Raw genomic sequence first — 66777 nt, 5'->3', positions numbered from 1 at the left:
CTATGGAGCAATTACTTAGAAGTACATTTTGTGCAACAGCCCTTCCTATCTGATAGAAAAGGATCCCATGATCATGAACCGATCTTACCTGGGATCGCAAATCCCAAGTTTGTCTATGAAGAGCAGATCTAATTATATTAGTGTCTATAATTAATTTCTTCTGTGTAATACTAATTGATAGGGCCTCATTGGTAAGTGCTACAAGATCTCGTACATTGGAACCCATGGTTATGGACCCGAATCCATTAGCATTAGTATGGAACATTTTCTTTTCCAAGTGAAATCCCCTAGTATATGAAAGAGTGAAAAAGTGCTTTCGTTGTTGTGGAATAAGAAGCCTTCGTATCTTAATGCATGTATTTAATTTATTCGGAGCTATTAGAGCGGGATCTACTTTTTGGGGAATATGAGTCGAAGCAATAACAAGAATATTTCTAGTGGAACGTCTTTCACAATCCCTGGAGAGATAGTTCACTAATAGACCGAGGGATAAGTAATTCGACTCATTCACATCTAGATCATGAATGTTTGGAATCCATATTATGCAAGGAGACATTGCTTTTGCTAATTCGAATTGAAGGGTGATATAAAATCGGTCTATTTCCGGCATCATATCCATAGTTAGCGCATTCGTCATAGTTAGAAGCTCCAGCTCCGTATCAAGGTCACGGTCAATATCGTCACTATCATCAATAAGAAAACCCTTAGGCTTGTTATCCAGGAACTTGTTCAGAAATACTGTAATGAAAGGAACATAGGAGTTTTCCGCTAGGTATTTGACCAAATAGGATTGTCCAGTTCCTATAGAACCTATCACTAAAATACCCCTAGAGGGGGATAGGGCTAAGCGGAGCGAAAAGGGTTTTCCATGAGATGGGAAATGAAAACTATTAGCCTCACACGAGGTTTGTGAATAAGTGATTGTCTGATAATGAGCAAGAAATATCCGTCTTTCTGCTAAACAGGATGTATTGAACTCATAATTTATTAGATACTTTTTATGAATGTCAACTAAGTATTGTAAGTAAATTGCTCCCGGTTGTTCAATCATTTGATAACTAGAGTCATTCTTTGATAAATGATCACTATGAGTCAGACTCAATAGAATTTGATCAATCCTTTTTTCTGTCATTAAGGTGGAGAACTGAACCAAAAATTCTCTTTCTTTATCATCAATCGAATCACTGTTCGAGACCCAGGATTCTATTTGATCATCAATCCAATCACCGTTCACGTTTTTTCTTTTTCTTATCAATGAATAGATCTCTTTACTTGTATGACTTAGATGTCTCGTGTTTCTCGAAAAAGCGATTCGATTGATGGGATTTGGTATGATACTCATGAGATCGATGAGATTGATATTCAAATATTTCTTCTTAGAACGTATTGATTTGACCCCATAAGCGGGCCCACTGCCCTATAGCATGTTGCCGCCGGAAGCATAACCCCGTATTTCTTCTATAGAATCTCCTAATTGTTCCAGAGCAACTAGAAAGAGATTCTTTATAAGTTTATATAAAAATATTTTGTAAAAAAATATTTTTTTTATAGTTCATGTATATTACTCATTAGGTAGTATTATATTCGAGAATTAATTATATTGTTATTGTGGGGAGTAAAAGGACCCAAGTGGGCATATGGGCCTTTGGGCTTTAGCAAGGAGGGCCGACCTGCTCTTGAGTTAAGAATTTGTTAGTACTGCGAATCGGCCCATACGCCGAGGGTCCGAGGACACATCCGAGGGTGATTTTCTCCTCGGACAGACCCAGGAGAACTTGGAACTTCATTATAAAGGTCAAGGCACAACTCCATGAAGACTAATGGTTAAAAAGGGGGAACCCTTGAATGTCCTAGATGCACCGATATTTGAGAAACACCAAAAGCAAAGGATGCCACCTCCACATTAAAGACTCTGCACCTACCTCCCTGGCCGCATTAATGGGGAAGTGACCCTTGAATAGTGGAACTGAAACTTCTGGTCACTATTCAAAGGCACTAAGAAAAGAAATATCTAGGGGGGAGGGGGTTGGAGCAACACGTGGATAAAGCATCAGGAAAAGAAGTATTTAAGGGGGCAAGAAGTAAAGAAAAGGGAGGAAGAATTGTAACCTTTAAGATTGAAAGAGAAATAATACAGAAGAGTCCTCGACTTACGTCCGAGGAGGTCTATTTGCAATTATCATTTGTTATTTACAAGTATTTGTAACTCTTAGCTTGTTATCAAGTTCTCAGTACCTCTAACCTAGATTTGAAAGCCCATACTCTATAAATTTTATTGTTTAAGGCTCATTGGGCCTGAGCCCGTAGCTGTCTTTGAGTCTAGGTGCAATTGTGCACTTACAGTTATGATTGATATAATTTAGTATACAATCATATTATTTGAATAAACTTATAAATATTCAATTATATGTTTTATTTATTTTCTATATTTTGTTTTGAAGTATTATTAAATTTGCATTTGTGTTTTCTTTATTTATTTCAATTGTTTCTAAACTTGAGAAGGATTTCAATATTCAAAATTATTTTTGTAATATAAGTTTTAGAAAAAATAATATAAATTACCTAGACTCGTGACACTGCTTGGAAGAACCCAAATTTAGACTCTCCCTCCCCGTTTATTTTGAAAAAAGAGAACCATATAAGTTCCTTTTTTATATTAATCATTAGTCCGTCACCTATAAAAATCTAATTATACTTAGAAATAAATACATGTACCTCATGAAACACATACAAATAAATTAATAGTTTTCTTAAAATTATTATTTTTCAAAATAAAAAAGAATACAAAAAATAATAACTTTTTTTTTTTTTTTTTCATATTGTTTGATCTTTCAACAAGAGATGGAAGTCCCAAATACTTCTCAAACTCTTTGATCTTGGGAACACCAAGTGCCTCTTGAATGGATTGGTATGTCATCATCACCTTCTAAACATTTGAACTTACCTCTTATACAATTCAGTAGGTAGTCATTGGAGGATATTTAGGAAGGATTTGTTGTGGGGGAGTGGTTTTACTAGTTTCCTTTTATAGGTCGTGGATCATAGGCCTATGAAAGGAGTAAGGAATATTAAAGGAGTAGGCCCAGCCCAAAGTTCATAAAGCACTGAGCAGGTCCATGAGTCTGATGCAACCCAATGCTTAGCCGACTTATCACCCACCCCAGTTCGCACAGTGGAGATGTTAGGCCGAGGTATAGTTGCAGCTTGATTAGCATAGGGCCAAGGAATTTGTTAGTATATAGCTTAGGCTAGTTTAGACCATTGGGCTTAGCTCAGTATACTGTACTTGTAGTTCACTCATATTACTTGTACTGCACACATACCTAACTTATATAAGGCTCTCTATTGTACATTGTTATACACACATCTATATACAGACTATTCAGTCTTTTTCTCTCACTTTATACTATTAACATGGTATCAGAGCCATTCCTCTGACTTTCTGGTTCCTGTGGACATCTCCGGCGTTCTTCCGCTGCCCTCGCCTTCATCTAGTGGTCACTGTCAGAAGCGAGTCACCGTCGTCACACCCACAGCCCCTAGAACACTCGGTTTTCGTCGGTTTTGTTGATCAAACTGCCAAATTCAAGGCATAGATTGACAGATCTTCCGATCTCGAGAAAAACCCAACAAAGCGTCGCCAGAAACCACCTCCCACGCATCGACTGAAGTTTCTGCCTCACAAGCATGCGCTCCATGCTCCATCAGCCTCTCTCATGCGCCAGGACAGTGCCGTCACGCACCTCCACGTGCCCCACGCGCCTGCTCCATTTCACAAATTGCCATGTCATCCCTAGGGTGACGTCACACTGTCACATCAGCACACGTCCGTTGACTTTGACCAGACTGTTGACCGTTGACTTTGACCAAAGTCAAATTTTTTCAACCGGCCCTGTCTTGCTTAGTTTTTCGGGTAGATTTCAATTTTGGGCTCCGTTTTTGCATTTGGGGTCTCTAAATCCCATTTTTTGACCTTTTTCCTCATTATGGCTCAACAAAATGATCGAGATATCATACGTCTTATCACCATTATGTTGGATGGTCCCACTAGCTATCATGCATGGTCTCAGAATATGACTATCTTCCTCAAGGGTCGTTAACTGTGGAGATATGTGACTGGTTCAATTCCTAAGCTAGTACCAAACCCTAAGTCCAAAGCCACAGTTGTTGAAGATGCCTCCAAGACTGCTGTTGCATCGGATGATTATGAAGAACGCCTAGAAGAATGGGAGAGTATTCAGAGTAAGATCTTGTCTTGGTTTATCAATACCTCTATTCCCTCCATTCACAATCTTCTTCCTCGTCTTAAGACTGCTGAGGCTGCTTGGAAATTTCTGGCCGATCGCTATAATTGTACTAATGATTCAAGCTTGGAGTTCCACATTGAATCAAAGCTTTATCAAATGCACCAAGAGACAGGTCAGTCTATTTCTGATTATTATTCTCAGACTTCTACTATGTGAGAACAACTTTCTACTGCAGATTCTCCACTAGTGTGTTCTGAGGACATTGCGCTCTTTGTCAAATATCAGGATCGCTATAAATTTATGCACTTCATGATGGGATTACGTGAGGATTTTGAGCCTACTAGGGCTTCTCTGCTTAGCCGATCTCCTACTCCTTCTCTTGATGCTGTAGTCAAGGAGCTCATTTCTGAGGAGAACCGTCGGCCTACTCATCACATGTCATCATCTGATCATGTATTGGCTACACCATCTCCACAGCCTCTCATTGCTGCATTCACTGCTCCTCCACGAATAAACTCCGAGCGTCCCACCTCTCAGTCTTCCAAAGGTACTCACTGTAAGTTTTACCGTGCCAAAAGCCATGATATCTCAGTTTGTCGCAAATTGCAGAAATTTATGCAAGAGCAGAATAAAGCTTCTCTTCCTCGGGCAGCTGCTATATGTCCTTCAGATCCATCAGTTCCTACAGGTCCATCTTTAGCTTCCTCACTTACTACAGCTGATATTGAGGCAGTTGTTCAACAGGTTTTATCCTGCACTTCCATGCTCTTTCTATCACCTCAGGTAAACAACCTTAGTTTTTTTATACTTCATGTTGTAATCATATGACTCTTGATGAATCCCAATTTTCTGATAAAGCACCCTTAGCACATCCAATCACCATTTACACTGCTAATGGAACTCCTATGCATGTTAGTCATAAAGGAACAATCTCTTCTCCCTGTTTATCCCTTAATGACACTTTTCATATCCCAAAGTTATTCCTCAATTTACTTTCTGTTGGTCAACTTTATGAATTAGGCGTAGATCTTCTATTTACTAATCATGGTGTGGATATGCAGGATCCCCGGACAGGTCAAGTGCTTGGGACAAGCCGTAAGGTTGGTCACATGTTTGAGGTTCATGACTTGAAGATTCCTTCACAAGTTGTTTCTGCCGTTGCTACCACTGCCACCCCCTCACCTGATCTATGGCATGCTCGTCTTGGTCATCCATCCTTATCTCGTCTTCAGTTGTTAGCTTCTCAAGGTCATTTAGGTTCAGTTCAGTTTCAAAATTTTGATTGTACTTCTTGTCATTTTTGCAAATAAAAAAAATTGCCCTTTAATAATAGTGACTGCTTTTCTTCTGCATCTTTTGATCTTATCCATTCTGATATATGGGGTCCTGCACCTATTCCCACTGAGGGGGGATCAAAATATTTTGTCATATTTGTGGATGATTTTTCTCAATATACTTGGATTTATCTGCTTCACCATAGGTCTGAACTTGTGTCTATTTACCAAACATTTCATAAAATGATTGAAACACAGTTTAATCGCACCGTCAAAGTCTTTCGATTAGATAATGCTCAAAAATATCATGCTAAATCTTTCCTATCCTTTTTAGACAGTCATGATACCCTTCCTCAGCAATATTTTCCTTACACCTCTCAACAAAATGGTCATGCAGAACGAAAACATCGTCACATTCTTGATGTTATCTGCACCCTTCTCATTTTTGCCTCTCTTCTTGAGCGCTTTTGGGGTAAGGCAGCACTCATTGCTGTGTACACCATTAATCGTATTCCTTTACCAACTACAAAACAAATCACTATTCGAGCTTCTCTATGGTCAAACTCCTGACTACTCCTCTCTTCGGGTTTTTAGTTGTGCTTGCTTTGTCTCTCTTCCTCTTCATGAACGAACAAAGCTCTAGCCTCGTGCTCATCTCTATTGTTTCCTTGGTTATGGTGTATCTCAAAAGGGGTTTCGCTGCTATGATCCTATTTCTCATCGCCTTCGTGTCTCTCGTCATGTTAAGTTTTAGGAACATCGTCCTTTCACGAGTCTTCAGCAGTTTCCTATATCCTCTTCCTTAGAGTCTCCCATTTTTACCAATCTTTTTCTCCCTCTCTATCTTGAACTTGTGGAGGATTCTTCGACATCAGCTACCTCTCCAGAAGACTCATCTCCGGTTCCATCCCCAGCATATGACCCGCCTGTCTTGGATCCTGTGGCACCACCTTCTCCTAAGTCTCCTATTGGTCTTGAACTTCGTTGTTCCACCCGAGTAAGCATTCCTCCTCCTTATCTCATTGATTATCACTGCTCTTTTGCTCTTTCCACCCTCTATGAACTTCACACCTATTATAAGGCCCATACTGACCCTCTTTGGTAGCAAGCTATGAACGAAGAACTAGATGCCCTTCATAAGAATCACACTTGGGATATGATTGATTTGCCTCCTGGTCAATCTATAGTAGGCTGTAGGTGGGTTTACAAGATCAAGACCAAGGCTGATGGATCTATTGAGCGATACAAGGCTCGCTTTGTTGCCAAGGGCTTTACTCAAAAGTATGGCATTGACTATGAGGAAACATTTGCTCCTGTTGCTCGCCTTACATCTGTCAAATGTCTCATTGTTGTGGCTGTTATTCATCATTGGCCTCTTTATCAAATGGATGTGAAGAATGCTTTCCTCAATGGAAACCTCCAAGAAGAAGTGTACATGCAACCACCCCCTAGCTATCCACACTTAGGCAGTCAAGTATGTTGCCTTCGCCGTGCTCTTTATGGCCTCAAGCAGGCTCCTCGAGCTTGGTTTAAAAAGTTTAGCTCAGTTGTTGCTCAGCAGGGTTTCACTTCGAGCCCTCATGACACTGCTCTCTTTGTCCGAAAATCCTCTGCTGGTATCACTCTTATTCTTCTTTATAGTGATGATATGATTATTACTGGAGATGATTCTGTAGGTATCCGCTCTCTTCAGCAGTTCCTTAGTCAGCATTTTGAGATGAAAGACCTGGGCACTCTCAGTTATTTTCTTGGGCTTGAGGTTACCTCTTCCTCTGATGGATATTATCTTTCCCAAGCTAATATGCTTCTGATCTGCTCTCCAAAGCCAGTATCACCGACAACAAGACTGTTTCCACTCCCTTGGAATACAATGCAAAGCTCACACCCTTGGACGGTGAACCTATATCTGATGCTACTCGCTATTGTCAGTTGGTTGGTAGTCTAATCTATCTCACTGTTACTCGTCCAGATATCTCACATGCCGTGGGTATGGTTAGTAAGTTCATGGATACCCCTCGTTCTGTCCACTATGCTGCAGTTCTTCGGATTCTCCGATATGTCAAAGGTACACTTTATCATGGTCTCCACTACTCCTCTCGGTCTTCTCTCGAGCTTCATGCTTATTCAGATGCAGACTGGGCAGGTGATCCGATTGATCGATGCTCTATCACAGGTTTCTGTTTCTTGTTAGGTACTTCTCTTATCTCATGGCATAGCAAGAAGTAGGATGTGGTTTCCCGTTCCAGTATTGAGGCTGAGTACCGTACCCTTGCTGACACCACCTACGAGCTTGTCTGGCTTCGTTGGCTCTTGGCTAACATGGATGCACCACAACCCACTGCCACTTCTCTTTATTGTGACAATCGTAGTGCTATCTACATTGTTCATAATGATGTCTTCCATGAACGCACCAAGTACATTGAGATCGATTGCCACATCACTCGCTAACATCTCAAGAAAGGAAATCTCAAGTTGTTCTCCATCTCCTCTGCTGACCAGCCTGCTGATATCTTCACCAAGACTCACCCGACAGGTCATCTTCGAGATCTTATATCCAAACTCCAATTGGCTTCCTCCTTGCCACCTCAAGTTTGAGGGGGGATGTTAGTGTATAGCTTAGACTAGTTTAGCCCATTGGGTTTAGCCCAGTATACTGTACTTGTATTTCACTCATATTACTTGTACTGCACACATACCTAGCCTATATAAGGCTCTCTATTGTACATTGTTATACACATATCTATATACAGGCTATTCAATCTTTTTCTCTCACTTTATACTATTAACAGAATTAGAGTTTAAATGGTCACCTCCCTATTATTTAGATGTTCATCTCATAACATAGGTTACATTTATTACTAAATGACTGGCTTGAATAGTGCTCTATACCTACTCAGCCTCTCCAAAAGGTGGAGAAAACACTTGATGGGACAAATATCTTGTGCGCTCCTTTAATATAATCCACTACTAAAGGGAGGATCAACCAGTATAAATAGGATCTCTTCCCATTTGAATAGGGGGGTTAGAAATACAGAGAGAGAAAGAAAAATAATTTTGAGAAAGAGAGAGATTGCATTCACTTGATAGTGATCAAGTGAAATCTCAACAACTTAATCTTCATGGTTTATTTGTAGTTCCACTTTTTGTATATGTCAATTTTGAATGGAATATATTTTGAAAATTTTACCGGCAAATTACATGTTGTCTATATTGTTAACACTGAAAAGTTTTGCTTTCCTCCCTTGTGGTTTTCCATTATTACACTTACTTCCTTTTTAGTTTGGAATCAAACACTCAATTCTATAAAAAAAAATGCAAACTATTTACACTAATCTCCTTGGATGATAGAAAAAAGGCTTTTAAAAAATTGATATGTATGACAATTTTCCCTCCCATTTTTAGTTAGATGTGCTATTTGATTTTTAAACACCACATGTCTTACATCTAAAAAATTTAAATTTGGAGGGTATTGGAGGATTCAATGGGTGATGGTCTTATCTCATTCACTTTTTGATCTACAAACTCAACTTTTTTTGTATACTTTTAAAATACAAAAATACTTGAAATTTAAGAAGAGTTTAGTGGGGTAAATGAATTTATTTTCACTTATTATTGATTATGTATAGGTGGTGCGCTAATTATTTATGTAAAAAAAAAAAACTATAGTTATTTTTTGTAAAATTTATGTGAAAAAAAAAATTTATAGAAATTTGGCATTCTTGCTTGAGTTTAGTACTTTGACAACAAAGGAAACAAAAAAAATTATGTGCTTAAGTTTGTGAAAATAATTATATATTTGATTTCTAACGTTTGTCTAAAAAAATTATATATTTAACAATTTACATTATCCTCTATTTTCAATCTCCCATAATATATATGAAATTAATTCCCAAAAGTATTATATATGAGAAATAGAAATAATTTCTTATTAAAATTTCAAAATGGATAGTGTACGTGTGCATCATGTAAAACATTGACTAATTTTATCAGTTAAATTAATTGGAACCAACCTAAAATAGATTTTTCAGTACTCAATGCAAGTAGTTTTTTTTTTTATTAGTATACACATCAACACACAAGAAAGAGGGGATCGAGTTCTAACAAAAAGTTTGTAAGAAATATGATTACATATTCAAAAATAAAATAAAGCTATGTAATCACACTGTTTTAATTTGTTGCAATATACATTATATTCATAGATGACATTGGATACTTCAGCTATGCCCTTAGCAATAGTAAAACAAGAGTCCAATCTGGAGCCTGAATTATGGTAAGGAATGAACAAAAATAACAGCACCAGAGGTAGATATTGAGTATGAAGAACGGAGTCCTATTGTGCCCAGCTGGAACGAGTGAGTTTTTGATGTGGTTTTGCCATTGTGCCATGATATTGGTGATTACCCTGTCTTTGTGACGATCACATCTGTGTGAGGACCCGTTTGTGTGACATCTCCATTTGTGTGACGACTCCGTTTGTGTGACGACCTTGTCATGTGGCATTGGGTGAGGTTTTGGGTTCTGCTATTGGATATTTTTATGGCTCACGTTGACTAATATGTAGTTTCATAGTTATTTTGGGAAGCTTGGTGCTACATTATTCATATTATTCTTGTCATGTTGTTAATGAAATTGATTTTGCAGAAATTAAATGGAAATTCTCAATTATGCATATTTTGTAAACTATTCCTCATTATGAAACTTACATTTCCCACACCCCATTAATTATACTACTTACTAGGCTTTAGCCCATCCCACCCTCTAACAACTTTTCAAATCAATTAGTTATACTTCGAGTATGGAGCTTACTTTTTTTGGTGGGAATTGGAGTGCTATATTAAATTGTGAGACTTTTATTGTAAACAATTAGTGACTCATTCTTGCTACATTCAAGGAGGCCATAATTAATTCTACTGGAAGTTGGGCACTTGAGGTTGCTTATTCTTGATAAGATTGTGACTCTGCATAATTTATTTGGAGTTTTGTAATATATTCATGTATTTTATGGAGGCACATGATCGTTTGTAAATGTGTTATAGAGCTCTAATTTGTAATGTAGAGATTTCCATATGGTTATAAATTCTCAATTATTATTGGGAAAAAAAAATTTCCTACAGTTTATCTCTTGATTTTTTTTTTTCCTCATACTTTGGTCCCTTTTGAATTCGGGGCATGACAATATTTGTTTCCAAAAAAACTCCAAACAGCCTTAGGCAGTCTGCATACCTATTATATGTAGAAAGAGAGATGAACCTGAATTAGCTTTAACACGTGTAGAGCATAGGTTAACCCTGATGGCAACGCTATCAACTTGTGTTTGACGTTACACAGACAAATTCGTAAGTGACTCCCAGCTTGCAAAATGTAGTAGTGATAAACTATCAATCAATTAGTCAAGTCTTGTCCTTGGTCCCAGATCTTAATTCAAAGTTGGCTATTTGTAAGCCGACGTTACCAACAATTCCAAGCCACATGCAATACATAATACAAAATACAAAATATCTGATTAAATAGAAGAAAGACAATTTCTAAGCAATATGAAACTAATATAGAAAATATTAGACAAAGTTTAACTACAAAATTAATTATAATTTAAGGCTACAATTTTACTCAATATCTTTTTCTTGAAATTGAATTTTGACAAATCCATAATTAGATTGCATCATTTTCTTATATCCTCTAAACTTGTAAAATTTCTAGAAAATTAAAGATCAATTGCTATGTCATTAATAAATTGTTTAAATTGTAATTTTTTGTAGTTTAAAATTATGCATAAAATATAAGTTTATAGATCATTTAGTAAATCATATCTAATTAACAAAAAAATTGACATGCATAATAAGAGCGTAAAGAATAGGCAATTCAACAGTTAGATTTTCAAAATACGCAGTAATGTTTATTTTATTGAATAAGATTTTATAACTAAATTTTATTAAAAAATATTTATAATATAAAAATTTGGAGAAAATTATTCATTTTATGTGAGATTTCATTTATTGGCGTATTTGAGATTCCATTGGGACTGGCCAAATGGCTCTTCTTCACCGACTTAAGCCACTGCCCAAAGCCAAAAGAACTTGAATACTTTTTCCTTTTTTTTTTTGACTTTTGACCCCTGGGTGCCAAGCAGCCAGCAGAAAATCCAAAACAGTGAGATTTTGAGGCCTTTTTGATATTTGAGAGGTATCAATTAGGCTAATGTTCCTGCTGCCTGCATTCTGGACTTCCAGACTATTTTGACCCTTGAAAAAAATCAAATCAGGCTCCTAAACTCAATCATATTCACCATGGCTATACAAAGTTCTTCTTTATAAGGCCATCATTTACCACTTACGTATTAGCTCTATCTTTTTCCAATGGCTTCAACAATTGCTCTTTTTCACTATCATTTGCTTGTCTTTGTCATCACCCTCCTGGTTCCTGCAATAGCTCAAGTTAATACCAACGTAAGTGTGGGTTCAGCTCTCTTTGCCACTGATGATAACTCCACGTGGACTTCACCATCTGGTGATTTTTCATTTGGATTCCGCCGCTTTCCTGGTCAACAAGATCAGTTCCTTCTTGCCATCTGGTTCGCTAAGATACCAGATGAAACTATAGTTTGGTCTGCAAATGGAGATTACCCAGCAGAGAGAGAATCAAAAGTTGAGCTTAACACAGCTGGACAACTTGTACTCAAAGCTCCAGGTGGATGGGAGTTGTGGAGGTCCAGCAACAATGAGAATCCTCAAGTATCAAATGGGGCTATGCTAGACACTGGGAATTTTGTTATAACAAGCACAAACTCAAGCATCTTATGGAATAGCTTCGATGAACCAACCAATACCATGTTACCAACCCAAGTATTGGGTTTTGGGAACAGCCTTTTCTCTAGCATGTCCGAAGAAAACTATGGAGTGGGTAAATTTCAGCTCCGTTTCAATGTCCCACAGCAAATTATATCAAATTCCTCATACATTCTGATACTAAATCAAATAGATGTCTACACCCAAAATCCTTATGGAGCTTATTATGGTAAACAAGATGTTTCTGAGCTAATCTTGGACAAGTCGGGCTACCTTCAAGTCAAGAACTCACTGGGAGCCATATCAAACCTTTCATCAAAGGGTGAGGTCTTGAGGACAGAGTCAGACTCCTACTACAGGGCAACACTTGACTTTGATGGTGTTTTCAGACTCTATACTCACCCAAAGAATTTTACTGGAGACCAAACCTGGTCTGCAACTTGGTATGTTCCTGCAAACATCTGCCTGGATATTTTGGACAGTTTTGGAAGTGGCCCTTGTGGTTATAATAGCATATGTTCACTGAGAGCTTATGGTAAGCCAGAGTGCCAATGCGCCCCGGGCTTCTCTCTCTTGGATGTAAATAACAAGTATAGTGGTTGCAAACAAGATGATGTAAGCTACATGCATGAATGTAGCGAGATGGGTACTGTGATTTCGGAAGATCAATTTGAAATATTGGAGATGGAGAATGCTGATTGGCCTTTAACTGCCTATGAACTACTTCAACCCACAACAGAATTTGAATGCAAGAAATCTTGTCTGCACGATTGTTATTGTGCAGTTGCCATTTTCCAGGATCCGAAATATAATAATGGCACAGGAAGATGTTGGAAGAAGAGATTACCGCTTTCTAATGGGAGGTACAACCGCAACGCCGTTGATAGAAAAGCACTATTCAAAATATTGAAATTGAATAGCTCTTCACAGAATCCTACAAATCCAGATCCGGGCCACAGAAAGCAGGATCAGGCAATATTGATCCTTGCAGTCCTCCTAGGTACTTCTGTATTTTTTAATTTCTTTTCTGTAGCTGCAATTTCTCTAGTTTTCTTTTGTTTGTGGCAAGGAAAACTACCACATTTCTACAGAACCTTACATACAAAAGATCTTGATATGAATCTTCGTTTATTTACATACAAAGATCTTGAAGAAGCCACTAGTGGATTCAAAGAAGAATTGGGTAGGGGTTCTTTTGGCGCTGTTTATAAAGGGGTATTAGTATTAAGTCATAGCAAATATGTTGCTGTCAAGAAGCTAGACAAGATGATAAACGAAGGTGAGAGGGAATTCAAAACTGAAGTAACTGTGATTGGCCAAACTCACCATAGGAATTTGGTACGGTTACTTGGCTATTGTGATGAAGGTGAACACCGAATTTTGGTGTACGAGTTTATGTACAATGGCTCATTGTTTAGTTTCCTATTTGGAGTAATAAGACCAAGTTGGCAACAAAGAATGCAAATTGCATTAGGAATTGCTAGAGGACTAATGTACTTACATGAAGAATGCAGCATGCAAATCATTCATTGTGACATAAAGCCTCAAAACATTCTCTTGGATGATTTTTTTACAGCCAAAATTTCTGACTTTGGATTGGCAAAGCTTTTGATGAACCAACAAACGCGGACTCTCACTGGCATCCGGGGGACTAAAGGCTATGTTGCACCAGAATGGTTCAGGAACACACCTGTCTCAGTAAAGGTGGATGTTTATAGTTTTGGTGTCATGTTGTTGGAGATCGTTTGCTGCAGGAGATGTGTGGAAGTTGAGATGGAGAGGGCAGCAATACTTATAGATTGGGCATATGAATGCTATAGTAGAGAGAAAGTTGAAAGATTAGTGGAAAATGATGAAGAGGCTATTAGTGATATGAAGTGGGTGAAGAAGCTAGTAATGGTGGCAATTTGGTGTGTACAAGATGTGCCCTTATTGAGGCCTTCCATGAGAGAAGTCACTCATATGCTAGAAGGAATTCTTGAGATTTCTGCACCCCCATGTCCTTTCCTCTACAGTTCAACGACCTAAGCTAAAAGTCATCGATGGGATTTTCAAATAATAGTAGTGTCTAAGTGATGTAGTGTCATAATAGGCCAAATAATTTCCAAATAAGCATTTTCGTGACTGCCTTTATAAGTTTAGTCATTTGGAAAGATTGTATTAATCAATAGATCTTGTCTTGAATTTAAGCTTAGTACTACCACTTACTAACTGTGTTGTGTTCTGTAAACTACCATGTTTGTCTTGTAAATGTGTTTTGACATCTAGTTGTAACTTTGGGGGTTGTTGGTGTCTATAGTCTATATATAGTGTGGATATCTACGAATTTAAACTACTGTATGTCTTTCATATTGATTCTATTGAATGGTATCAGTGTGTCTGAGGATCCCTTCATCTATCTCAATGTTGAGCATAGCTTCCATTTATCAATCTCCTTCTGCTCTAGAATTTTCTAATCCTGAACTTCCTCTGTCATCCAAGAATTATCTGAATACTACTACAGTTTCCTTAATGCTGACTTTTATAATTGTAATAACAGACAGGAAGCTCTTTCTGTCAAATAATGACGAATAAGAATTGAGTATTCTATTACTAATCAATTATATAGGAATTTGACAATCATTTTGGGTGAGCATCTGTTTATCTTACACATGATTGGGAGCATGCTTCATTTCTTTTTGGATAGATTCTGGGTTTCTTTTCATTTGCAGCAAGGTCTTAAGTCAAGAAAAACAAATAACCATGGAATCAGTGTAAAAAACACATTCGTATCTCTAAGATAAATTTTCATATCTTCACAAGAAGAAAACATTAGATGTAGATCATACTTTACCAAGCATCCAAGGAAATCAATATTAGCAAATTATACCAAAATGACAGAAGATGAGAGTTTGACACTCTAAACCAGTAAAAAGAATCAACTAATGAAGACTTATAAGCAGTTCTGAGTGAGCTGTAGCAAAATACATTGCATTAAAGTTGCTCCCTGAAGGAAGCACAACTGTAATCAAGAAGGCAGGCTATCCAAATCTTGGGAAATCCTCAAATTCAGATCACCTTTTAACTATTGATGTCATCTGCTTCTGTCCTGTTTAGCTTGTGGGCAATGCTCCCTAGAAAATTGACTGGCTAGATATTGTAGTCTCAATCCAAAGCATCATCATCTGTATAAGAGGAAATGGAGACTCTATGAGCTAGTGAGACACCTCCTTCCACATGATATGAATGAATGCATGCGCTTCTCAATCAATCATGCTAAATAAGCAATTTTGTTTCTTAGGCATGATTGCAGCAACCAGAGCTCAATGCCAAAGCACAAACAAAAATCATAAATATCAGCACAACCCTCGGCAGTTGGTCCTTTCCTTTTATAATTTCAATTATTCAAGAATCTCTCCTTCTTCTAATTCCTCCTCTGCTGAGAAGACTCCCTGCACTTCTGAGAAATTCCTTTCTTCCGCAATTACTTCCTCAGTAAATACACCTTCCAAATCAAGGAAGTCATCAGGATTATTTTCTGCAATTAGATCTGAGTACGCATCTATTGAGCCCTGATCAAAATCGAACTCCCTAATTTCAGAAACTCCTGGTTCCTCAGTGGAGCGTAATGTGAACAGTTGCCCGTTTCCACTCCTGACAACAATGACCTCTCTGCTGAGTTGTTTATCACGACTTTGCTGCAATACTATTACTGCAACGGAATGTATTTACAATGTGGTGTAGTTTTTGAATAAGTTTAGTGCCACAACTTTGTCACAATTTTGTCACAACTTGCTACATGATGACTTGTGAGTAGTGAAAATAAAATAATGGGTCCATGTGAATCTATGATTTCATCACTCACGAGTCGTCATGTAACAAAGTTGTAGAAAAATTTGGGGCACTAGACTTATTGGTAGTTATTTATTTATTTATTATCAAAGTAGTTAACAACCATCAGTCTTCCAGGGAAGAATCCAAAGACCGAGAGTGCTAATTTTAGTTATCTTACACTGAGCACATACATGCATGTATAATGTATTGTACACCCTCGTTTTATAAACAATGTCATTTTTTTTTTTTTGATGAACAATGTCCATAAAAGCACCATTTAGTTGCTTATATTTGCATCAGAAATCAATAGCATTAGTCCAAAAATATTCTCAAGCCAAAGACTTTTTACCTTTTCAGTCCCCACCCCCCCCCCCCCCCCCCCCCACCCACCCACCCAAAAAAATCTCTCTCTATCACACACACGCACAAGATAAAAAGAAGAAATAAGGTAGATCAGAAATAATACCAAAACTAGTTGTGGATCCCGTGCATTGCGTGTGATAATATTTTTAGGGTGGTCTCATTAAATTTGTTTTTGCAATTTGGACTAATTTAATAAATAGTAATGTATTTCATAATTATATTTTCATATATGTAATATATAATTTTTTTCATACCAAAATTAAAAACAATACAATTTTTTCAACAAGTTGAAAAAATATTAATTTTTTGATAAAAATTATTTACAAGATTTTGTGTATCATTAAAAGTAACTAAAATTTGGAAATTATTTTTTAGTTTAAAAAAAAATTCAAACCCAATTTTTTCTACAGTAAAATCAAGAACACCGAGAAATGTATAAAAAAAATTATAATATTCAACAAAACTATAATTCAGATAAAAAAGAAAGGGAAAAATAAAACTCACATCAAAGTCAAAGTCCAACTCATTCTCCCGAATATGTAAAACATTTCAAATGTAATGTTATCAAGCCAAATATTCAATGCATAATCAAGTTCAAAAATTTTACCCTATTATACATAACTAGATAATTTCCCGCGCAATGCGCGGACACTTTGCAAATTCATTTGAAATAATTTTTATGTTTTTTAAGACCTATTGAGAGAGAGAGAGAGAGAGAGAGAGAGAGAGAGAGAGAGAGAGAGAGAGAGAGAGAGAGAGAACCTTTTTTTTTGTAAGGGAAAACTATGCATAGAATGAAAGAAATAATGATAAATTTATAGTAAGAGGGTGTGAATAAGAAGAGACAAAAGTAGAGGAAGATGAAGGGAAAGATGAACAACGATATCAATGTAGAGGGTAGTGGGAAGATGAGAAGATGAGGGAAGAAGAAAGGTTGGAGAAGTAGTGGGGAGATGAAAATGTAATGGAGAGAGAAAGGTTGGAGAAGTGTAAATATGAAATAAAAAAATATTAAAAATAATTATAAGAAAATGGAAAGGAAAAAGATAATGACGTGGACACTGACGTGGCTCAACATGAATAATATTATATTTTTATATACTATATTTAATCATTTATAACGCAATAGGATAACATTTAACAATTAAAGAAAAAGAAAAAAAACACAACAATTAAAAAAAAAAAAACTAAATTGCATTAACCTAAAGTAGATTAAAGAATATAAAAAATTATTAACCTAAAGTGAAGATGCAAGAAAAATAAAAAATAAAAATCCACCCAAAAATTGAGAGAGAGAGAACTCTTTTTTTTTTTTTTTTTTTTTTGTAAAGGAAAACTATGCATAGAATGAAAGAGATAGTGACAAATTTATAGTAAAATGGTGTGAATAAGAAGAGACAAAAATAGAGGAAGATGAAGGGAAAGATGAATAGCGATATTAATGTAGAAGGTAGTGGGAAGATGAGAAGGTGAGGGAAGAAGAAAGGTTAGAGAAGGAGTGGGAAGATGAAAAGGTAAGGGAGAGAGAAAAGTTGGAGAAGTGTAAATATGAAATAAAAAAAAAATTAAAAATAATAAGAAGAAAATGGAAAGGAAAAAGATAATGATGTGGACGTTGATGTGGCTCAACGTGAATAATATTATATTTTTATATACTATATTTAATCATTTATAACGCAATAAGATAACATTTAACAATCAAAGAGAGAGAGAGAAAAAAAAAAAGAACACAACAATTAAAAAAAAACAAAACTGAATCGCATTAACCTAAAGTAGATTAAAGAAATAAAAAATTATTAACCTAAAGTGAAGATGCAAGAAAAGTAAAAAATAAAAATCCACCCAAAAATTGAGAGAGAGAGAGAGAGAGAGGGAGAACCTTTTTTTTTTTTTTTTTTGTAAGGAAAAACTATGTATAGAGTGAAAAAGATAGTGACAAATTTATAGTAAGAGAATGTGAATAAAAAGAGACAAAAATAGAAGAAGATAAGGGGAAAGATGAATAGTGTTATTAATGTAGAAGGTAGTGGGAAGATGAGAAGGTGAGGGAAGAAGAAATGTTGGAGAAGTAGTAGGGAGATGGAAAGGTAAGGGAGAGAGAAAGGTTGGAGAAGTGTAAATATGAAATAAAAAAATATTAAAAAAATAATAAGAAAATGGAAAGAAAAAAAAATAATGACGTAGATGCTAACGTGGTTCAACTTGAGCGTAGCAGCATTAAACGCTACGCTTCAGCTTTTAGTAACATATAGATTTGTTTGTGCCTCCACGTTTTGCATGCTAAATTGATCTAATTAATTAACTTGAGTAATTAATTAATTCAAAGGGGTCAAGCTATCTTAACCCAACACTTACAAAAATTTCTAGAAAATTAATTAAAAATCAATTGCTATGTTATCAATAAATTAATTAAATTATAACTTTTTGTAGTTTAAAATTATACACAAAATATAAAATTATAGATCATATAGTATAATATCTAATTGATACAAAATTTAACATGTGTATTAAGAGGACAAAAAACATGTAATTCAACAATTAGATTTTTAAAATATTTAATAATGTTTATTTTATTAAGTAAGATAACTTAAGCTAATAACTAATTTGTAGTCAAACTTTGTCTAAAAAATATTTATAGTATAAAAATTCAGAAAATATTATTCATTTAATGCGAGATTTCATTTATAGGCGTATACCCGATAAGTATCACTCGATGATTAGCTATATATTCTCATGATATCACCAGAACCTAACTGCCCACTTATTCTACTGTTCAATTGGGTTAACATTCGGATCAAAATCAAATGTACAAAAATCAACAGTTAACACGTTAATGCGAAACTTTTTCCGTTATTTTGTATAGAAGCTGTCTTCCTTTGATGTTGATTGTTTTGGTTGTTTGCAGACAGTATATTCTTTACAAAATTATATATTGCTCAATCCTGAATGGCTCCTCTTTACTGTTCATGTCCCACACGCCTAAGCCTCTGCCCAAAGCCAAAAAGAACTTGTTTTAACTTGGTAAGCTTAAGGAGAAGTGCTCATTTTGAAACGATGGATTTGAAATGCCTTGGTATTTTGTTTTCAATCACCCAAATCTAAATCTATGTGCCCAAATTCTGTCATCCAAATATACAATTAGAGCATTCACATAATTTTGTGCAAAATTTATGTTTATTTTAACATAAAAACTCTACTTTTTTCTATTTTATATACTCACTCTTCAAAACACTTCACATCAAATTATCTATTTCACGTTACATTTTATTAAAATATTAAAATATCATTTTTTCTTTATTTTTTTTAGAATTTTTCTTTCTTCGCACAACTATCATTCAATCTCTTTCTTCATCCTCAATATACCTAAAAAAAAATAAACAACTAAATATAAAATAAATACTATTAGTGTAAATTTATACAATTATTTTAAAAAATTTGTAAATTTATATAATTATACACAAATTGAAGTAGGTTATTTTTAGACAAAAATGTGTACAATTTATACATTTTTCTATTGTACGCTGACTAATGTAAATGCTCTTGAAAACCACCCATGTAATTGCAAGAGGACGAAACTCACCTACTCCAATCGTGGGTTTGCTCTCTGGTCCCTTGGAATAGACTGAAGCCTTTTTGATATATGAGTTGTATCAACCTTCTCTGTTCGTGCTGCCGGCATTCTGGTCTTCCCGACTATTTTGACCATTGAAAAAGTTAAAATAAGGCTCCTAAACTCAATCATGTTTTCCATGGGTACACAAAGTTCGTCATAATAAGACCAACATTTACCACTTGAGTATTAGCTCTATCTTTTTCCAATGTCTTCAGCAATTGCTCTTTTTTACCATCATTTGCTTGTCTTTGTCATCACCCTCCTGGTTCCTGCAATAGCTCAAGTTAATACTTAATACCAACGTAAGTGTGGGTTCAGCTCTCTTTGCAACTGATGATAACTCCACGTGGACTTCACCATCTGGTGATTCTTCATTTGGATTCCGTCGCTTTCCAGGTCAACAAGATCAGTTCCTTCTTGCTATCTAATGAAACTATAGTTTGGTCTGCAAACGGAGATTACCCGACAGAGAGAATAAAAAGTTGAGCTTAACACAGCTGGACAACTTGTACTCAAAGCTCCTGGTGGATGGGAGTTGTGGAGGTCCAGCAACAATGAGAATCCTCGAGTATCATATGGGGCTATGCTAGATACTGGGAATTTTGTTATAACAAGCACAAACTCAAACGTCTTATGGAATAGCTTCGATGAACCAACCAATACCATGTTACCAACCCAAGTATTGGGTTTTGGGAGCAACCTTTTCTCTAGCATGTCCGAAGAAAACTGTGGAGTGGGTAAATTTCAGCTCCGTTTCAATGTCCCACAGCAAATTATATCAAATTCCTCATACATTTGATACTAAATCAAATAGATGTCTACACCCAAAATTCTTACGGAGCTTATTATGCTAAACAAGATGTTTACGAGCTAATCTTGGACAGGTCGGGCTACCTTCAAGTCAAGAACTCACTAGAAGACATATCCAACCTTTCATCAAAGGGTGAGGTCTTGAGGACAGAGTCAGACTCCTATTGCCTGGATATTTTTGACACTTTTGGAAGTGGCCCTTGTGGTTATAATAGCATATGTTTACTGACAGCTTATGGTAAGCCAGAGTGCCAATGTGTCCCAGGCTTCTCTCTCTTGGATGTAAATAACAAGTATAATGACTGCAAACAATATGATGTAAGCTACATGAATGAATGTTGAAAAGGATAATTTTGTAGTTAAACCATGGCAAGGAAAAAAGGCAACAAACCCAATGATCTCGTTGGCGTCGCTTGCCACAAGTAACTGCATCATGAAGTCTTTAGCTTCATAACGAAGCTGACGACCCTAACAAAGGGGTGACACCATAAGCTGACGATACGAGGTAAGCTGACGAGAATAAGCTGAAGAAGGTAAGCGAACCTCCATCTATAGCTTTACTTGATCTCCACGCATACGTGCATAAGGAGAGTTCTTGCGCCACACGCTTAACCCTAATCAAGAAGACTCCTATAAGGAAAGGAACTCTAGGAAACATACAAAATTCAAGAGGTTCTTTCCTGGAAGGAAAGAACTTCTTGGCTAAGGCATGAATGTCAACCCTACACTACTATAAATACCCCAAAACCCTCATAAATCAAGGTACGCATAATTCACCTCAGCTCTGGCACTCTAGAGTTGTGAACAAGAGATTTCTCTAACTTGACCGTCGAAAGGTATTTGACCGGTGCCACACTGGCACTTCTCTTAAGGTCTTCAGCTTTTGTGTTGTGCAAGTTCTCTATTAGGAGCACGTAAGAACCGTGTGACTTATTGACGATTTTCAGCATCATCAGTTGGCGCCGTCTGTAGGAAAAACTTTAGCGACTTGTAAAGCCATGCTATCACTTCTCGGACAAAGAGTTGCATGGTACTCACTCGCTCGATAACGACCACCAACAACGTTCAAGGAGACGAACCACGCACGACGACGCTCAAGAGACAAGTCCAAACTTTGGCCGCCATTATGGAACGCCTCACCAAACAGAACTAGGATTTGGAAGAACAATTGTGCCAAAGGAACGCGGGCGCTAACACCCAGGAGGAAGATCAAGAAGGAACTAGCGCGGAGAGAAGGAACCAAGAAGGGCCAGAAGGTAGCAACGCCCCAAGCAGGCCGGAACGACAGACACGAGCCGGCCATTTGTCACCGATATCGTCCCACCTCACATAGTCGTTGAGATGATGAAGGGGTGAATGGAATGCATGATGAACGCCTTCAGAGGACGGGTGTCCAGCGATCTTGATGACTTGGTCCAATGAACTGACTCGCCATTCACAGCGTCCGTTAGTTCATTCCCCCTTCCCCAAAAGTTTTGTTTGCTGCAGGTAGAAAGCTACGACAGGTCCAAAGATCCCTTAGATCACTTGGAGTCTTTCAAGACCCTGATGCACCTTCAAGGGGTGTTGGACGCAATCATGTGCAGAGCCTTCCCCACCACGCCGAAGGGACCCGCAAGGGTCTGGTTCAGTAGGCTAATGCCTAACTCCATTGGTACTTTCAAAGAGTTAAGCGCCCAATTCACCTCGCACTTCATCGGGGGGCACAGGGAAGAGGCCAAGAAGTCAAAAGATAAAGGGATGGTTGCTACTTAGAGTGACACTGAGAATGACTCTTCTGATGAGTATATGGATGAATGTAGTCACATTATGGCCTTTGCTGCTTCAACCGATAAGGTGATTGTGGAGAGTGCTAGTGACAGTGAGGATTCTTCTGATGAGAAAGTACCCAAGAAGTTAACCCTTCAAGAAGCCTATGATAAGCTATACATCGAATTCATAAGATCTAAAAAGACTTCTCATCTTTGTAGAAAAGAGATTAATGAGGTAAAAAACTGAAAAAGCTGATTTTTTAGTCAAGCTAGATGAGACTACAAAGTTAGTTGAGACTCTCATTGTGGAGAACACCTCATTAAAAGAGAAGGTCAAGAATCTCGAGGTTGAGCTTAGTCAAGCTAGAACTCAAATAGAGAGGATGTCTAGTGCAAAGCTTGAAGAGGTCTTGAGTGCTCAAAAGCCTAGTTCTGATAAGACTGGCTTAGGATATGTTGTCTCCACCGGCCCCTCCTTTTCCACGGCTTCTGGATCAAAGACTGTCATTGTGCCTCAATCCGAGAAAGGTAAGAAAGGTATGAAATTCAAAACTGTTTTGGCTAATTCTAAATCCTTTGTTAGACCTCTTGTTTGTCACCATTGTGGTGTTTTTGGACACATTTGTCCTAATTGCTTTAAGTTATATCCTAAAAAGCAAGTGTCCAAACGGTCACAGGTTTCCTCTCAAGGACTTACACCTTTGTTTGGAGAGTTATTAAAAGTCTTGAGTTTTTTAACTCAATTTCAAGAGAATTTTAATTCTTCTATATTCGTTAATAGACATACTAGGACACGTGTTTTTTCATCTTCACGGCCAAAGACTCGTGTTGTGTGGGTGAGAAAGGAGCCTAAGACTTAATTGTCTTTTCTGTTTATCCTCTGCTTTAATTCTTTTGTATCTGAAGTAGGACTCTCTTTACTTGATTTCTTATTTGCTTTTGAAATCATGCGTTCATGCATCTGCATTTTCTATCATGCTTTCATACGTATGCATCTTTCTTTCATACTTTCATGCATATGCATCTTTCTTTCATACTTTCATGATTATTTGTCTGTTTTTGTTTGGTTGTTTAGTTTTTATTTTGTTTTGTTTTCAAAATAAAAAATTGAGAAAAATCAGAAAAATACAAAAATAGTGTATATGTATACATCGGTTCTTGTGAACCTTAAAATGGCCATTGAAATAGAGTTTTCTAAACTTTGTATCTCTTGTAGCTTAGATGAGCATCTCTATGCACAACTAAGCAAGTGAGCTTTGTGGCTCTTTGTTTTTGATGAGTAAGGTTAAGTGACCTCTTGAACTTAATACTCGTATCACTCTTTTTGACGGGTAGGACTAGAAAATCCTAAGAGAAAGGCATAAATAACCATCTCACCACTGTTACTCGTCAATCATGATATGACATCTGTATGTTTCGGTATAGCAAAAGTGCAATGTCAATGACATTTGTATGCTTCGGCATAGCAAAAGTACAATGTCAAAAGCTTAACATAATTGGGTATTTCTTTTCTATCCTTTGTATATCCATACATGGTTTGCTTAATAAAAAGAAAACATGCAAAGAAAATAAAAGCAAAAAGAAAAAAAATACTTTAAATATGATTGCAAGCGTATTTTGTAAGAGATGTGGGAGTTATAGGATGTACCACAAAGGTGATAGTCCTCATTAGACAGTTATGATTGTGTGTGAGTTAAAGTGATTTTCTCATATCTCAAATCGTCATAACATAAAGACACTTCTGCATTCTTGTGATGTTTTCACACACAACACGCAATATTCTTTGCTACTCTTGATACATGTGTAGGTACAATATGATTTGGCCATCACAAGACAAGGTTTACATGTGTTGATGTATGCTCACTAAACTGTCTTAACTTGTTTTTGAAATATAAAATTGGTTAGACTTGTTAGTGTGTGTGTGTGTGTGTGTGTGTTTTTTTTTTGGAGCTAAATGCTTAACTCTTTGTTGATTGAGAGATGTTTTGAGAGGTTATAATGTTGGTTGGGTCATTGGCTAAGTTATATGTTTGATTGCATTCATATCTATGTTTTTTCTCTTCTTGAAAAACTGTTTTTAAGCCATCTCGACACCTCCTCGACACCTCTCGATACCTAGCTTATCTGTCGAGTTCTTCTGTTGCATCTTATCGCAATCTTGACACCTCTCGATAGCTAGGTGGATCGATCGAAAAAGTTTTTGTCCCCTTGATAGCTTTTTGATAGCTATTCGATCCATCAAGGTCTGCTCGATAACTCCTCAATACCTCCCGATCGATCGAGATCCCTTGCATGCATTTTTTTTTCCACATATTTTGCATGTTTCTTTTATCTTGTCATCCATAGCATTGTGTTTCATTACATTCATGCATTCTTTTGGATTCTTTGTACCTCCTTAATCATTTTTTATCATCTTTATGTTTCTCGAGTGAAACTTTCTAGCTTCTTGTACCCATTGTCAATTGTGACAAAAATGAGGAGAAATTGGAGAATTTGTGGGTTCTTTCTTTAAGATTCTACAAGTTAGGAAGAGAAATACATATCTTTGTAAGGGGAAGATGTATTTCATCTGGTTAAGAGGAGTGTTTACCTCCTTGTTGTTGTAGAAGCTCTTTTTAGCTTCTTGTTCTTGTACCTTAGGTCTTGTGACCATGTTTACATACATTGTGCTTATTTTTGATATATATGTGATGATGTATGTTTTCTTCACCTACCTTTATATGTGTTGTTTCTTTTCTATCTTTATACACATGTTTCTTTATTTTGTATGCAATCTATTATTTCTATCTCACACTAAGATGCCTTGATGAGTTTTGTTTAAAATGTTTCAGAAATACAAGTTGTCAAAGTCTTCCATGCCATGAACTCTCTTCTTGCAAAGTTTTTCAAGAATTTGTGTTAGGATAGATTTTATTTTATTCAACAAGTGAGTATGTAATACCCCACATAATTTTTATTTAAGAGTTTTCTTTAAAATATAATTGTTGGGCTATAGGCTTTCTTTTAATTGTTATTGCAGCCCACTACCCACTAAGCCCACATCTTATAATACAAGCTACAGAATAGAGGAAGAGATAGTCAGAGTTTATTCTAAGAGGCTAAGAGGCTAAGAGGTGTTTTCCTTGGAGTTAGAGCACGTACAATTGAAGAGACAATCAGATTGTTCAAGGTAAGATTTCTCTCAATTAGAAACAAGAAAAAATTAGAATTTTATTAGGTTATTTAGAAATTTGATTTTGATCCTAAGATTTATATTCTAACGTTTAGATTTTCCGCTGGATTAGATATTAGATTTGAGTCAGTGGGATTTCACGAATCATTATTTTTGTTTAAGTCTTCCATTGGATTTATACATATAATCCTAGATTGAAGTCAAACAATTCGGCCATTCTTCTTCCATTGAATTGGTGTATATATATATAATGGTTAAAGAAGAAGTCAAAGAAGGGGGCTACTGTCCTGTTGGATTTGTGTGTGTTTATATATAAAGGTTAAAGAAGAAGTCAAAGAAGGTGGCTATTGTGTTTTGCCTCTGAGACTTGCCTTGAGATTATGCTAGAAGTCAAATAATTCGGCTGTGCTTTCACTGCTTCTGGGACTATATATATATACACACACATATTAGGATATTAGGATAGCTACGGTGGATATATATATACACATATTAGGATATTAGGATAGCTACGGTGGATATATATATATATATATATATATATATATATATATATATATATATATATATATATATATATATATATAATATGACTTGTTTGGGGTTATGTATATTAACTTAAACTCTAAAACATTAGCTGCTGCCTCTGCGTTCTGATAAATTCAAGGGAAAACACATATTTGTTTTTGGTAGAGATACTTTGCATTAGTGCTATCATTTAGTTCAGCAAAGTATTTTACTAGTGAGTCAGTTTTTATAGTTTAGTGAAATTTATATTTTGTAGAGGATATTGAGTAATTTCCATAATTGATTATAGGTCCGATTTAAGAGTGTCTTGAGGCTCTTTGGAGATTATTTTGGCTGGATTTTCAGAGTGATTCGAGTGCGGTAAGTAATTATGCATAATATGCACAAGTTTTGCTCTTTAAGTTCTTAGAAGTTAAAGATTTTCAAAGTTATATTTTTAAGTTTGCATTTTTTTAAAAGTTTATCAAAAAGCATTTTTACACTATTGAAAGAGAAATTTTAAATAATGTTTTAAAATAAATTTCGAATTTTAAATAACGTTTTTGAATGTCCAAAACCCATTTAAAAGATGATTTTTAACTAAACTATTTTCTGAAAATAATTGAGTTTCAAAGTAAGTTTTCTAGAAAGATTTTTGTTCTTTAAATTGTTTCAAACCAAGTGATTTCGAAATCATATTCTTGTTTTTCAAATGGTATTTAAGACGTTCCTTTTAGCAAACTGGATTTTCAAACTTATTCAAGAATTGTAAAAATACTTATATAAACTCTTCAGTTCCTATTCGTTCCCTAAGAGAGTCAAGCATCTTTTGATTTATGTTTCAATTTGATATTGTGATATTCAATACATCTTTATTGTTGGAACAATTGTTAATATTGAGAAAATTATTATATGTTGTATAAACTTTATTGTTTGTGATATGTGACTCAAAATGAGTGTTTTTAGAATTGATCAGATATATGTGTAAATCCGCTCACAGGATTGTATGTGAGAATATGTGTTGATCCCTCACCAGCAGGGGTTAGATGTTGGTATCCGCTCACAAGATTGTATGTGAGAATATGTGATGTGTATATGTGACACTGTGCTCTGATCAATTATTTGTATGTGTTTCCAAAAGATTTTAAGATATGATTATATGTGTATTAAGTGATTCTTTACATGTTTTGAAAACTATATTGGATATTTTGAGTGTAATTGTGAAATTAAACTCGTGCCTTGCTTGACTCTATTCCGTTGTGTATTCTGTATAATTACTTACTAGATGTGTGGCTCACCCCATCAATTAATATTTTCATATTAAAGTATAGTTGAGAATTAGAACCTTTGGACCGCTTGTGAGGTGCAAGGTAAAGCGTGGAAGTTGTAGGCGGCTTCAGTGTTACTTGAAGACTCATAAAATTTTAGTTACCTTTGTTTTGTAGTTCACATTTTATATAGTGGAGTTTATTTTCAATTTGTGGAGTTTTGAAAAGATTATTAGTTATTATTTTTTTTTATTTTCCGCTTAGACTTCACAACTTTTTGGAGATTATTATAAATTGTGGATTTTAGTTATTATAAGAGGTTTATCAGAAGCATTGTTTATTTGGAGTTTTATTGAATTAAGTTTAAATAAATTATGTTTATTGAGCTAAGTAAGGTTAGCAAGTTAGTCAGGTATCTAAATTCATGTTTCATGGATTTGGGTCCTGACAGAGTATGAGTTGAATGATTTATGACTTCTCTCATATGTTCATTTGTTTGTTGTGGTTTTATCACGGTTTACCAAAGGGAGAGATTGTTAAGGACATATTTTATGTAGTTGGCTAATTCTTTGACAAAACGCACTTTACTTGTATTTAGATAGATCTAGGATGTGTTTAATACTCAAAAAACGTGTTGTTCAAGTTTAGTATTAAAGTCATGAAGATTGGACCAAGAAACAAGTGAAGAAAATGTGTTTTCTAAAACTAGACACCTGGTGGACACCTGCTTGACAGATAGCTATCTATCGAGGTTTAATGAGGCTCAACACCTGCTATCTATCGAGGTATCTATCGAGGTTGCGGAAATCATAATTTTCATATCTGATTTTTGGGCCAGGCTTTTGTATTTGTGTAGGGTTTCTTTTCTTATAACCCTAAGCATATATAAGGTTTATTTTAGAGGCCGTCACATAAGAGAATACAAAGAGAACATATGCAAAAGGTGACCAAGTGCTTCTTGATCTTCATTGTTGATAGAGTGAAGAACTTTGCAACCAACATCTTCTTCTCTAGTTGGTGATTGAAGTCGCTTACTGGGATCCGCACAATTGGTTAGTCAAGTACTGGGATTCGTGTATCAAAGGGTGGCATTCATATATTGAAGAGTTCAGAGGTTCTAAAGCGGTAGAAGGTTTCTACTGTGAGTTCATTTACGGGGATTGTAGAGTCTAGGAACAAAAGCTTTGTACTAGATTTGAAACTTCTCTTTACTATAATGGATTGCTTTTCGAGAAGGTTTTCCCTCAGGTTTTTTTTTACTGTGAAACTGGTTGGTTTTATTGGTTTCCTAGGTCATCATATCTTGCCTTATTTATTTTTCCGCTGCACTTATATTTGACATGATATTGATGTTTGTTTATTTTAAAAAGTTTTATGCATAATAAATCTAATTAACAATTTGAGTTTAAAACATGTTAATTCTATCAACCGGTGTCTAAATTTCCTAACACAAGTATTGGGTAAGGTTTTTTTTTCACTTTTTTTTTTCTTTTGTAAATTTTATATTATTAAGTGGGTTATAAATATTTAAGATAGTAATTAGTTTTTAGAGTATGGACCGTGGAGTATTATCTTTATCTTTATCTTTTTGTTTTATTTTTCTTTTTTATGGTATTTTATTTTCAAGAAATTAAGTATTGCATAATTTTTTTTTCACTTTTTTTTTTCTTTTGTAAATTTTATATTGTTAAATAGATTATAAATATTTAAGATAGTAATTAGTTTTTGGGGTGTGAATCATGAAGTGATTTATCTTTTTTTTCTATATCTTTTTCTTTTTTTTTATGGTACTTTACTTTCCATAAATAAAGTACTAGGTAAACTTTTTTTTCACTTTTTTTTTTCTTTTATAAATTTTATATTATTAAATGGATTATAAATATTTAAGATAGCAATTAGTTTTTGGAGTGTGGACCGTGGAGTGATTTTTCTTCATCTTTTTTTTTTTCCTATTTGTATGGTATTTCACTTTCAAGAAATCAAGTACATGGTAAATTATATAATTTTTTTATTTTTTTTATTTTGTAAATTTTATATTATTAAGTAGATTATAAATATTTAAAATAGTAATTAGTATTTTGAGTATGGACTGTAGAGTGATTTATCTTTAACTTTATCTTTTTTTTATATGCACTTTACTTTCAAGAAATCAAGTATTGGGTATGATTTTTCTTCACTTTTTTTTTTTTCTTTTGTAAATTTTATATCATTAAGTGAATTATAAATATTTAAGATAGTAATTAGTTTTTAGAGTGTGGACCGTGGAGTGATTTATCTTTATCTTTTTGTTTTCTTTTTATTTTTGTATGGTACTTTATTTTCAAGAAATCAAGTACTATTTAAATTTTTTTTCACTTTTTCATTCTTTTATAAAATTTATATTATTAAGTGGATTATAAATATATATGATAGTAATTAGTTTTTTGAATGTGGACCATGAAGTGATTTATTTTTATATTTTTGTTTTTTTTTTCCTTTTGTATGGTACTTTACTTTCAAGAAATCAAGTGCTGGGTAAATTTTTTTTCACTTTTTTTTTCTTTTATAAATTTTATATTATTATATGCATTATAAATATTTAAAATAGTAATTAGTATTTATAATGTGGATTGTGGTGAGATTTGTTTTTATCTTTTTCTTTTTGTATGGTACTTTATTTTCAAGAAATCAAGTATTGGATAAATTTTTTTTTTTTTCACTTTTTTTTTGCAAATTTTATATTATTAAGTGGATTATAAATATTTGTGATAGTAATTAGTGTTTAAAGTGTGGATTGTGTTGTGATTTTTTAAAATCTTTTTTTATTCTTTTTCTTTTTGTTTGGTACTTTACTTTCAAGAAATAAAATACTGGAAATTTTTGCTACTTTTGTTTCTTGAAATACTTTACTTTCCATATTGTTCTCTTATTTTATTACTTATATTGTTTGCTTTTAGATTTGGTGACTTGTTTTATGAACTGTTGATGTAAACAACTTTTTATTAGTTTTTATTTATGCCTAATATTAACATTACTTTTTCATTTACTAATAACAACTCATCACGTTAGTAGTTTGTAAAAAAATTTATATATCTAGCATTATTCTTGAAGGGAAATACCACGGGACAAACTTCGAATAATTCCACTATATAAAATAGAGTTAAACTTGAGTTTATAATAAATTAGAGATATTTTAAACAATTAGAGATATAGCTTAAACAAATAAAAACTCTCCTTTTTATTTTTCACTCGGCTCTCCTCCTCATCGTGTATCTCTCACAGTTTTTTATTTGCTCTTTGTGTTTTTCTCTTCTACTTTCTCTCTTGCAATTCTTCACTGTCATCACACTTTTGGGACTTTACCCCACCAAATGGCCAAATCAGAATGATCTCTCTTTTTTTTCTTCATCTTCAGCTTTTCTTTCTTTTCTTCCTTCACACGCCTAAGTCATATCTGACAAATGAAAAAGCTAACTTGTCTTTGACTTAAAAGGCTTGAGTGAGAAAAGCAGCTTTGGCATCCAATGCACCCAACAAACAAAGTCTAGCAAGATAATATATATATATACACACACACACCACACGTTATTTTTTTGCAATAAACATATACCACACATTATGAGTGCGTAGTATATATTAAGACTGAGAACACCAATAAGCAAATTCTGATATCTGTTGGGAGAGAGGGATAGAGAGATTGATATTCCACTCAGTGGTTGAAGCCGGAAAAACTCTGCCTTTTTAATATCTGGCTTTTCTAGAAACTAGAATGGATGTGAGAGTTGAGAGGTTGAAGCAGGTTGCTCAAAGTGGAGATATTGATGCCTTTTACTCCTTAATTCGAGAGGATGTTAAACTTCTGGAGCACATCGACGAGCTACCATTTGCTGATACTCCTTTACACATAGCTGCGTCTGCTGGGCACATACCATTTGCCACAGAGATGATGGGATTAAAGCCTTCATTTGCTTGGAAACTAAATCCAGATGGGTTTAGTCCCATTCACCTTGCTCTACAAAATTGGCAAATTGAGCTGGTACGACGGCTTCTACAGTTTGATGGGGACCTTGTTCGTGTCAAAGGAAGGGAGCGTCTCACTCCTTTGCATTATGTAGTAGCAACAGGTGATCACCATCTTGATCTATTGGAAGAATTTCTATTAGTCTGTCCTGATTCTATTGCAGATGTGACGGTGCAAAATGAGACTGCTCTACATGTTGCCCTTAAATATGACAAGCTCGAGGCTTTTAAATTCTTTGTGGGATGGCTTGGAAGAAATTTATCTAAAAATGCTGAATTCTATGAAAGAGCCATCTTGAATTGGGAAGATGATCATGGCAACACTGTGTTGCACATTGCAGTATTAAAAAATGAAACCCAGGTAAACTTTCTCCACTAACATCTATTCAGTATTATCATGCAATGAATAAAAGGGAAAAAAATATATATAAAATAACTGAAATATTCTAGATGACCATTTTGTTTTTTGAACCAAAATTCATTTTTGGGGCTAAGCAATTTTTTTTCCCCCAAAAATTAAAATCTTTTATATTTTAATATACTATTTGAAAATGATTAAAATTTTAAGGAGTGATGGCCTCCCTTGGTTTATGTACATATTGTTCCATCACTAGTAATATATAAAACATTATCTCATCATTTAATGATTCAATGGCTTTGCAATTGCATGTAAAATACATTATATATGATCATTTTTTTCTTCTTCTTTCGTTATAATTTTTATTGAAAAGCATAAAAGAAGTAGTTTATGCATTTGGATTAAGAACGGACCAAGCACGGGGATTGATTAATTTACATTGATTAGATTAGTGACCGTGTATCACTACATTTTGTAGGCTGTGAGTCACTTACTTGCTTGGGGTCCGGAATTTGTCAGTATAAACCGTACGAATTTAGAGGGTAAAACAGCATGGGACATCTTGCAAGGACAAACACAGGTAGACAACAGAAAGATCAAGGTTATGCTGCACCGTGCTAAAGCTAAATCGGGTTCATCTCTTTCTACAAAACATTGGTATGCAGACTGCCTAAGGCCGCCATCACTAGGATATTTCGAGTTTTGGAGAAAGAATCATGTTCGTCAAATGACGGCATTATCAGACGACAGGCGGAATGTACTTTTGGTGGTTGCAGTACTGCTTGTAACAATCAGCTATCAAGTAGTACTCAACCCTCCTGGGGGACTTTGGCAAGATGATGGTAAGTGCAATGCCACAGAAATAGGGAATACTACTCATTCCGGAACCAATGATCAGACTCAATGCAATACAACAGTAGCACACTCAGCGGGGACACCCATTGCTTCAAAAGAATATGGATTCTTTTTTTTTATGGTGTTCTCGGTTTGTAATTTTTTAATATTTGGGACGTCAAACTTAATGGTTGCTCTCCTCCTTCCAGTACAGTACAACAGGGGTCCGGTCTTCATGGTCATTCTCTCCCTCGGGTTTTGTTTTTTTATGTCATTCTTGACCATAAACCAGGCTCCAGTGTTAGCGATTTCTCTTTTTGTGCTTTGGCTTATGTATACGATCCTAGTAATTGTTGTTTTTGGTTTGGGAATAGACAGGAAGACGTCTAAACTCAAAAGATTGCAAGAGTCAACGCTAAGTGGTTTGCGGATTCAATCATTGGAGAAGAATTGATGGGAGAAAAAAATAAAAAATTTGGCCGACCTTGGGGCTGTATGCCACAAATTATTTTACAACATTTTTACAAACTCATCTAGTCCAACTATTATCATCACATTTTCACTCACCACATGAACAGTTTGTAAAAAAGTTTGTAACTTTAGCATATTCTTTTTTGTTTTTGTCTCTTCAATAATAAGATTTAGCTTATGTGTTTCTAAGGGCATAGTTGAAGTACCCAATGTTGTCTATGAATATAATGTATATGGTAATAAAGCAGTGTGATTGCATAGATAGTATTACTTAATTTTTCAATTTGTAATCATATTTCTCATGTACCTCTGTATTAGAGTTCCATCCCTTCTCCTTGGTGTGTGAATATGTTTATTTATTAATTAAAAAAAAAAAAAAAGCCTTGTGCAATTTGTCTGTATTTTCTAGACACAAAAGACAGATTTTAATTGGCATATTTTACATGCTTGTGGTACATTGGTTGATTCTTGACTAGGTTGGCTTAATGGTTCGCTCCAATTAAGGGCTGAAGTACTGCTTCATGCTGCTGTTTTATACGTGGTGTTCTCGTTTGGACTAGACTTCAAAATTGAGCACCCTATATTGGGGCCAAGTTGAACTATGAATGAGATTGTGTTCTTTTGGCCCCAAGTCTTGTTGAACCTTTTGAACTTCTTGTTACAAAGGGTGATTAAAATAGTGCCAGTCTCATCTAAGTTGGTTCTTGGAAGTGGTGGTTAATACTTGGATATTTGTTTTTGTAAAGTAAGAATTTTATATGAAAGAGAATTTTTCAGTCATGGATATTCTTCCCCGTAGGAGTTGATATTAATTATGTGTTTTCTCTTTTTCTACTTTTTGAATTATAAAAAAGACTCAAATGCTTGCATTGCTTATAAGTCTTTATTAGTTTATTCTTTTTACTGGATTAGTGCGTTTTTGAGATAAAAGATAGAAATTTTATTTGATAAAATATGCAAAACAGTACATAAGAACCCTGCAAAACAAAACAGGGGAATTGAAACCTCTGACCCTCGACTAACAGCAAAACAATTATCCAGGAAAACAACTACTTCTGCATAGACCACAACATTACATCAGAACACTACATAGACAAACAGGGGTATTTAACCCTCTGCTAACAGCAGAACAATTATGCAGAATTATGCAGAAAACAACTTCTGCAGAATTCAAAAACAATACATAGAACCCTATAAAACAAGCAGAGGAGTCGGACACCTATTACAACAATACCGGACCTATTCTGCAGAAACAACAATTATGCAGAAAAACAAAACAATTTCTGCAGAAACAAATAATTATGCAGAAAATAACGCTACGCAGAAATACATCAGCTGTGCAGAAAATGATCAGATCACATTCAATTGCTTGATTGAGCAACTACCAAATGTTGATACTCCTGCAGAAATTCAAGTGCACCATCAAGAATGGACTTGGGTTGAATTTGGATATGTTCAAATTAATATTTATTTTGAGCATTCCAAATTGTCCAAACTGTCACCACCCATCATTCCAGCTCTTGTTGAGAAAGTTTGTCCATCAACCATCTAAATAGCATGAAAATATCTTGAGTATCATTTGAACATTTTTGAAGCTTTCCTCTGCAAAGGGCCCATAAATTTTGTGCAAAAGGACTTCCCAAAGCAAGTGGGCAGCGGACTCCAAGTGTTCGCAACAGAATTCACATCTTGGATCAATGTTAATCTTTCGGGGATGTAGATTATCCCGAGTCAGCAAAACATTTGAACATGCCCTCCATACAAACATCCTTACTTTAGGCAGTACATTTAAGCTCCACAACTTTCTCCAAATTTTACATTCTGCCATCAAACCAGAGTGCTCAACCCATTGCTGCTGCCCCATACGAAGTGCAACCTGGTATGCTGTTTTAACACAGAAGTTTTGAGACCTGTTTTCCTTCCAAACCAGTTTATCTCGTGAGGACAGCCTTGACAGTGGCATCTGCAGAATTTCCATGTGTGTCTTATGAGCACAAAGATCAAACACCTTGTCACTATCCCATTGTCCAGTGGCATCATGATTCAAGTCCATCACCAACAGATTAGGTTGAACGTCTCCCAAAAAAATTGGTTTATGTGTCAACCATTTATGAGTTGAAACTTTAATATATGTTCCATCCCCAACCTGCCATTTTGAACCTTCCTTAATAAGATCTCTAGCTGCTAGATGACTTCTCCACACATATGAAGGATTGCTGCTAACCTCCGCATCCATAAAGGAACAATTTGGAAAATATCTTGATTTATACATTCGATAGAATAGAGAATGAGTTTTATGAATCAAACACCAAGCTTGTTTGGCTAACATAGTCATATTAAAAGCTTGTATATCTCTAAACCCATACCACCTCTATCCTTTCTAGTACAAAGTTTTTTCCAATTGATCCAATGAATTTTCTTTTCATCCTTTGATTGACCCCACCAATATTTAGCCACTATGGAATTAATGGCATCACATAAAGCCCTTGGGAATTTAAAAATACCCATAGAGTAGGTAGGAATGGCTTGAGCTACCATTTTGATTAGCATCTCTCTCCCCGCTTTAGAAATATATTTCTCCTTCCACCCCAACACTCTATTAGTAATTTTTTCCTGTAGATCTTTAAAAGTATTTACCTTTGATTTTTCCCCAACTACTGGCAAGCCAAGATATTTCTCACAATCCTCCATAATTCTTGCACCCAACAAAGCTTGTATATCCTGTTTTACCTCCAATATTCTGTTTTTGCTAAAATTCCATTAGTGTTAAACTCTCTTCTTCTGGCATTTTAATATTATTTCTGACATTGATTTCCTTAGATGCTTGTTTAAGTATGATCTATGTCAAACGTTTTCTTCTTGTGAAGATATGAAATTTATTGTAGAGATACGAATATGTTTTTTACCCGGATTCCTTGGTCATTTTTTATTGTTGCAAATGAAAAGAAACCCAAAATCTATCTAAAAAAATGAAGCACCGAAATTCCTAATATTACTAGAGTTTTCTTGGTTAATTAAGAAATCTGCTTTAAAGGCTGACATTATCAATATGAAACTTCAAAACCAGTTAGCATTGGATCATAATTTTTGATGATTTACATTGCATTTTTTTCATCGTAACTGTGGATGACAAAGCGTTGCTCCCAATCATGTGTAAGGCAAGCAAATGCTCACCGAAAATGATTTTCAAATTCCTATATAATTGATTAGTAATAAAATAATCAATACTTTTTCTTCATTATTTGAAAGAAACTGCTTCTTTTCTGTCTTTAAAATTATAAAAATCATCATTATGGAAACTGTAGAGTATTATTCAGATAATAATTGGATGAGGGAGGAAGTGCAGGGTTATTAAATTTTGAAGCAGAAGGAGATTGAAAAGTGGAAGCTTTGCTCAACCATGACATAGATGAAAGGAATTCATTTTCAGACACACTGATACCATTCAATATAATCAATATGAAAGACTTATGGTAGTTTAAATTCATAAATCTCCTTATCTCAAAAAAAATATATATGTATATATATATATATATATATATATATATTTATACGTCTCCACACTATATATAGACTATATACACCAACAACCCCATAAAGCCACATTGGCATAGCATTTCAATCCATTTAAGTAGTAGTACTAAGCTTAAATTCATGACAAGAACTATTGATTAAGACAATCTTTCCAAATGACTAAACTTTCAAAGGATATCATGGAAAAGCTTATTTGGCTTGTTATGACACCACTTCACTTAGACACTACACAGAGACTAGTTGAAGTAATGAGCCTCCCAACATTGGGAGGTTCATTTCTTCATACTATTATTTGAAAATCCCATGGATGACTTTTTAGCTTCAAAAGTTGAACTGTAGAGAAAAGGATATGGGGGTGCAAAAATCTTAGGAATGCCTTCTAGCATATGAGTGACTTCTCTCATGGAAGGCCTCAATAATGGCACAGCCTGTACACATCAAATTGCCACCATTACCAGCTTCTTCACCCAATTCATATCACTAATAGCCTCTTCATCATTTTCCACCAATCTTTCAACTTTCCCTCTACTATAGCAATCATAAGCCCATTCTGTAAGTATTGCTGCTCTCTCCATCTCAACTTCCACACATCTCCTGCAGCAAACGATCTCCAACAACATGACACCAAAACTATATACATCCACCTTTACAGTGACTGGTGTGTTCCTGAACCATTCAGGTGCAACATAACCTTTAGTCCCCTTGATGCTAGTGAGAGTGCGGGTTTTGTGGTTCATCAAAAGCTTTGCCAATCCAAAATCAGAAATTTTGGCTGTAAAAAAATCATCCAAGAGTATGTTTTGAGACTTTATATCACAATGAATGATTTGCATGCTGCATTCTTCATGTAAGTACATTAGTCCTCTGGCAATTCCTAATGCAATTTGTGTTCTCCGTTGCCAACTTGGTCTTTTTACTCCAAAAAGGAGACTCGACAATGAACCATTGTACATAAACTCGTACACCAAAATTCGGTGTTCACCTTCATCACAATAGCCAAGTAACCGTACCAAATTCTTACGGTGAGTTTGGCCAATCACTGTTATTTCAGTTTTGAATTCCCTCTCACCTTCCTTTATCATCTTGTCTAGCTTCTTGAGAGCAACATATTTTCTATAACTTGATACTATTACCCCTTTATAAACAGTGCCAAAAGAACCCCTACCCAATTCTTCTTTGAACCCACTAGTGGCTTCTTCAAGGTCTTTGTATGTAAAATGAACGCAGATTCATATCAAGGTCTTTTGTATGTAAGGTTCTATAGAAATTTGGTAGTTTTTCTTGCCACAAGCAAAAGACAAGAAGATAAATTACAGCTACAGAAAAGAAGTTAAAAAATACAAAAGTACCTAGAAGGACTGCAAGAATCGATATTGCTCGATCCTGCTTTCCATGGCCCGGGTCTAGATTTGTAGGATTTTGTAAAGAGCTATTCAATTTCAATATTTTGAATAGAGCTTTTCTATCAACGACATTGCAGTTGTACCTCCCATTAGAAAGCGGTAATCTCTTCTTCCAACATCTTCCCGTGCCATTGTTATATTTTGGATACTGGAAAATGGCAACTGCACAATAAAAATCGTGTAGACAAGATTTCTTGCATTCAAATTTTGTTGTGGGTTGAAGTAGTTCATAGGCAGTTAAAGGCCAATCAGCATTCTCCATCTCCAAGATTTCAAATTGATCTTTCAAAATCACAGTACCCATCTCATTACATTTGATGATACCGAAAATTGTCAGTAAGTCACACGGTCCTCACGTGCTCTCGATAGAGAACTTGCACAACACAAAAGCTAAAGACCTTAAGAAGAGTACAGGTGTGGTACCGGCCAAATGCCCTCCAACGATCAAATTAGAGAAATCTCTTATTTACAACTATAGAGTGCCAGAGCTAAGGTGAATTATGTGTACCTTGATTTATGAGGGTTTTGAGGTATTTATAGTAGTGTGGGCTTGACATCCGTGTCTTGGCCAAGAAGTTCTTTCCTTCTAGGAAAGAACCTCTTGAATTTTGTATATCTCCTAGAGTTCCTTTCCTTATAGGAGTCTTCTTGATTAGGGTTAAGCTTGTGGCGCAAGAACTCTCCTTATACACGTATGCGTGGAGATCAAGTAAAGCTATAGATAGAGGTTCGCTTACTTTCTTCAGCTTATTCTCGTTAGCTTACCGCGTCGTCCCTTTATTAGGGTCATTAGCTTATGGCATCATCCCTTTGTTAGGGTTGTCAGCTTCGTTATGAAACTGAAGACTTCATAATGCAGTTACTTGTGGCAAGCGACGCCAACGGGATCATTGGGTTCGTCGCCTTTTTTCCTCGCCATGGTTTAACTACAAAATTATCCTTATCAGTTGCCCCCTACTCCATATCCTCGTCAGCTTTAGCTAACGGGTTATGGAGTACACATCATCAGGAAGGTCATTCATGTATGATACCTTCAGCTGCCTTCATTAAATGCTTGAACACGTGGCACAAACTGATTGGCTTCGTTTCTGGACGAGCGTGTCGCTTCGTCTTCCATGCCTTCTTTGCCTATATATATTTCACCTCCCCTCTCATTTCCAACTTTCCATCCTTTGCTGATTTCGAGAGAGAGAAACCATCACTTTCTAAACTCCTTTCGTCCGTCAGTCTCCTGACCTCGTCATCTTCGTTGCTGTCAACTTCCTAGGACCGTCCCTTTTTCCAAGGAATTGCCCATCTGTAAGTTCTCTTTCCTTTTATTCTACCTTTTATTTTTATTTTTCTAGCTAGTAGACTCTATAGTGAGGTCGTTGATTTAGGTTCTTAGAATAAATCCATCGCTTATAGGTAGTTAGATGTCGAGAGAAGCAACGAGTAAACAATTGTCGATCCGTGAGGGAGCGGGCTACGATGAGGCCTTCCAGCCAGGTCACGAGCTCGAGGAAGGCTTCTCCTAGTCATCAGAGAGGGAAACATCGGCCCATTCTTCTGACGAGGAAGTGGAGAGTTGTAGAGAAGGTGAGGTGAGTGAGGGCAAAGACGAGGATGATGAAAGGGAGGAAGAAAGAGTAAGTGATGGAGACAAAAAGACTGGTGAAGAGGAAGGGGAGAGAACAGGTGACGGGGGTGAAAACAACGGTGGTGAGGAGGTCTTAGAGAGCACCTCGGGAGTCCAAGGGGATGATCGTCCTTTCATTCTACCTAAGAAATGGACTTTCAATGAATTCTTGTCGATGATGTCGATCAATGTCTTCAATAATTTACGTGCTCGTTACCAAATTCCAGACGACATCCCAATCCTTGAGGAGGGCGAGAAATGTTATTTAGGGCAAACTGTGGATGTGGGCATGTATGATGCCTTGTTCGCAGCAGGACTGAGGTTGCCGCTGACGGCACTTCATCGTCAGCTGGCTAATTTTTTGGGTTTATCCATCAGCCAGATTGCCCCCAATGCTTGGAGGATATTCATTGGGGATGAGATCTTGTAGGGTCGCCTGAGTGGCGAGAACTGTCAGTTAACCCTTAACGAGTTCTTTTGGTGCTACCGACGGCAGCATATCTCCTTGTCCCAGGGGATGTACCATTTCGTAGTAAGGAAGAAAGAGCTAAAGTTGGTGTTGGATATGCCCAATTCAAATAGGAATTGGAAGGGCAGGTACTTTTTTGTCGAGGGGACGAACTAGGTGTGCCATCAGGAGGAGTGGGAGTCGATGCCCCACGGTTTTGACAACACTTAGGCTTATGTTAGGGACTCAGGTTGATCCCGTCTACTTCTTTACTTAGTCCATTTATTTCAAACCTCTAACACCGTCTACTTTTCTTTTCAACTAGTGTTCGTCCACATATCACCGCGGAATAAGAGGACTTTATCCATCGGGTAACGGCCATTTCGTTGGACAAGCGGAAGTGTTGAGACTTGATTACACTCGACGCTTTACATTTATACTGTGGAGGTCCAGAGCCAACGCTTGAAGCTTGTAGGTTAAACGCCTACTCCTGTCGACGTATGCATCCCTTAATTTCTCCCGTCTCTTTTGTTTTCATCGTTTTCTCTTGTTTCTAATTATCACCTCCAGTCTTTTGTATAAATGGAGGTAGCTAGACAAAGAGTATGGATTGCTGCTACCAAGAGGAAGGAAGAGCAGAAAAAAGCAAAAGGGGAGGGGACGTCCTCGTCAACCTCCAAGGTTGTCGGGAAGGCGGCTACTAAAAGGAAGGCCAACGAGAAGGACATTCTTCTCGGGAAGAAAGCTGCCATAACTCCTGGGGATAAACCCCCCAAGAAGTTGTCGCCTCCTAAGTCTGTCCATGGGGCAGGCAAAGGGCTGATGACGACATCAGGCCCCATCAGCTAGGGACCTGACTGTCGCCTTCTCACCCACAAGGATTACGCCATGGAGGTAATGGAGTCCATCCTAAAAAGTGAAGAGATGGACCCTTGTGCTGAGCATGCAACGGATGAGGTAGGGGCGTCAGGCCTGTTTGATCTTGATCGGGTACGTTTCTATCCTTATTTCAACACTAGACGGGATTTAGTAAGCTGACGTCATTTTTTTCCATGTAGGCTATGGTTCGTATGAAGGCTTTGTAAGATAGGGGCATCGCTAAAGAGGGAATGATTACCTGTTTGCATACGTGCATCAAGAACCTGATCGACGGGCAAGAGCAATACAAGGAGGCTTCTCGTACTCTCGGTAAGGAGGTGAAGACACTAAAGGAACAGTTGGCGGAGGAGGGTTCGTCAGAGGAAGCAAGAACAAGAAGCCAAAGTGACTGCGAAAAAGGAGTTGAAAGCTACTTTAAGCCAGGTGGAAACATCAAAGAGTGATGTTGTGGCAGAATTTAAGGACTCGCAGCCCTTCATAGATGCTTGTGCCGTCTACTACGGTGACGAATTTGAGGACTGCCTAAAGCAAGTTAAGTCTGTCTACCCTGACTTGGATTTATCCAAAGTCAATATGGACGAGCTTCTACCGTCGACTCCTGTGGGCGATACTATCTTTAAGGAAAGTGACGATGCTACCAAGCTCGAGGCGGACCCAAAGGATGATGGCGTCGTCCTTGCCTAACCTGTCGTGGATCAACCCGTCGACCTTTTGACCCCGTCAGCCAACCCTCCTACTGCACAAGGCCTTCCTTCTCAGGGTGTCTAGGACCTTCCTTCCAAGAACGACAAGAATCCTCAAGACACCCCAGCCTCTTGAACTCAGTTCTTCTTTTTTTTTTTTGTAAATTGGATTCAAATCTAAACAATGTCTAATGCCTATTTGTTTTTGGGTTCTACTTGTAAAAATTTACTTTATTTGTAGTATTTTACAAATGTCACTCTTAATATATGTGCTGCTTTTCATTTGGTATGTATGTCCTCCCTCTGCACTTGTATGCCAGGGTACTTAGTGAAATAGGGCGAAGCCGTTTACTTAGGTTATCCTTAGGCTCGTCTTCTTTACTGATTTCATCCCGTCATTTTGGGTACTGTCATGGATCTATCAGCTTACTATATTAAATTTTTATAACCCACTTAATAATATAAAATTTACAAAAGAAAAAAAAAAGTGAAAAAAAAAACCTTACCCAATACTCAATTTCTTGAACTAAAGTACCATACAAAATGAAAAAGAAAAAAAAAGAAAAAAAAAAGATAAAGATAAATTACTTCACAGTCTATACTCTAAATACTAATTAATATCTTAAATATTTATAATACACTTAATAATATAAAATTTACAAAAAAAAAAAGTGAAAAAAAAATTACATTGTACTTGATTTCTAGAATGTAAAGTATCATATGAAAAGAAAGAGAAAAAAGAAGAAGATAAAAATAAATCATTCCACATTAGACACTCTAAATACCAATAACAATCTTAAATATTTATAATCCACATAATAATATAAAATTTACAAAAGAAAAAAAAAGCGAAAAAAAATTACCTAGTACTTGATTTCTTGAAAGTAAGTACCAAAAAAAGAAAAAGATAAAAAAGATAAAGATAAATCATATCATAGTCCACGCTTTAAATACTAATAACTATCTTAAATATTTATAATCCACTTAATAATATAAAATTTACAAAAGAAAAAAAAATTCTCAGTATTTTATTTCTTGAATGGAAAGTACCATACAAAAAGAAAAAGAATAGAAAAAGATTTAAAAAACTCACTCTACAGTCCACATTCTAAATACTAATTACTATCTTAAATATTTATAATCCACTTAATAAAATAAAATTTACAAAAGAAAAAAAAGTGAAAAAAAAATTTACCCAATACATGATTTCTTGAAAGTAAAGTACCATATTAAAAGAAAAAGATAAAAATAAATCTCTCCACAATCCACTTTCTAAATACTAATTACTATCTTAAATATTTATAATCTACTTAATAATATAAAATTTATGAAAGTAAAAAAAAGTGAAAAAGAATACTTTACCCAGTACTTGATTTCTTGAAAGTAAAGTACCATACAAAAAAAAAGATAAAGATAAATCACTCCACGGTCCACACTCTAAAAACTAATTAGTATCTTAAATATTTATAATTCACTTAATAGTATAAAATTTACAAAAGAAAAAAAAAAGTGAAAAAAGCTTACCCAATACTTGATTTCTCGGAAGTAAAGTACCCTACAAAAAGGAAAAAAAAAAAAAAAGATAAAGATAAATCACTCTACAGTCCATACTCTAAATACTAATTATTAATCTTAAATATTTATATTCCACTTAATAATATAAAATTCACATAAGAAAAAAAAAGTGAAAAAAATATTTTACCTTTGTACTTGATTTCTTGAAAGTAAAGTGCCATACAAAAAAAAAAACAAAGACATCAAAAGATATTAAAAAAAAAAAAAAAAAAAGGTAAATCACTCCAAAGTCTACACTCTATATACTAATTACTATTTTAGATACTTATAATCCACTAAATAATATAAAATTTACAAAAAAAAAACTTAAAAAATAATATACATTGTACTTTATTTTTTTAAAGTAAAGTACCATATAAAATGAAAAAAAAAAAGATAAAAATAAATCACTCCATGGCCCACACTCCAAATACTAATTACTATCTTAAATATTTATAATTTATTTAATAATATAAAATCTACAAATAAACCGAGTGGAAAAAAAAAAAAGGTTTACCCAATACTTGATTTCTGGAAAGTAAATTACCCTACAAAAAAAAAAAAGATAAATCACTCTACAATCCACATTATATATACTAATTACTATCTTAAATATTTATAATCCACTTAATAATATAAAATTTACAACAGAAAAAAAAAACTGAAAAAAAAATAATTTACCTTGTATTTAATTTCTTGAGAGTAAAGTATCATACAAAAAGAAAAAGATAAAAAAAAAAAAAAAGATAAATCACTTCATGGTACACACTCTAAATACTAATTACGATTTTAAATATTTATAATCCATTTCATAATATAAAATTTACAAAAAAAGTGAAAAAAAAATGTTACCTAGTACTTGATTTCTGAAAAGTAAAGTACCATAGAAAAAGAAAAAAAAAAGAAAGATAAATCACTCCATGGTCCACACTATTAAAAATAATTACTATATTAAATATTTATAATCCACTTAATAATATAAAATTTACAAATGAAAAAAAAGTGAAAAAAATAAATAAATTTTACGTAGCAATTGATTTCTTGAAAGTAAAGTACCATACAAAAAGATAAAGATTAATTATTCCACGGTCCACACTTTAAAAACTAATTACTATCTTAAATATTTATAATCCAATTAGTAATATAAAATTTACAAAAAAAAAAAAAAGTGAAAAAAAATATGCCCAGTACTTGATTTCTTGAAAGTAAAATACCGTACAAAAAAAAAAAAAAGATAAAGATAAGTCATTTAATAGTCCACACACTAAATACTAATAACTTTCTTAAATATTTATAATCCACTTAATAATATAAAATTTACAAAAGTAATAAAAATTCCCAGTATTTGATTTCTTGAAAGTAAAGTACTATACAAAAAGAAAAAAATATATATAAAAATAAATCTCTCCACAGTCCACATTCTAAAAACTAATTACTATTTTAAATATTTATAATTCACTTAATGATATAAATTTTATAAAAGAAGGAAAAAGTGAAAAAAAAAAAAAGTTATCTAGTACTTGATTTCTTGAAAGTAAAGTATCATACAAAAAAAAAACAAAAAGATAAAGATAAATCACTCCACAGTCCACACTCTAAAAACTAATTACTACCTTAAATATTTATAATTCACTTAATGATATAAATTTACAAAAGAAAAAGAAAAGTGAAAAAAAAAAACTTATCCAATACTTGATTTCTTGAAAGTAAATTACCATACAAAAAAAAATGATATAGATAAATGACTCCACAGTCCCCAATCTAAATACTAATTACTATTTTAGATATTTATAATCCACTTAATAATATAAAATTTACAAAAGGAAAAAAGTGAAAAGAATAATTTACCTTGTACTTGATTTCTTGAAAGTAAAGTACTATACAAAAAGAAAAGAAAAAAAAAAGTTAAAGCCAAATCACTCCACGGTATTTTGCGTTTCTAAAAGCTATTTTTAGGGAAGACATAGAGCCTTTATATGTGTTATTTGTGTGCTATTTATATTTTTGGAAAGTGCTTAATCTTTTTAAGTGATTGAGGTACTTAGATGTAAAATTAAACTTAATATATGAAATAGTATAATTTTATATTTCTTTATTCAATTATTGTTATATTTTTAATCTCTTGACAAGTATATTTAGTTTTGTAAATTAAAAATTATAAACCTTAAAATCTTAGATATACAGCCTTTAAAAGTTCATTTGTTTCTTAAAAAAAGAAAATACTCCCATAAAAAGAAAAGGAAATAATAAGAATTTTTATATTGAAAACATCAAATGTAAGAACCAAATATACATGTACAATTGAAAAAAAAAAAAATCAATAGGCATGAAGTAGCATTTTTAGGGTCTAATTAATTATGATTACTTATATAAAGATATATTGTATTACAATGTTTTTCTTCATTAATTTTGTGACATGTAATACATAATCGAAATTAATTTTCCAAACATTATAACACATATGAGTATTATAAAATAACTAATGATGAACACGTGCATCGCGTGGGACATCCGTTAGTATTTTGTAATAGTGATGGCTTGATATTTTATATTTTATATTTAAATTTAAGTATAATGATTTTAGTTGTTGAGCTACTGTACGGAACTATAGATTATTATGCACTTAATATTCTATTGATGAATTATGCTAAGACCATAACAAAATACACAACTTTTAACACAACTTGTTCATGTGGCGAGTTGTGAATGGTGGAGTTGTAGACTCGCATGAACCCATCATTAACAACTCGACACGTGGACAAATTGTAGCAAAAGTCGTGTATTTTGTTGTGACACTATCATTTTTCTTCTATTAATGTATCTTTTAAGATCCAAAATTTTTAAGATTTGAAAGTTATCGCTGAATCTTCTATCCAAAATGTTGAAAATTTAGATGATATATAAACACTCTAGAAAGGTTCAAAGATGTGAACTTAAGAAAACATATATCACTTCATTGCTGATAAAAGGAAAAAAATATAAATATATATATATAGGACAAAATTTAGGTAGAGTACTTTAGATGCTTTTCTTTAGATTCATATTTTAAGATTCCGCCATGTAGTTATTTAACAAAAAAATACACTTTATTTCCATGAGAAAAAATTCACATGACAGAATCTTAAAAAAAAAACCTGAGGAACAACATCTAAGTATTGTATCTAAGTCTTGCTTTTATATATATATATATATATATATATATATATATATATATATATATATATATATATATATTACTCTTTCTTATTTAAGTCCACGTGGTAAGTCCACTCTTTGCTGTTGTGAGCATTAGAACTGAATTAATCCCTATACTCTGAAGCCTTCACCACAACTTGGCAAAGAGCAGGGGAAGGCCACTGTTAATAAAGTCCTTAAAAGACCAACTACAGCAAAGAACCAAGCCATTTTCTTCTCTTGATTTTATACATAGAAAAAATCATATTAAAGAAAGTTGAGATGACACCTTATGCTTGTTCTGTTTGTCGCATATACGGATGAAAACACGTTTATGGTTATTTTGAGGTTGAAACTAAGCATAATTGATTCTGTGAATTACGACCAGGCGCACAAGGTTTTAAACTTATAACAATTCAAAGTATTATTTATTTTTTTCTAGAATTTTCAACCTATGAAGATCAAAACCAACTAGATAGGCCTTCTTTAAGTCCACGTATAAACCTCCCCTATGTAGTGTAAAAATAGACGAGACAAAGTATTGACTTTTTGCTAGCCGACTCGCCACCACAATTAAAGCCACATGCCATAAACCAAAAGATTAAAAAAAATCTAAGTGATGAACACGATATAAAAAATATTTATACTATAAGAATTCAGAGAGGATTATTCATTCTTAGTATTTGCTCATACAATATATAAAGGTTAATAATCAGGTGTATGAAGGTTCGTTTTTTCCCTTTTAGTAAGGTAGAAACCGGTTGTCTGCTCATGGTCATTGACATTAGTTTCTAGGTGAAAAATCAAACTTCCCAAGTAGAATGATTGATTCCAATGAAATCACCAAAAACCCACGTTATCCAACTAAAACCAAACTACTCACTTATTCTACTATTCATTTTTTAATGCAACAAGTAAGAAGGGTCAAATTAATGCCTAATTAAGGTTGATTGTTTTGGTTGTTTGCTGATAATATACTCTTTATATCTGTCATTGTTCACCAATTATCTTACAGCAATTGCTCACTCCTGACTAGATGAAAAACCATCTGAGAATGTCAATTTTTTTTATCCAAGTCAAAGCACATGCCATGCCGATATTGACATAGTGGTTGAAAATCCAAAAATTGAAGCCTTTGTGATCTATGACTATGAAATGTATCATTTGCCTTCCTGCTGCCTGCATTCTGGTTTTCCTGACTGTTTGGACCATTGGCAAAGTTCAAATTGTACTCCTCTACTCAATTATATTCACCATGGCTGCACAAAGTTCATTATAAGACCACCATTTACCACTCAAGTATTATCTCCATCTTTTTCCAATGGCTTCAGCACTCTCTCCTTTTCACTGCCACTTGCTTGTCCTTGTCATCACCCTCCTGGTTCCTGCTATAGCTCAAGTTTATACTAGCATCAGAGTGGGTTCAGCTCTCTTTGCCACAGATGATAACTCCACATGGACTTCACCATCTAGTGATTTTTCATTTGGATTCCGTCCCTTTCCAGGTCAACAAGATCAGTTCCTTCTTGCTATCTGGTTTGCTAAGATACCAGATGAAACTATAGTCTGGTCTGCAAACAGAGATTACCCGGCAGAGAGAGAATCAAAAGTTGAGCTTAACACAGCTGGACAACTTGTACTCAAAGCTCCAGGTGGATGGGAGTTGTGGAGGTCCAGCAACAATGAGAATCTTCGAGTATCAAATGGGGCTATGCTAGACACTGGGAATTTTGTTATAACAGACACAAACTCACGCATCTTATGGAATAGCTTCGATGAACCAACCAATACCATGTTACCAACCCAAGTATTGGGTTCTGGGAGCAACCTTTTCTCTAGCGTGTCCGAAGAAAACTATGGGGTGGGTAAATTTCAGCTCCGTTTCAATAATCCACAGCTGTCAAATTCCTCATACGTTCTGATACTAAATCAAATAGATGTCTACACCCAAAATCCTTATGGAGCTTATTATGCTGAACAAGATGTTTTTGAGCTAATCTTGGACAAGTCGGGCTACCTTCAAGTCAAGAACTCACTGGGAGGCATATCCAACCTTTCATCAAAGAGAGAGGTCTTGAGGACAGACTCAGACTCCTACTACAGGGCAACACTTGACTTTGATGGTGTTTTCAGACTCTATACTCACCCAAAGAATTTTACTGGAAACCAAACCTGGTCTGCAACTTGGAATGTTCCTGAAAACATCTGCCTGGATATTTACGACACTTTTGGAAGTGGCCCTTGTGGTTATAATAGCATATGTTCACTGGGAGCCCATGGTATGCCAGAGTGCCAATGCGCCCCAGGCTTCTCTCTCTTGGATGTAAATAACAAGTATAGTGGCTGCAAACAAGACGATGTAAGCTACATGAATGAATGTAACGAGATGGGCACTGTGATTTCGGAAGATCAATTTGAATTCTTGGAGATGGAGTATGCTGATTGGCCTTTAGCTGACTATGAACTACTACAGCCCACAACAGAATTTGAATGCAAGAATTCTTGTCTGCGCGATTGTTATTGTGCGGTCACCATTTTCCAGGATCCAAAGTTTAATAACGGCACAGGAAGATGTTGGAAGAAGAAATTACCGCTTTCTAATGGGAGGTTCAACAGCAGCGCCATTGATAGAAAAGCTCTATTTAAGAAATTTAAATTGAATAGCTCTTCACAGAATCCTAGAAATCCAAATCCAGGCCAAGGAAGGCAGAATCAAGAGATACTGATCCTTGCAGTCCTCCTAGGTACTTCTGTATTTTTTAATTTCTTTTCTGTAGCTGCAATTTCTCTAGTTGTCTTCTGTTTGTGGCAAGGAAAACTGCCAAATTTCTACAGAACCTTACATACAAAAGATCTTGATATGAATCTGCGTTCATTTACATACAAAGATCTTGAAGAAGCTACTAGTGGGTTCAAAGAAGAATTGGGCAGGGGTTCTTTTGGCACTGTTTATAAAGGGGTAATAGTATCAAGTTATAGCAACTATGTTGCTGTCAAGAAGCTAGACAAGATGATAAAGGAAGGTGAGAGGGAATTCAAAACTGAAGTAACTGTGATTGGCCAAACTCACCATAAGAATTTGGTACGGTTACTTGGCTATTGTGATGAAGGTGAACACCGAATTTTGGTGTATGAGTTTATGTACAATGGCTCATTGTCGAGTTTCCTCTTTGGAGTAATAAGACCAAGTTGGCAACAAAGAATGCAGATTGCATTAGGAATTGCTAGAGGACTAATGTACTTACATGAAGAATGCAGCATGCAAATCATTCATTGCGACATAAAGCCTCAAAACATACTCTTGGATGATTTTTTTACAGCCAAAATTTCTGACTTTGGATTGGCAAAGCTTTTGATAAACCAACAAACCCGGACTCTCACTGGCATCAGGGGGACTAAAGGCTATGTTGCACCAGAATGGTTCAGGAACACACCTGTCTCAGTAAAGGTGGATGTTTATAGTTTTGGTGTCATGTTGTTGGAGATCGTTTGCTGCAGGAGATGTGTGGAAGTTGAGATGGAGAGGGCAGCAATACTTACAGAATGGGCATATGAATGCTATAGTAGAGGGAAAGTTGAAAGATTAGTGGAAAATGATGAAGAGGCTATTAGTGATATGAATTGGGTGAAGAAGCTAGTAATGGTGGCAATTTGGTGTGTACAGGATGTGCCATTATTGAGGCCTTCCATGAGAGAAGTCACTCATATGCTAGATGGCATACGTGAGATTTCTGCACCCCCATGTCCTTTTCTCTACAGTTCAACATCCGAAGCTGAAAAGTCAGCCATGGGATTTTCAAATAATAGTAGTGTCTAAGTGATGCAGTATCATAATGGGCCAAATAATTTCCAGATAAGCATTTTCGTGACGGCCATTGAAAGTGTAGTCATTTGGAAAGATTGCATTAATCAATAGATCGTGTCTTGAATTTAAGCTTAGTACTACCACTTACTAAGTGTGGTGTATTTTGTAAATAACTATGTTTGTCTTGTAAATTTGCTTTGACCTTTAATTGTAACTTTGGGGGTTGTTTGTGGAGATCTATGAATTTAAACTACTGCAAGCCTTTCATATTGATTCTATTGAATGGTATAAGTGTGTCTGAGGATGACTTCCCTTCATCTATCTCAATGTTGAGCATAGCTTCCATTTATCAATCTCCTGCTATAGGAATTTCTAATCCTGCACTTCCTCATCCAAGAATTATCTTAATACTACTCTACAGTTTCCATAATGTTGATCTATACATTACTAAAAACTAAAACATGGCATTTATTGCTATTGACCTCCTATTGTGTCACTTCATTGCCACGTCATTCACCATATAATTATTGTTTATTATTTATTCCTATTTTTTACAAAAAAATATATAAATAAATTATTGACATTACATATTCATCTTTGTCGGTTTTAACATCTATATATATTTCTTTTTTTATTTCCAATTTTCCTTTTTTTTTTTTTTACATTCACTTATTTTTTAAATATTTATACTTTCTTCAACCTTTCTTTTTCCTTTACCTTTTCATCTCCCCACTACCTTCTACTTTAATATTGTTATTCATCTTTCCCTTCATCTTCCTTTATTTGTCTCTTCTTATCCCTTCCCTCTTGCTATAAATTTGTCACTCTTTTCCATTCTTTGCATAGTTTTCTCTCACAAAAAGGCTCTCTCTCTCTCTCTCTCTCTCTCTCTCTCTCTCTCTCTCTCTATGTTTTGGTGGATTTTTATTTTTTAATACATCTTCGCTATAGGTTGATAAATTTTTGTGTTTTTAAGAACTCTAATTTAGGTTGATACAATTTAGTTTTGTGTTTTAAGTTATTATTATTATTATTTTGCTCTTTGTGTTAAATTTTATCCGATTACATTATAAAAAATTAAAGATAGTAGATAAAAAAAAAATAGTATTCCATTACATAGCATAATTTGAATAATTTAGTGTTTATTGTTATATCTTTTAATTTTTCTTATTTTTTTTCTTCTCTTCTATTTTACTCAATATTGAAACTCAACCACATTCTCCTTATCATTAAATTATTTATATTTTATCTCTCTCTCTCTCTCTCTCTCTCTCTCTCTCTCTCTCTCTCTCTCTCTCTCTTTTAAAAAATAAAAATGTAATATTTTACTTAAATTCAAATAAAAAAAATTGTGCTCATCAAATTGTACTCATTTTTTTTAACATTTACATTTTCTTCAACCTTTTTCCTTCTCTTTACCTTTTCATCTCCTCAAACATTCTACTTTGATATCACTCTTCCTCTTAAAAATAGTATATAAGAATGTTCCAATGTTATATTACATAAAATTATTTGGATAAGTTAGTGTTTATTGTTATGTATTTTATTTTTATTTTTTTCTCATATCATTTTATTTAACATTTAAATTCAGCCACATCCTCTCTCTCTCTCTCTCTCTCTCTCTCTCTCTATATATATATATATATATATATCATTAAATTATTTATATTTCCACTCCTTTTTTATTTAAAAAAATTTAAAATATAGTATTTTGCCTAAATTAAATAAATAAAATTATCCACATTAAGTGGAGTACTAATGCTAGGGAAACACTCATTCTCACACCCAATGGATAAAAGGAAGAATGAAATACAAAACAAATCAAGTTAGAAACACTAAATTTAAATAAATAAATAAATAAACTAATAATGCATATTTAATGTCATAAAATCGTCATCAAATTTTGGAAAACGATAGGTTGCCAATGGAGAGAGAGAGAGGGAGGGAGGGAGAGAGATGGTATCGAAAAAAACCAATACAAAGTAATAAAGAGTAGATAAAGAAAAAAAAAACCAAACGTCAATTAGTAATCGTTGATTGGAAAACAAAGAGGTTGTAAAGAGAAGTAAAAAATAAAATAGAGATTACCGTATGGAGAACATTAAAAATTGTACAATGTAGTAACATAAACTGTTAAATTCACTTAAAAAATTAAATCAACAATCAATAATTAAATACAATCACAATACTAAATTTAAATTTAAATCAAACTCTAACTAAGGAAACCATATTAATCATAACTAAAAAAATATGTTCTCTGATAGTAGTAGAAATTATATAAGAAATAAAGTTAAAAAATTTAAAAATCCATTTTTTGACATTTCATTTAACCTTATTTATAATATATATATATTATACACTATTACTTTCAAAAATCTAATGAACAATTGTACCTCTCATTTATCGTCTTTGTTATGCAAATTATCAGTTAGTAAATATATGATAATGGTAAGAATCGTTACAAATGAAATTACTATATATATATATATATATATATATATATATATATATATATATATATATATATATATATATATATATATATATATATAATTAGCCACTATCATTATGAAGTAGTAGTTTATAATTTTAGGCATCCAAAAAAGTGGAATATATAGAATTTTCTTAAAGATATGTGTAAAGATGCACTATATATGTGTGTATAAAAGTAAAAAAAAATGTATATTTAAGGTTTTTATTAATTTAAAAACTAATGAAAAACCAATGGTTAATAACTAAAATTATAGTATTAATAAAATATTTAATGAGACCATCCTAAAAAAAAATTATCACACACAACACGCAAGAATGCGACTAGTTTTTATAATTGTAATAGCAGACAAGAAGCTATTTCTGTCAAATAATGACGAATAAGAATTGATTATTTTATTACTAATCAATTATATAGGAATTTGACAATCATTTTGGGTGAGCATCTGTTTGCCTGACACGTGATTGGGAGCATGCTTCATTTCTTTTTGGATGGATTCTGGATTTCTTTTCATTTGCAACAAGGTCTTAACTCTAAAGTCAAGAAGAACAAATGACCACGGAATCAGTGTAAAAAACACATTCATATCTCTACAATAAATTTTCATATCTTCACAAGAATAAAACATGATGTAGATCATACTTTACCAAGCATCTAAGGAAATCAATATTAGCAAATAATACCAAAAGGACAAACTAAGAGAGTTCGACATTCTAAACCAGTAAAAAGAATCAATTAATGAAGACTTATAAGAGTGAGCTGTAGCGAAATACATTGCATCTTGAGTTGCTCCCGGAAGGAAGCACAACAGTAATCAAGAAGGCAGGCTATCCAAATCTTGGGAAATCCTCAAATTCAGATCACCTTTTTAACAATTGATGTAATCTGCTTCTGTCCTGTGTAGCTTGTGAACAATGCTCCCTAGAAAATTGACAACCGGATATTGTAGTCTCAACCAGAAGCATCATCATCTGTATAAGAGGAAATGGAGACGCTATGAGCGACTGAGACACCTCCTTCTGCATGATATGAACGAAAGCATGCACTTCTCAATCAAAAATGCTAAGAAAGTAATTATGTTTCTTAGGCATGATTGAAGCAACCAGAGCTCAATGCCAAAGCACTAACAAAAATCATAATTATCAGCACAACCCTTGGCAGTTGGTCCTTTCCTTCTACAGTTGGTCCTTTACTTCTATAATTTCAATTATTCAAGAATCTCTCCTTCCTCTAATTCCTCCTCTGCTGAGAAGACTCCCTGCTCTTCTGAGAAATTCCTTATTTCTTCCGCAATTACTTCATCAGTAAATACACCTTCCAAATCAAGGAAGTCATCAGGATTGTTTTCCGCAATTAGATCTGAGTACGCATCTATTAAGCCCTGATCAAAATCGAACTCCCTAATTTCAGAAAGTCCTGGTTCCTCGGCAGAGCCAAAATGTGAACAGTCGCCTGTTTCCACTCTTGACAACAATGACCTCTCTGATGAGTTGTTTATCACTTTCTCAGACAGGTTGTTCCGATGAGGGAATCGATGCATTGGACTTGAATTCACATGTTTCATGAGATCAAAAACATGAGGATCTGAAGAGCTGTTGTCTTCTTCTATTTCCTCCTCCTTGAAGGGGACACCTTCTGGGATTGGACTTGGGTTGCTTCCAGAATCGTTAAACTTTGTTTTATGAGTAAAAGGATTGGCTTCTTTAACGACTTCAAAATCGAATTTGTGTGAGGGGAGAAAGACATATATTACAGGATACTCCAATATAACTAAATTGGATAGTTGTTGCCTTATTGGGGCCTTTACATCCAACTCACGGAAAGGTGACCTAGGACCCTGCAAAACATATATATTCATATAAGATCTTGTCTAGATAGAAAATACCAGCTAGGTAAATGAAGATGAATAAGACAATTGTTAATCAGAATAAACAAGTCTTAGGTTGCCATGAGTAAGTGCAAGCCCATGTACACAGGAAATATCTCCACCAAAAGATGAAAATAAATAACAAAAGGAGAAAACATATAATGAATATCAACTCCTAAAGGGCAGAACATCCACGCGTTAACAATTCTCTTTCATTTTGAGTTGTATTCTTTGAATTGGGCTAGTACACAATCTTTGCGTCTTTCCCGTTTCCTTTTTGAATAAAATTCATACTTAACAAAAAAAGAAAATCCAAGTACTAACCACCACTTTCAAGAACCCACTTAGATGAGACTAGCACTATTTTAATGACCCTTTAACAATAAGTTCAAAAGGTTCAACAATACTTGGGGCCAAAAGAAACCCAATCCATCGACCACAATCTCATTCACAGTTCAACTTGACCCAAAACAGGGTGCTCAATTTTGAAGTCCAGTGCAAACGAGAACACCACGTACAAACAGCAGCATGAAGCGGTACTTCAGCCTTTAATCGGAGCAATCATTGCACCATTAAGCCAACCTAGTCAAGAATCAACCAATGTACTACAATCATCTAATTTATGCCAATTAAAATCTGTCTGTTTTTTCTGTATAGAAATTCAGACAATTCAAGCCAACAGCACCAGGGGTATCACATCTGCTAAGTGTATTATATATGTCACCCAAAAGCTCTCTAAAGATAGTAGGGAGGTAAAGCACCCAGCAGACATGATATCTATGCCTAAGAGATAGATCAAGCTGACATAACAGACAAATTTTTTTGGATAGGTGGATACAACACGTGTTTCAGATTGAACTTATTACCTTGTTCTCCAGTCCAATTTTATTGGGCTAGGAGATGCAATGTGGTCCAAAGACCATAGGGAGGATATCATACATAATTACACATGATGAATCATCCACAGGTGCAAACCTCCAGAAATGCTCAAAATGTTTTTCAAAATATAACATTTAGATTGTCAAAATGAAAAAAGCTCAGTTCAAGTCCCTAAACAATTACAAGGGCACCAACACAACCTCACATAAAAGCTGGCCTTCTCAGACAAACTCAATTAGAACACAGCCAAATTGTGCCTTTAAGACCAAGGACCAGTTGATGATTAGAGGTCCAAAATTTGACCACTTTGAGAATGAAACTGGCAAACCATTCTCAGGACTGAAAATGCTGTTAGATAACCATGATGAAGTAATCAACAATACTACCATCAAAGGATAAGAAAGAAACCTTAGGATATTTACGGATGAAAAACTTGAGACAGTCCAGCTGTTCCTCACAGAATTGTCTTAGTTGGTGATTCCAAGGGCCAGGTTTGAGATGATTCTCAATACCGGAGGAAAGGTTCATATTTTCATTTAATCTGAAAACCAAAATTGCATCAGTTCTTCAAACAAAATACACATTATTGATCTATGAAGTCACAAACCAATTGACTCATGCTAACAGAAGGATAAGAATTAACAAGAATAATTAGTTATCCACGGATACGAGTAGGTAAGATAACTTACCCATGGTCATGTAAAACAACATCTGTTGAGTGAAAGCGCCACTCAATGGTCCACTCAATGGTTTTCTTCCTGAAACAATCATTAAGATGAATTGCAAAATCTGATTAAAAAAACATCCACCAGAACAACAGAGAATCTTAGTTCATTTCCAGTACCATTATGCAAAGATTTACAAATATTCATCTTTGAAAAAATACCACCATAGCGAGAGAAAGAGGCCATGACTGAGTCATTAACCAATTTCTTATAGATAGCAAGAAGCATATAAGTTGAACACATTAAATATGTCAAGGGGGAAAAGAAAAAGGATACCACAATGAGGTATCCTATGGTAAATCACAAGTAAACTAAATAACCAATAATTTATAATCAAATCCACAACAATGAAGTCCAAGGAAACTAATAATAACCTATTGTTGTATCGAGTTTGATTTTTCTCCCTCTTTGACATTCCACTAGGGAGAAATAGGAGTTTTATCTTCCGACTCGCAGCAGCTTTCCGGAGACTTTTTAGGTGATATGGTAATTTATAATGAGAATAACCGCACACTTTACTTCTCATTCTCTGAGCAGATTCGGAAACCCTCTTCACTTCCTCTAGCAAATTATAATCTACACACAGAATGTTCCAAACAGAAGAGTTTTGGTTTAGACATGAAAGAAAAATAGCATAACTTAATCAAGCAAATTATAACATATACAAAAAGAGTAAGAGAGATAAGTTATCCTAATAAAATCTCACACCAAAAGAACAACATTCCTCAAGAATATTAAATTCAACATGTAGTTAAATCTTCACAGCCACATAAAGGTTATCATAATTTTGACTAAAAGAAACCAAAGAGAAATATTTATCAAGCAGATTATAATCCACTCATATGAGAAAAGAAGTCCAAATTGCGATATAGGTAGTGAAATTTCAAAGAAAAATAGCAAATTTCCTCTTTATCCAATTATATATTTGCATAAAAAGGTAAAAACAAATTCAAAAAAGTAAAAACAAGGTATCTAAATTGAAGTTTCAAAGTAGAAACTTTCTCAAGCATACGATAATATACCAGAATAGAAAATGTGATTAAAATAACCATAGAGTAAATTTCATCGAGCAGGAGAAAAGAAGTCCATAATTGCAATAAAGGTAATGAAATTTCAAAAACAAAAATTGCAAATTCCTCTTGAGCTAATTACAATTCACATTAAAAAGATAAAATCAAATTCAAAAAGTAAAAGTTGGTATCGCAATTGAAATTGAAATTTCAAGATAGAAACTTTCTGAAGCATATGATAACCCACCAGTATAGAACTCAAATAAGGAACCCTGAAAAGGGTAATGATAATGATAATGAGAGAGCTTGAAAACCTGGCAAAAGGGTCTCTGAATTGATGAGATAAAATCAAATTCACAAAAAGCAAAACAGGGAATTGAAATTGAAATCGAAATTTCAAGATAGAAACTTTCTCAAGCATATGATAATCAACCAGTATAGAACTCTAATAAGGAACCCTGAAAAGGGTATCGATAATGAGAGAGCTTCAAAACCAGGTAAAAGGGTGTCTGAATCCACAAGGTAAAATCAAATTCAAAAAAGTAGAACTTGGTATTGAAATTCAAAATAGCAACTTCCTCAAAGCATATAATAATCTACCAGTACAGAACACTAATAAGGAACCGTGAAAAGGGTATTTGAATTCTTCAGATAAAATCAAATTCAAAAATTAAAACTTAAAAATAGGAACTTTCTCAAGAATATGATAATCTCCCAGTATAGAACTCTAACAAGGAAGCATAAAAAGGATATTGTTAATGAGTGAGCTTGAAAATCAGCTAAAAGGGTCTCCGAATTCATGAGGTAATATCAAATTCAAAAAAAAGGTAAAACAGAATATTGAAATTGAATTAAATTTTCAAAACAGAAACTTTCTCAAGCATATGATAAACTAGCAGTATAGAACACTAATAAGAGAGCTTCAAAAACCAGCTAAAAGGGTATTTGAATTCATCAGGTAAAATCAAATTCAAACAGTAAAACTTAAAAATATGATACTCTACCAGTATATAACTCTAAATCAGCCAAAAGGGTCTCTAAATTCACGAGGTAAAACCAATTTCCAAAAAGTAAAACAGGGTAATGAAATTGAAATAGAAATCTCAAAATTTCAAAACAGAAACTTTCTCAACCATATGATAATCTACCAACATTGAAAACGAGTTTAGCTTCAAAACCAGCTAAAAGGGTGTCTGAATTCACGAGAAAAAAAGCGTACCAGAGATGAGGAGATTATCATCGAACTGTGAGAGAGGGACAAACTGGGTCTGGTTCCTCTTGCCCGTACAACCAGTGCGTTCCTTGTGAGCCTTGACGCATGAGAGGCCACAAGAGCGTACAGAGCAACCTGGGCACTTGTACTTTGATGGGTTTGCCTTGCACTCCTCGCAGAGAGGTTGATCCTGGGGTTTTGGGGCTGGGTCTTCTTGGTTCTCCATTGCGCGCAACGGACACAGGACAGAGGTCTGGGGTTTTGAGAGGGAACTAGGGTTTATGGATTTATGAAAGACTCGAGAAATTTGTATAAACCATTAACCAGTCGTTATTACAGAGAAAAGACAAACCATAATAATAATAATAATAATAATAAATAAATAAATAAATTTTCAAAATCTTTAAAAAAAAATAGAGAGACCGTTTGATAATGTTGTTATAATAACGTTGTTTAAATATTGTGAAAATAAATGTAGGTAAATACTTGCTATGTTATTTAGTACCTATTTGAAAACTGATGATAAGGCAACGATTGTGTTTGCGTTTTTTTTAGAAGGGCTTTCAAGCAAGTTTTCAGCTTTTTCAATGGGTCCCATGCACTATTCACGGGATCCACAAAACTCTTTTTTCCACAAAAATTTAATTAAAAATGGATTTCACGGTATTAGTTACATATTTAAAAATTATTTTGCTACAATATTTTCAATTTTTAGCAAAATAAGCGGTATCCAAATACACGATTAAACAACAAAAACCGTTGTTAAACAACCCTACCAAACACCCCTATATTTTCGGGTTGCTAGTTTTTTTTTTTTTTTTTTAAGGAGAGATAAGTTGCTAGTTAGGTGGAAGAGAGACTTTTTGCAACCTTCTTCTCCCTTTGAATGGTATAAAAATAAATAAAAAATAAAAAGGTGGAAGAGAGACTAAAAATAAGTCTATGATAAAAATAGGCTTGCTTAAAACATTATTTTTGTCCATTAAGTAAAACCTTCTTTTTAATGGATAGTTTCTATTTAAGATTCCATTTAGTTATTCATGTCTGACGAATTAAACTTTTTTTTTAAAAAAAAATAGAATTAAATTTTAAATCTCTTACCCAATAATAATAAAGCTTATTAGTTGACAAAACTAGAACGCATTTTTGTAAATATTCTACTTTATATTATTTTGTTTACTTTTGTTAATTTTTATCTTATGTGACGTAATAGAAATTATAGAATGTTGATGACTTGATGTGGTGTTTTGTTTTATTTTGTTTTTTTCTGGAGAAAGGAAAACCTTACATGATCTAGCTTGGACTAAATCATGTTCTTTATAAAAATGTTGAACACATGGTGTAGGAATAACATTACATAAAGACCAAATTATCCCTTTATGTCTCTTGATCAAATCACAAATCCCCAATTTAGTTGAGCTAGGGCTAAGAACACAAAAAAACTCCAACGGTGAAAACCCCAAATTGACGACCTTATTATGCTCCTCTTTTTTCTTTTTTTTCATATACTAATGATATACCTAAATGTTTTTGCAGCCTATTAAAAATCATATAAAAATCATATATAGAAGTAGAAGTAGAAGTATGCAAAGACCAATGTGGTTTAAAAGACATAAATGATTACAAATAAAATATGAGATTTTTTATTTAAAAAAAGTAATAAATTTAAAGATGTTATAAAGATAGTATTTACTTTTTAGGTACATGCTGAGCATAGATGGAACTCCAAGACCAAATATTTGGAGGAGTAGAACTTGGGTTTAGTGTCTCCAATTCATTAGACTCATTATAACGTTGACACGTGATAAAAAAATTGGGCACGTCACCATCACAATAGATCTAAATGCACTAGAGTATTAAATATAAGTTACATCATGTTCGGAGTGGAAATAATTATTCGTGATGAATTTCAGAGCGAGTTGGTAGTGTCGTACAAACGAGAGAAAGTGGAGCTTATTCAAGTTGTGGTGGAAGGCAATTTGAGTATAGTGTTTTAAGTGGTCAAGGAAGAAGGAGCTTGAGGTTATTGCATTGGTCACCTAGTGTAGGGGATTCAAGAGGGAGCCCGGTTGTTCATTGAGATTTCTTTTCAACTTACTCGCTGCAACTTAGCCAATTTTTGTTGGCCTTTGCATTCTCTTCAATAATGAAATGAAATTGTATTAAGCTAAAAAAAAATACAAAATATAAAATAAGGTTAGAAGGAGAGGATGTAACACAACCATCCTATCAATTCTTATCGCTATCTGTCTCCCCACGTTGTCATTATCACAATTTCACAATCTGACAACAAGTCTACAGCACACTATGAAGTTCCGGAAACACAAAGCAATAAATATTAATTTAAAATTAAATACACACCTTAATAATAATAATGTAAGTATTTATTAATCTATTCCTTTAATCGTGTTAAAAAAAAAATCTATTCCTCTAATCATTCTGTAGTTGGTAGTTGAACATCATTACTAATTTAATTTCTTCTATAACTATCTATTTAAATAAAAATTTAATCATTCTCACTTGCAAACATTACATAAATCATTAAAAAACTCAACTAGCAATTCTACACAAAATCATTTTTTTAGTCTTATTATATTAGTTATTATTACCATTCTTGATTAATAATCATCTCCTTCTAGTCATAATTAAGAAATTAAAATAGAAACAAAACACAATAATAAGTAAGTAAGTAAGTAAAATAGAATTGAAGTAAGTAACACAATAATAAATTCAACCTTTATTTTTATTTTTTTAAATTAATAATATTTAAACCCAACAAAGCACTCACTGCCGGCCTTAATAAATAGTCCAATAATAATACTACTAATATTAAAAGTCTACATTGCATCCAACGTGTCCACCAAAATTCTGGTAGGGTCCACAAACCCACCAATAGAATTTGGCCACGTTTCACCCAGATCAAGCGAGTACCAACCTACCAAACTCTCGCGAGTACAAATAACATTTCACCTTTCCCCACAGAGGGAAAGTCACGTTCATGTACAAGTTACTCCAATTACCACCGAAAGCACGGGCCCACATCCCATGCAATGAAACAGTCCAAAAAATAATAAAAAAATTAACAACCGTTGGATTAATGGTCCCCACACAAACCAACGGCCCAGATCGCTTTATCTCCCAGTAATAAAATAATCACGACCACAGTCAATCATTCCTCTCTCTCTATATAAATATCTTCCCCTCTTTCTCTCGCTCATTTGTTATTAAACGCGTCTCGTATCTCTCTCTCTCTCTCTCTTTCTCTCTGTGTGAAATCAGAAAAAGCTGAGAGAGATTAGATTTGGTTTTTGAACTTTCTTTTACGGTATCAGATCTCAAAAACCACGAAGCTTCAATTGCTTTTGTACTTTCAGCATCGGATTCTGAATCACCTTCAACAACAAGCTCTTCTCAGAGACTCTTATCCGATTCTACGAGGTACGATCTTCAATGGCTTTTTCATTTTCATTGAATTTTTTTTTTTTTCTATAGATTCACTCGGATTCTGTATTTGGAGATATTGTTTGAATTCAATATGCTTTGGTTTGAGTTTTTTCTTTTTTTAATTTTTAATTTTTTTTTATGTTTATCTGAATTGGTTTGAAATTCTATAGCTCAATTCGTTAGCTTCGTAAAGTTTGAGCTCGATTGGATTTCTTTTGGACTCGTTCAGAGTCTGTTTGGTTGTTGAGAAATCGTTGGAAAATAAATGAGTTTGTATTGAATCGGTTTTTTCTGAGTCTTTTTTTTTTTTTAAGATTTTATTGTTGAAGTTTTCAATTTGTAAAATTTCTAGCTCGAATCTTTAACCGTTGACTTGTGCTGGAATTTGAGCTCTATTACATTTCTTTGATTCATTCGGGAGAATCTGTTTGGTTGCTGAGAAACAGTAGGATAATGAATGATGTATTGGCCAGAATTTTAGGATGGAATCTGTGTTTCCTTCAATTTGCTTAAATTTCTAGCTCAAATTGTTAACTTGTGCTGGATTTTGAACTCGTTTTTCTCGTACATTCTGGTTTGATTTGAGCTCGAATTATTGGTTGATTTTGCTATTTGGATTTCAGATGAAAAATAGTATGTAAAGATTGAAGTTTTAGGTTCTATGTGGAAAGACCAGGTCCTGGAATTTGATCCAGATCTTGAATTTCTGTATCTAAGTATTTATTGCATTATTCAGATCTACTCGCTCGGTGATTTTGGGTTTTAGATTGTGAATTTTGAATTTTTTAAGGATGATAAAAAAGATCTTTCTTGTACTGTTCTTTATTGCCGAATTCTTTAGATTAGATTGATGCTATTTATTTTACTGTGACTCGATGTGTGAATTTGTGTGCTTTGTATTGCCAATGCGGTATTAGTAATGTATTTGATTGCGTTTGCAGTGCCTTTTTTTTGTCTTCGTTGTGTCAATCATGTGGAGGTTCAAACCATTTATGCAAAAAGAACCTGTGGGGCTTGAAGGCCGTTCGCTTGATGTTGGAAATCTTAAAATTAATGTCCGAAATGCCATCGCGGAGGGAGGTTTCTCTTGTGTATACTTAGCTCGGGACCTTGTGAATGTGTCAAAGCAGTATGCTTTAAAGCACATTATATTTAATGATGAGGAATTAGAGGAGTTGGTGATGAAGGAGATCTCAGTGTTGAAGTCACTTAAGGGACATCCTAATGTTGTCACACTCTATGCGCATACCATCTTGGATATGGGACGAACTAAAGAAGCATTCCTTGTGATGGAATTCTGTGAGAAATCTCTGGTTAATGTGCTGGAAAGCAGAGGATCCGGATTTTTTGATGAGAAACAGGTCCTCTCAATCTTCAGGGATGTCTGTAATGCTGTTTTCGCCATGCACTGCCAGTCCCCACCCATTGCCCACAGGTATAGATGCTAGCAAGGTGGCTGTAAGTCTGTAATCTTCTCCTTTTATATATTATCCCACCCCTCCCAAAAAAAAAAAAAAAACCCTTGAAAGCATACTTCATAAAATTTTGAAACTAAGGCTTGGTTATTGTTGTTGGAAATCATGCGTTTAAAAAATTTTAGTATTAACATTTACCATTTTTGCATTATCTTAAAATAGTTAAAAAATGGTTGCTTGAAGGTATTGATGAGTATAGTTTTTCCGAACCCCCATTTTTTTCTTTTGTGATTACATTGTGGCAAATTTTGGATTGATGGACTTGTAAGTCATGCTTGTACTCCAAGGAGAAAAGACATCCGTTGCCTTTAATTTATTTGAAGAGACTTATTAGTTTCCTTTTGTTTTTGCTTGCTAAGAAATATTTATGAACTACTGTTATTTCTTCCTCTCATTTTCAGAGACTTGAAAGCTGAGAATCTTTTGCTGGGATCTGATGGAGTATGGAAGTTGTGCGATTTTGGCAGCACCTCTACCAATCATAAGCGTTTTGAGAAGCCTGAAGAAATGGGCATTGAAGAAGATAATATCAGGAAGCACACGACACCTGCTTATAGAGCACCTGAGGTTGAACATTGAACTTCACAGTTCACTCTTACGATGTTAAATTTCTGATTTTAATGCTAAAGTTATTTGATTTTTGTTTTCCTCCTTTACCTAGATGTGGGATCTCTTTCGGAGAGAACTTATAAATGAGAAGGTAGACATATGGGTAAGTCAAGCTGAACCTTGTAATTCAGAGTAAAATGCAGAAACAGTCAAATAATCTAATCAAATGTGCAATTAGGAACTGACATTACTCTGTCAATCTGCAGGCGCTGGGTTGCCTCCTGTATCGGATTTGCTACTTCAAAAGTGCATTTGATGGAGAATCAAAGCTTCAAATTTTAAATGGGAATTATCGCATTCCAGAGTTACCTAAATATGGCTCCTCAGTTACAGACCTGATCAAAGAGATGCTTCAATCTTCACCAGATGACAGACCAGACATCACGCAGGCAAGCGCTTTGCTTGATTGGCCATTCATCTCCATGAATTTAGGTTAGTTTTAGATCATCTTGTCCTAGCAATCTTAGGTGAAGAATAAACATTCTACTAACTGATGCTGGGATTTTTTACAATGTTGGCAGGTGTGGTTTCGTGTTAATGAGCAGTTACCTGCTAATCTTCAGAAGTCTTTACCTGATAGGCCACCTGAAATGAAATCCACAGACATACATGAAGGTGAGGACATCAAAGGTTTACTTGTTACAAAAACTCAATTTTCTTTCTGTATGAATTATTAAATTTGACCTTCTAGCTTAGTGTTAAACCTGGTTGAAATGAAGAAAACTTAACATTTCATAAATTCTTGACCTGGATTTTGTTGGAGCAGATTTAATTTTGGGTAACTGTAAATTGATATTAAGAAAGGCCACAAATATTTGAGATTTGCTTTCAATTGAAGTGAGGCTGATGTAACAGGTATTCCGAAGCCTGCATATAAGGCACATCCAGTGCCTCGCAGAAGTCCCCCACCCCCACCTTCATCTGGAGAACAAACTAGGAACACATCACAACCTTCTTCTAGGGCAGGGGGAGGTGGGGAGCAGCTTGGTGCTTTCTGGTCTAGTCTGCATGCAAAAGATTCAGTTGTTCCTGAGGACATAACAAGACCCAAATTTGATGAAGAACCTACTACCCATGGTATATCAAAACATGATCGATTTCATCCTGAGAATCTTCCTTTACCTAGGAATACTAGCCCTGCAAAAGAGGCAGACATACAAACTTATACTGTTCGAAAAAATACACATGGTAAATCACAAAAGTCTGAGGATGGCTCTTCCAAGGACTTTGAGATGACATTTTCCCAGAAGGATAAAGACCGTGGCACCCATTGGCCAAAACCAACAAAAGTTGAGACTACAGCTACTTTTCAAGATGACACTTTTAACACTTTTGTTGCTGAATTTGATACTGAGAAGTTTGGGTCCACAGTTAATAGTAATTCAGAAAAGGAGGAAGCATTAGAGGCTGAAGTAGCAAGGTTGAAGGGGCAGCTGAAGCAAACAAACTTGGAGAAGGCTGAAATAACTTCAAAATTTGAAAAGCTATCTGCCATTTGTCGATCTCAAAGACAGGAGATTCAAGAGCTCAAGCAAGCACTTGCTGCTAGAAATCCATCACCAAATAAAAATGTTTCAAAAATTCAAACCTCTCCTGCAACTCCTTTGGTATAATTTTCTTTGCTTTAAACTATCAGAATTTGATTATTTTGTCTCCATCATCTCTGTTATTGATAGAATTTATTCTTTTTTCAGCAAAAGGACAAGATTGAAGGAACAATTTGGGAACCACAGCAAGAAAAATCTGACAGGAATAGTGTGAGCCCGGAGCCAAAGCAATGGCAAGCATTTGCTGAAGAACCTAAGCCACAGAAACCTCTTTCTAAAGAGAACCCTTCCAAATCTGTTAGGACAAGAAATGGTCAACAAACTAAGCAGGCTGCTCAAGGAAACACTGGTTTTGATTCATGGGGTTTTGGAACAGAGAGTTTCTCAGCTGCCCCCAGTAATAGCCCTCAGATATCAAAACCCATCAGTGATGGAAATAATGCTCAGCGTTTTGGGGAGGCAAAAATTACAGAGACCAAGCCAACTTCTCAACCTGCTGGATGGGCAGGTTTTTAACTCTAAGGCCATTTGGGAAGCTGTAATGGAGGTATTCTGTGAGAACCCCACTATCTTTCTTGGCACCCTTGGTGAGAAAAATGAGAATAGTGAAAATTTATTAACTTATTGGCTTTTGGGCTTGATTTGTGTTCTCTGGGTGCTTGTGTTTTATAGATGCTTTAATGCGGAAACATTTGTGATATTATTCTTGACTAAGTACCAGACTACAGGTGTATACTTTAATGCATGTCTCAATTGTTGTTTAAATCTGAGTTCTGACGGTCTTGCATTCTTGCTTGATTTATATCTGCACAACTACTTTAATGGCACTGCATACTGGCGATAAATTTTTATAGTTTTATATATATTTTTTAAAATGGATCGGATCTCATGGTCGTGGGCCCTTCGTACCTGTGGGGTGAAAGGATAATGAACCTGTTCAAACCTCTTAATTCATTAGATTATATAGGTTATAATTGAATTTAAACTTGGTAGTAATTTGATTGTTATGTTAGCTAGAAATGACCATATATGAGCAAAGATTATAGTCGAGGGAGTAGGGGATATGGTGTTTGTCCAACAAGAGGCTATGGAGTCTCCTAGAATTTGATTAGTTGTAAATTTGCTCGAATTGTTCTGTATCCTTGTTGATTATGGAG

General features: G+C 34.6%; 5 protein-coding genes and 1 pseudogene across 5 annotated transcripts; 4 read left to right on the top strand and 2 right to left on the bottom strand.

Moving 5' to 3' along the window:
* Positions 1 to 11747: 11747 nt before the first annotated feature.
* On the top strand, positions 11748 to 14661 carry LOC142615783 (G-type lectin S-receptor-like serine/threonine-protein kinase LECRK3). Its single transcript, XM_075788613.1, has one exon. It carries the CDS (start codon positions 11875 to 11877, stop codon positions 14329 to 14331), a length of 2457 nt encoding a protein of 818 aa, XP_075644728.1. The 5' UTR covers positions 11748 to 11874; the 3' UTR covers positions 14332 to 14661.
* A 16572-nt stretch (positions 14662 to 31233) lies between these two features.
* On the top strand, positions 31234 to 33545 carry LOC142615133 (ankyrin repeat-containing protein BDA1-like). The gene is made up of 2 exons (XM_075787832.1): positions 31234 to 31960; positions 32436 to 33545. Exons 1-2 carry the CDS (start codon positions 31349 to 31351, stop codon positions 33243 to 33245), a joined length of 1422 nt encoding a protein of 473 aa, XP_075643947.1. The 5' UTR covers positions 31234 to 31348; the 3' UTR covers positions 33246 to 33545.
* Positions 33546 to 37068: 3523 nt separating this feature from the next.
* LOC142617053 (G-type lectin S-receptor-like serine/threonine-protein kinase LECRK1) lies at positions 37069 to 39221 on the bottom strand (annotated as a pseudogene).
* An 8629-nt stretch (positions 39222 to 47850) lies between these two features.
* Positions 47851 to 50616, top strand: LOC142617314 (G-type lectin S-receptor-like serine/threonine-protein kinase LECRK1). The gene has a single exon (XM_075790101.1). It carries the CDS (start codon positions 47877 to 47879, stop codon positions 50370 to 50372), a length of 2496 nt encoding a protein of 831 aa, XP_075646216.1. The 5' UTR covers positions 47851 to 47876; the 3' UTR covers positions 50373 to 50616.
* A 2820-nt stretch (positions 50617 to 53436) lies between these two features.
* LOC142614876 (uncharacterized) lies at positions 53437 to 58855 on the bottom strand. The gene is made up of 5 exons (XM_075787521.1): positions 58552 to 58855; positions 56697 to 56898; positions 56287 to 56355; positions 56006 to 56138; positions 53437 to 54688 (listed from the first exon to the last, which is right to left on the bottom strand). Exons 1-5 carry the CDS (start codon positions 58769 to 58771, stop codon positions 54059 to 54061), a joined length of 1254 nt encoding a protein of 417 aa, XP_075643636.1. The 5' UTR covers positions 58772 to 58855; the 3' UTR covers positions 53437 to 54058.
* Positions 58856 to 61762: 2907 nt separating this feature from the next.
* On the top strand, positions 61763 to 66385 carry LOC142617103 (uncharacterized). Its single transcript, XM_075789799.1, has 8 exons — positions 61763 to 61983; positions 62931 to 63424; positions 63866 to 64031; positions 64126 to 64176; positions 64280 to 64462; positions 64595 to 64688; positions 64929 to 65680; positions 65768 to 66385. Exons 2-8 carry the CDS (start codon positions 62961 to 62963, stop codon positions 66134 to 66136), a joined length of 2079 nt encoding a protein of 692 aa, XP_075645914.1. The 5' UTR covers positions 61763 to 61983; positions 62931 to 62960; the 3' UTR covers positions 66137 to 66385.
* Positions 66386 to 66777: the final 392 nt, after the last annotated feature.

The sequence above is a fragment of the Castanea sativa genome, chromosome 11 (assembly GCF_040712315.1).
Source record: "Castanea sativa cultivar Marrone di Chiusa Pesio chromosome 11, ASM4071231v1".
Lineage (NCBI taxonomy): Eukaryota > Viridiplantae > Streptophyta > Magnoliopsida > Fagales > Fagaceae > Castanea > Castanea sativa.
The sequence above is the reverse complement of the archived record's forward strand: the minus strand, read 5'-3'. Positions and strand labels throughout refer to the sequence as shown.

Coding starts and splice junctions, on each gene's coding strand:
- LOC142617314 (XM_075790101.1), top strand. CDS start 47,877: ATGGCTTCAGCACTCTCTCCTTTTCACTGCCACTTGCTTGTCCTTGTC.
- LOC142614876 (XM_075787521.1), bottom strand. CDS start 58,771: ATGGAGAACCAAGAAGACCCAGCCCCAAAACCCCAGGATCAACCTCTC. Junction 56,899..58,551: donor TGATAATCTCCTCATCTCTG/GTACGCTTTTTT, acceptor TTCTGTGTGTAG/ATTATAATTTGCTAGAGGAA. Junction 56,356..56,696: donor CAAACTCGATACAACAATAG/GTTATTATTAGT, acceptor TGATTGTTTCAG/GAAGAAAACCATTGAGTGGA.
- LOC142615133 (XM_075787832.1), top strand. CDS start 31,349: ATGGATGTGAGAGTTGAGAGGTTGAAGCAGGTTGCTCAAAGTGGAGAT. Junction 31,961..32,435: donor TATTAAAAAATGAAACCCAG/GTAAACTTTCTC, acceptor TACATTTTGTAG/GCTGTGAGTCACTTACTTGC.
- LOC142615783 (XM_075788613.1), top strand. CDS start 11,875: ATGGCTTCAACAATTGCTCTTTTTCACTATCATTTGCTTGTCTTTGTC.
- LOC142617103 (XM_075789799.1), top strand. CDS start 62,961: ATGTGGAGGTTCAAACCATTTATGCAAAAAGAACCTGTGGGGCTTGAA. Junction 64,032..64,125: donor CTGCTTATAGAGCACCTGAG/GTTGAACATTGA, acceptor TCCTTTACCTAG/ATGTGGGATCTCTTTCGGAG. Junction 64,463..64,594: donor ACAGACCAGACATCACGCAG/GCAAGCGCTTTG, acceptor CAATGTTGGCAG/GTGTGGTTTCGTGTTAATGA.